Here is a 72089-nt window from a genome sequence, read left to right as displayed (position 1 = left end):
TTATTAAATTATCTAACTATAAAATTTAATTCTAATTATCAGAATGGAAACATTTAAGCTAAGTGTGAAATGAAATTTTAATTTATTACAATAGTAATGATTATTAATAATAAACATTAAAAAACAAATCCACTGGAAAAAATTAAGGAAAATTAATTAAAAATTTAAAACATGCAAACTATTTAAATTAAAGAAAGAAACTAAAGATATATGCCCTGTCATAGCTGCTTAACAAAATTTGACTGTACAAATATATACATAAACATACGTACGAATTCCTAGTAAAATACGATTATGAATTTGATGCTTTGGAACTTTTTGCAGAGCATGCGAAACCATCTTGCAATGAAGTAAAATAACTAAATACCGTCATTTAGTTTTCCAGAAGGAAATAATGTCCTCATTTATTTTCGAAAGATTAATTTATCATGACATACTTAATCTCAGTATTATGCGAAAGATTATAAATTTACATATATTACTTGAAAATAATATTTCCATTTATATCTATAGAGGGATTTGAAACTCATGTTATTAATACAGCTTTACCTTTCTGTGCTCAGAGTGGGTACTGAATAATCCGATAAGCACCTTTCGGAAGGAGAATCTGTTTATTAACTGTCACCGCCATCCACTCGATCGTATATATACATGACGAGCCATTATCTTCTGCTCGTATGACATCACCGGAAAACATACTTCCGAACGGAAGAAAGAAATTTCTGTCATTTGATTCGAATATTACTTTCCTTTTCTGTCTCATAATTGCTCGTCTCAAACCAAGGGTGACTTCGAATGTTTTCTTCCTCCAGCGGAAATACATCCTCAAATGTAGTAATTTCAGGGAAAAGTGTTCGAATTTCCTTGGAATCGAGCGTGGTCATTTTATTTTATGTATGTAAAAAATTAAATATGTTGTTTCAAAATTGCATGATAGACAATCTTTTTCGCATTTGAATTGGGTTATTTTTGGGAATGAAATTTTTATTCCTAAGTTGATTTCTGAATCTGATCAAATTTATTTTAATTATTAAATTTTTCTTCCTTGTCATTGATATTTCGTGAATGATGTGTGTAATTTTATAAATCGCTTCCCCCTTTTTTTTCACGAAGCTTCATGGGAAAAGTCTAAGTAAAATTTCTTAAAATTTAAGTAAAAGAGGAAAGTGTATTTCTGACTCATACTTCCAAAAATTACAGCTCATTCTTGTACTATGATATGAAATCAATAAAGTTATCTATATCAATGAAATTTAGTAACTTTAAACATGACTTAAAGGAAAAGTAGGATAAAATTTACAATGTAGGAAGAGATTTAGGTAGTAGCAATACAAATACCGGACGTACAGTTCCGAATTCCAGTGTCTGGTACATTAATTTAAAATTTTAATTAGCATGTAGATGAAGAAAATTTATCTTAATTAATAAGCTATCAAATAATATATCCAGGGTATAATTACTTTGTGTTCTTTGTTTCGTATAAATACTCCTAAAATCAATGCAACTACACAAAATGGCTTTTAGTGTTACCTGATATTTTGCCTTACCAGCCTCTGAGGAATCTAATATAAGACTTATGGACTTTTGTAATAGATTGAATGTACAAGTCCGATAGAAGAATATAAATTTTGGGTACTTTTTCCGTTTCGTAGGCGCAAATCTCGCCAAGCAGACTCTTTTGGCGACAACACACAGTATACAAATAAAAAATGTTTGTTCTAAGAAATTTTTATTTTAAAGGCATAAACATTTTAATATCGTTTAAAATTTTCTAAAAAGACAATAAATGAAGTCGATAAATTTGTAAAAAGAGATTAATTTAGGAATTTACTAGATGCTTTCATGGTACAGCATCCTGATTCGCCGTTTCATATCACGTGATCTCAAGTGATCTCATCTGACGTAAACTATGCTACAAAAATCTGATTCTCTCAGTAATTATTTACATTAATTTCAAGTTAAATCTAAATTTGGAATACAAATTTAAATGCAAGAATTATTTCAATTCGTACGAATAGCTTACTCAGAAAATTATATAAAACCGCAGTGCTTTATTTCGCTAGTGCATTCTTATTAGAACGGATGAATTTTACCCTCCACTTTGCCTTTTCTATATTTTCGCCTTCGGGTAAGCGGTGTGATTGCATCCTAATTGACTAATTACTGCGAATGGCCTTAGGGCATAAAATTGAACTATCCGGGTAAAATTTCTATGTAAATATATGCCAATATTGAAAGAAACAATCAATCTGATAAGAAATGGCTGCGACTTCTTTTGAAAATGAGGCGTAAAAAGTTACCAGCGAGAATATTCCGTTTCGGCTTCGGTTGTACCATTTTTGGCGACTTTATCGCTTTCGCCGGCAAAATGGAAAAGTACCAAAATTTGTTCTGATCAAAAGAAATATAACAGAATACCGGAATTTTCCTTAGAGATATTCGTACAAGTCTTCAAAATATCAAGTAATATAATCAATCAGTTGCTATAGCTTAAACTATTAAAAACGTTAAAATACAACATAGTGCACAGCGTTATCTAAAGAGAAAACTAACTCCGATTTATTTCAGTTCGCGCGCAACTACAAATCGCAACAACAGTAACTAAGCAACTAACTAAACAACTAAAACTCCAGCCTTTTATAGCTTTCAATCGGTGGCGAAAAATTTCTAGTAATTCCTTTGTTTCTCGAAATTTCTGGAAGCCAACAAGAGAATGGAATTCCGATTACAGCGAGCACAGTAGTCAATTACATTTATTCAGGTTCAATACAAATTAAAGAGATATCCATTTATGCAATGTTAAATCCATGTACTCCTATATTTTTACTCTTTACGACGTAGCTTTATCTTAAAATTATCTCGCGCTGCATTGCACGGGGAAGAAGAACAATTTTAATTATAATTCTACTAAAAATATCTAACTAAATACAAAATTCGTAACAGTAACCTTAAAGAATAAAGAAACTGAATTAACTCAACACAAGAAAAAAAAAAAAAAAAAAAAAAAAAAAAAACCATGTATGAAATGTATTGTGACATCTTGTGAAAAAAGAACAGTTGAAAGAAATTTCCTGTGATCGAAAACGAACTGAAGATTTCAAAAATAACACACTGGTTAACTTTTGACTGAACCAAAATATAAAAAGAATTTAAATGCGTCTCTAATAAAACTATTAAATTGTTATTTCCTTTTTGCACAATCTATTTGTGTGAACAAGGATTTTTTTCAATGTTTTATTTAAACACAGTACAAATGCAGAACAAAATTAAAAGTGGATCCTAATTTATGTTACATGGATTTAATTAAATAAATTAAATTATTATTTAATTTATTTAATTAGTCTCTACATTAATTAAATAAATTGATGTAGAGACATTAGGTTAATTTGAAAAGCCGGAAAGATCAAAAATTAGCAATCGCCTTCGCCGAGAATCGAACCACGGTCCTCTGGAATACCGGCCCAGCGTGCAGAACCACTACACCACGAAGGCACGCCAAAAAGGCGGGGAGAAATACCTTATATACTCCCCCTTTTAAAGGGCGACTGGGGTTTTTAGGGAACCCAATCGCCAAGCCCTGGGTGGGGAGAAATCCTCATCGACCACCCTTTTAGTTAGGGCGCCACTGGAGGAATTTTTCGAGGCTGGAAAGATGAAAAATATGCAACTGCCTTCGCCGGAAATCGAACCACGGACGTCTGAATACCGGCTCAGTGTGCTGACCACTACACCACGAAGGCACGCTAGGAAGGTGGTAGAAATACCTTATAGCTCAGTGAAATAAGGACAGACATAAAGAAATTGATCTCTCTTAAACAGACCCAAATTTGACACTAAATTTTAAACTTTAAGTATTATAATTTATATTTTGATGATTAAAATAGTAAACAATTTTTAATTTAATATTTTTTATGTGTACATATTTCATACGAATAGCCGATAAGCTGTGCAACTGGCAAAATACAAGTATATATATATTTTAAATACTTCTATTGAGTATTTGAAAAATAATCATTGCAAAATGTAGTGGTAGTGCTAAAAAGTTTCAAGTTTTGTTTAGCTGGAACGCGTTAGTCAAAAGGTTTAGAACCGCTGATTTATTGCATATCAAAAATTGTTTTGAATTATATTTAGTGTTTGCGTTAGATCATGTTATACTTCTTATTCTATATAAACTTATTTTTATATATGTTTCTGTAGTGTCCGCATGTTTTGAATAATAAATTTTCAATTTTGCATTATTTACGTTTACATTTTCAACACATTTTTTTGGAAAAACGTAATACTGGTGAACTACCGGCAGTTTGTTTATCATTGCGAAATATACTGAATTCTTGGTAACTGAAAATATCCGGAAATTTATAATCATTAAGTCGATAGATTATTGATGAGATTTTGAGACGTATTTTGAAACTTTAAGCATTATTGAAATAGTGTTGTACCACAGTAAAATATTAAACATCTAATTATATCAAAGTGAATTTATATTTGAATTATTGCATACTAAATTAAACAAATTTAAGACTGGATTTCAAAAGGTTCAGCATAATGATGCTTTCATTAACATGCACAGGAAAAATAGACTATTTTTAATATTGTGATTTAAAAAAAAAATTGTCAGATATTTCGCTGATTTTTTTATTTTGTTTGAGAAGTGAAGACTGCTAATTTTTCGAATATGTGCTTCTCAAAACATGCATTCAAATACATCATATTTTTTAGCAATTTTTTGCCTTTTACCACTTTTAGCAACGTGATAACATTGCCTATAGGAAGCTTTACATCTGTGTTAACTGATAGTAGATAAGACTTAGAACCTTTAGACAGTCGCTGAAAAAAACGCTTATTAATTTTGTTTGTAATTGGGATGTTCAATCGTTCAATGATGCAACATTAAAAAAAGTTTCCTATTTCCATTTGGTAAAAACTTTCCTGCTTATTAAACAAAGACGATTGAGGCTATCCGCATATGTATGAATTAAAATCCATACTGAAATTTCATCAGAATACTTCCTTTTCTTCAGAGAAGAAACCCTGCTTAGAGTTTTCTTATTACTACTGGGCCTATCTCTTATCAGAATAATAGCTTTATCCCAGTTCCCTGCTGGTTCTTTTAAAATGTTTGGCATAGACGCAATATCAAAATTATTATGTACGGCTGTTGATTTAGTTCTGGGCGATAATCTACTGTTTAACCACTAATCTATTTTTATTTCCTGCTATAATATCTCTTTTTCATTGCAGTCGAGAGCACCAAACATACATATAACCTCTCTGCTACCTGGCTCCCTGAGCTCAGTATTTTTTTCTTATATATTGAAAAAAATATACATCTTTTGCTTTAAAATGGTTGAACTATGTTCCGGTTAAAGTTTTTACGCCTTTATTTAATCTGAATGCAATAATTGTAGAATTATCAACAATTTAAATGTGGCGCTAGGCCTAACAAGGCTGCCATTTGTTTATTTATTAGAATACTTAATAAAGTCAGCTGGTGCGCCAACTTCAGTGTTTTTTTGCTCAGCGGAGCCGCAAGTTTCAAGTTAACAGGTGCACCAAAAATTTGGTCTTCTTGCACGTTGGCTATATTTTTTTTTTTTTTAAAAAAACAACATTTTTTAAGTGTTTTAAACATTATTTGATGTTTTAAGTTTTTCTGTATTTTACGATTTTTAATTAAGATTTTTTTAAGTGTTTACTTATTTTCCCCCCTTGCCGCGAAGGGAGAGCTAAATTGATTGAATGAAAAATATATCTCTAATAAAATTCTAAGAAATATAAAATGTTTTAAAAAAAGTTATTGGCTGCCAGGTTTTCTATACAATTTAAAATGATAACGGGGGTAAGATAAAACGATAACGGGGGGGTGGCTACATATAATGGATAACGAATCAAGCATAATAACGGTGTCAGCATGCTAGTTGCAAATAATTTCATTGCTTTCGAACTCTTTTTGGCCAGTGACAGCAGCTTTAGAATTCCTCGCCATTACTTTCCCTTTTACTCAATGACCAGTGTAAACGTTCTAATCATTTTGGTTTTATGTCAGTATTCTTTATAATACTTTATTGTTTTCCGCCGTTGCTTTTAATTTCTTACGAACATTCGACTAAGCAGACACGAGCCCTCAGTTCTGGTTGTAGTTTCAACAGTTATGATTTTAAATGATGGAAAGATCTACACAATAAATGCAATTCCCCTTTAAAAAGGCCTCTTTGAAAATATTTTGTCCTACATCTACCGCCCTCGTCCTTTAATCCAGTAAGAAGAAGCTCATGAATAATTAAAAACACATTTCTGTATAAGTAGCGCATATTTTGAATAAGCATCTAAATTCATCGATCATGGTTTACGTGTGGGATCTAAATTATAATCTTTATATATATATAAGCAGCTAAAGTGTGTGTCGCCGATAGTTTATTGTTGCCACTAGGAAAAATGAGCGCGGAAATTAACGTTTCCGCAGTTTTTAATTAATATCTCGGCCAAATTAAGTCGTATGAAGATGAGAACGGTATCGATGGATTCGGAGAATTTTTGGGAATCCCAGGATACGCGTCTCGAATTTCAACTCGGCGCCGTTCCGAAGATATTCGAGAAAAAAGAATTTGGCAAGTAGCAAAATCCCTCTAATAGGGAAAAAGAAAGAAAGTGGAAAATGTTGGAAAAACGTAGGGGGAAAATTAGTTTTTAATTAATATCTCGGCTAATTAAAGTCCCAAGGAGACGCGAATGGTCAAAATGGCGTGCCACGGACCTTCGGAATCTAACGGTGTGCTTCGCTAAGCCTGGGAGCCAGTCGTTTCGCAGGAGATGATGTTACTTCACCCCATGTATATATGCGGCTTAAGTGTCTGTTTTGTGGTTGCTTGCGTAACTGTACTAGTCAATGGGGTGAAGTTGCCACGGCACAATGTTGCCGTTTCAATTGAGACGTAGACAATTTTCTATAAAACTTGCCTTTGCTATAACCATCAATAAGTCTCAGGGTCAAACGCTTAAGGGGACAATGGACGATGCTTTTAGCAAACATCAACCAAAAATTGGGAAATAAAAATTTCATATGTTCATATTCTTCGGTTTTATCTCTATCGTCTGCAAAAAAACCGCTTTTATGTAAAATTATTTTTAAAGAAATTATAAGCGTTTGAATACGCTTGTTTACCTTTTTTGTGACATTTATGTCAATAAAAAGGTAAACAAACATTTGAGAAACATTATTTTAATTTCCGCGACACTATTTTTACTGTTAGTAAGATACAAATGTGTAATGTTATGAAGATTGCTATTTATGCAAGTTCGTTTCACGGATGAGTTACCCAGACATTATAAATATCCAACAGATGTCATATCTTTTTTTTTTTTAAGTGTAGCATTGCTAAAAATATGAAACCTAAATCTCATTCATGAAAACCAAATCAACAGTAAATTTTTTGTCCAAAGTATTGCCAGTGTATCAACGACTAGCCAGTAATCAGCTTTTAGCATGATCCATATCTGAAAAATACAAAACACTAACGAGAGCTCACATAGACACATTTGGAAGAACTGCCCGAAGGAAACATTTTTATTGAAAACAGACTCGAAATATCTGTTATCACAGCAATTAGTGACTTCAATTTTGAGTGTTTAAATACTTTAGGTATGCAACATAAAGATATAAATTCATGTTCAATATCTATTGGACAGAGGCATGATAAACCTAGCATACATCAAAGCAAAAACGAAGGGTTCGACTGGATACCAGAAAGAAGAATTACCAAAAAAAAAAAAAAAAAAAAAAAAAAAAATTATGTAAGGTAGGTAAACATAATGGAAATGGAAATGAGAAAGGGAAAACATATGGTGCAGGACGTTTTTAAAGTGATTCTTAGTTTTAAAAAAAAGTATTTGGGTGAATTTACTGAAAGTGTTCGAGAAAATTTCTAAAATAATATTTAGTATTTCTTACCATTCTACGATTTTATTAGTAAAACCCTTATTTATGCATACGTAAAATAATATTAAAATATTTTATATTAAATAAAATCATATATTAGGACATGTTAAGAAGTAAATGTTATAGGTAAGGGTAAAAATATTCTTAAAATGTATTTTTCTCACAATGAAATTTTAGCGATTATTACATCTTCAAAATGCTCCATGCGCTTTATTTTATGTTCAGAATGACTGTAATTTGTAAGTTAGATTCCCATTTATACATGTAACAAAAATTAGTATGCATTTTTGAATGCGAATTCATTAAGGGGATAAAAGTCCAATTAAAGTGTATTAAAGTGGAAAATTTTGTCCAAAATTCAGGTATATGCGAAAGAAATATTAATTCAAAACTAACATTTTATGCAATTCACTAATTGATACTAAGTTGTGTTTGCAATGCATTTTTAATAAAAATAAAGCAAAAATATCAAGAAACAAAAAAAAAAAAAATAAGGTCGCATAGAGCATTTTGAAAAAATTTAAAAAATTCAAAATAAATTAAAAAAAAATAAATTGCAATGATCTAGAATTTTTTTTCAAAGTTATTTGATATAATTATAGTAAAATATACATGCATGAAAAATTTCACAATTCTATGACAATAATTTAAAAAAAAGTATTTTAACGTCCACTGTCCCCTTAAGCGTGCTGGCATTTTTTTACCTGAGCTTGCATTTGGACATGGTCAACTCTATGTTTCCTGTTCAAGAGTTCGTGAGAGAACTCTAAATTAAACGTAAACTAACGTAAAATTAAAAATAATTTATGGTCCTCTGCAAGGCGAGCTTAGAAATGATGGAAAGATCTGCGCAAGAAATGTTGTGTACAAAGAGATCTTTGACATGTAAATTAACATTTTATTATTTAAATCACCTTTATTTATTGAGCTAGCGGTGGCTCTTAAGAAATGTACCGCCAGTGGTTTCCTTCATTGCACACTTCTTTAAACAATTAAGCAAGTAGAAGGGGAAAACCCCGTGGGGCAGTAAGCAAAGGGGCTTCCTGGCCGCCTACCCTGGGTTTACATACAATAATTACATACCCTGGCTTTAAATATAATAATTAATACAGTTTAAATTAGCAGACACCTTTGCACAAATAATTTTAATTACAATTTAGAATATCTAGAACAGCGGTCATTTCGTATGTCCGCCGGGTTTTCTAGTTTTATATACTCTTTAATGTAATTCTGATTATCATTTAACTAAGAATTAGTTTACTTAGTCTGATTTCTAATGAATAACTATTTCCTTACGTTCTAACAGATAATCTGAAATACTATAACAAAAAACATGCATATGTTTTTACCCTAGCTAAAATATTTCCGGGTGGATGCGAAAAATTAAGTAGGCCAGGTTGATGAATATATATAATATACTCATTATTTTGTATGTCTTCCTTATTCGTGAAAGCATGCAAAATCTTTCCGTGTGCGTTTTCTGTTTTTTTCGCAATTAAAGAACCTGCCAATGACTAGTGACTACAACCGATGATTTTTAAAATATGTATCGTTTGATAGATGTTATCTTCTATATTATGTTTTGTCTTTGTTTCTCCTTTTTAAGTTCATGATGAAAAGGAAGTTATAATTATTTTATAGCTAGGTTTCTCCCTTTTTTTTAAAAAATTCCGACGTCAAGTTACATTTTTATCTACGAATAGAATATTTGACTTACAGACTTAATAAAATAAAATCTTGGTATTTTAGTCAATCAGTTTCTGTAGTAAATAATTGTAATAAGTGCTCATGAATCCTTCAACATCATGATAATCTTGATCAGAAGACATCAACTTCAAATAACTAGATTTAGGTCAGGGTAATGTCGATAATCAGCTAAAAAGTGTTCACAAGTCTGACTTAAAGTACTGAGTTTATGTTTCTCATTAAGAGTTATAATGAAGCTTTGAGTTAAAGTTTCCGATAAAGAGTTCTCATGGAGTTTAGAGTTAATGTTTCTTATTAAGACTTCTCTTGAAATTTTGAGTTAATGTTTCTCATTAAGAGCTCTCATGAAGTTTTAGGTGAATGCTTCTCATTAAGAGTTCTCATGAAGTTTTGGGTGAATGCTTCTCATATTCTGTATTCATTAAAACACATTAGGTTCCTGAAAAAAATTACTTCGAATTTGAAAGCAACTCTGCTGATTTCTGTACTATATGTACAAAAGAGAGAAGGCAAAACGTGCTGTGATTATGACAGTACCAGTTTCAATTTAGAATATGTTGAATCATTATGAAAAATTCAGCTGCAAACGATACTATTTATGTTTTTCATTTGCAGGAAAATTTAAGCCATTTTTCCTTTGAAAGTATAGACCTTATAATTTTAGTAATTCTGCAAATTCTGATTAGAATTAAACGTATTTTACGAACTATTTCATTCAAAAATTTCCTTAATTTTTCTGGGTTCAAATTCAAACATAAAGCGTGTTAAAATGCAATGTTATATCATCTGAATATTCATCTGGATTTAAACATTATAATTTAAATTTCAGTGTACGTTTTTGACCTCGAGAGGGTTTTTGACAGATGTGCGTTCATAGAGATGAACGAAACTGTGTTATGAAAATATTCTTTCTTATTTCAACTATTGTTAAGTACGGACAAATGTATCCGTACTTATATTAAGACGAATTAATAAAGAAAACAATAAATTGATTTTTATTTGTCCTCCTTTGCCTTTTAAGTTTTTGTGATATATTCAAGAATGATTTAAAATAAACATAAGTAAAAAACATGTCCTTGTGTTTGTTCAACAAAAGAGTCTATTGATGTAAAGATGTCGATGACATATACCAGTAACTGACATATGTCCGCTGGCATATATTAAGGATAAGCATCGATGAGGCATATGTCATCGACTTATGTCATTAATGTTAGTCATCGACATATGTTGAAGACAGCCATCGATCGACTAACATTATAAGGTATTTATCTCGCCTTCTTAGCATGCCTTCGTAGTGTAGTAGGCAGCACGCTTGGCGCGTATTCGAGAGGCCCGTGGTTTGAGTCCCTGCGAAGGAGTTGCTCATTTCTTATCTCTCCTGCTACGAAATAACCTAATTTCTCTACAGCACATGTAGTAATGAGGATAGCCATCGACGACATACGTCAGTAGTAGCAGCTATGAAGCATTTTTAAAATTCTTCTCGTATCTGACTTATTAAATGATAAATTTGATTCATGCATATATTTTATTGGACTTCCATCTGGAAAAGTAAAATTAAAATTTGCTTTTCACAGAAAGCCCTATAATTTTTAACACTCAATCTTCTGTTTTAGAATTTAAAAATATTGAAGAAATTCTGTATAAATTCAACTTTCTAGTTATTTAAGACACAATAATACGCCGAATAAATACTAAGACAGAAGTCAAACAACAAAAGTCAGCGTTATATTTACAAAATTTTCACAGGACTAGTTTCGATGGTTTTACCGAACCACCATCTTCAGCTGCAAATCCGCAAATGAACAAGATAGGAAAAAATGATTAGATAAGATAAGAAAGCCTGGACAAGAATAAGCAAGTGGCGCCATCTGTTGGCAAAACCAGAACTAAAACATAATTTCTCTAAAAGCCGAAGGCAAATTTGGATTGGAATTAGGATCGTTAACTAGAACAGAAAGATTTTTATGAATGTGAAATGCCTCTAGAAAATCCAGTTCTCCAATGGAAAATGTTTTTTGAATAATTTTGGCAGCAGAAAAATTGAAAGTGTGATTTTCGGACCAACAATGTTGAGCAACAGAAGACTTCTGTGTTTCCTTTTTTCTAACATATGCCTCATGTTCTTTGACGCGAAATTTTAAGGCTCTCTTAGTTTGGCCAATGTAAATTAAACCACACTGGCAAGGAATCCTATAAATACCCCAGGAATTCATATCCGGAATGGGGTCCTTGAGTATAAAAGTCGGAATTTTATTGATGGGAGAATAAACAACCCGAAAGTTAAATTTCTGCAAAATATGTGCAATTTTATAGCTAATTGATGGAAAGAAGGGAATGACAACAGAATTTTTATAATCTCCTAAAATAAGAGTGTGGCTTTTAGTGTGTTGAGATGAGAATTTTTTAACTGCTTGATTAATAATGTTGGGTGAAAAGCCCCTGTCAATAGCTATTGCTTTTAAATAATTTAGTTCTTCATCAAGATCTAGTTTGGAGGAGCAAACTTGAAGAGCACGGAAAACATAGGAATAAAATGAAGCTAACTTTTGTTTAGTCGGATGACATGATTTAAAGTGTGGTGGAAGGCAAACCGATGAAGGTTTACGGTAAACTGTAGTACTGAAGTCGGATGTGTTACGTGTGACCAGAATGTCGAGAAACGGAAGAGAATTGCAAGTCTCAAGTTCAAAAGTGAACTGAATAGCAGGATCAATAGAAAATTTGTAAATATAACGCTGATTTTTGTTGTTTGACTTCTGTCTTAGTTTCTAGTTATTTGTTTGTGTATTAATTAAAAAAAATATGTGTTGAATTTAAGTTCCCTGTTCTAAACCTAAATTCTGTAGGAATTAATAATATACCTTGCTTGTTTAAATTAGTGGATCTTCACGATCCTTTAATGGAAAATAAGGAGGAGAGGGAAACCACACATGAATAAGTTCATGATCTGGAATTTGTAAACATTGTTGGCAGAATAGTGCTCAAGTAATTAAATAATCTAACAACAATTAGTATTGTGAAAATTGGGCATTTTAGTTCCACCAGAGGCGAAAATTTTAAGAAATATGTTTTTGTTTGGTGTGAATATGCATATGTTCCAAGCATATTTAAAAACTTTCAATATGACACAGTTGTATTTCCGTTTCTAAATTTACTTTAGAAAATTTGCCATCGACAAATTAGACTTTGTTTTTTATTTCATTTTGCTTCATCTTCATTTCTTCATACATTTTTGCTTCATCATGTATGTATGCACGTTTGCATGAAGGCGGTAATATTCTATACATAATATTTCTTTACAATAAAATGCAGAAAAATTTGAAAATGTTATATAGAATTTTTCACAGAAATTTCAATAATGCCATTAAAGTTTGAATGGAATTGTTTGAAGAAAAGCATTAACTAGTGCAAAGTTACCTTTGAATTTTTCATACTTAGAGAAGATGTTCCACTGAACATAGTTGCGAAAACGGAATGTGTAGCTTACAGATATAAGCCAAAAAAATTAGGTTACATTTCCAAGGAAGACATTCATTAAATTCCATGGCATTTGGTTTATATAGAATTTTTGTAGATGAAGACTGCTCAGCCACCCAGATGCTATACCACTGCGGTATCGAACGGCTCGGTTTCGAATTCCGGAGAAGGCATTCATGTTTGTAAGTGTATAGTGTGTGTGTGTATTTAATTATGGCAAAGCACACTAGGGCTATCTGCCTAAGGGGAGGGATGCCTTCGTGGAGGACTTTCTAAGGGAAACTGGCTCGTATACACGTTACACATGGGGAAAACCACGAAAACACCCATGCAGCCAGCCCGTTCGCGGGATTCGAACCTCGGACCGAACTCCCAGTGTTCAGCGAATTTACCGCTCGACCGCTGGTGGGCCTTAAGTGTATAGTGTCTTTGTGGCATGGGGTTATTTAATTAAATGGCAAGCAGAAAGTCCTCTCGCGTGTTTTAGAAGTAGGGGAGAGGGGTGGGAGACCTTCGGACGACCCCCCGCTGTGTTTTCGTTAAAATTGGGGTGAAAGTAGAAGTTCAACCTCCTTGAGCTTTAGCAATCATTCTTCCATGAAAAACATGGGCAAGACAACAACAACAAAGATTACTCAGATTTAATTGCCGATCATCTTTCCCCAAAGTAAAGTAATTAATGATTTAAAAATATTATATTAAATAGAAATGCATTCCTGAAAAGGGTTTTTAAGCAAATAGTATGCAGTGGAAGAAGCAGTATAATACAGGAATTCTTTGGATAAGCCATTTTTCGCTTATATTCTTTAAATTGATTTTACTTTTTCATAAATTTATTTACATTTTTCAGCATGCCTGTTCTTACTAAACCATTTAAAATGTTTAATAATTTGGTATCTGGTATTTTGAATATATAACGCTTTATAACAACTTAGATAAATTTAGATTTTTTTGTGAAATATTTTCAGTAAAATTTTGAGGAAAAGACACATGTAAATCTTAATGTACAAAACTTTTCTGCATGTAAGACTAATCATATCAGTTACCTTCTAGGTTTCAGCACAGTTTAAAAAGAGGAATACTCAGGAGATGAAGTATCACAGAAAGATTTTTAGTTTTAAAGTAAATTAGAACTAAATATTCGTTGTCTGTAGCACTTAGTACTCTCTGTAGCATTGTACAATGGGGAATTCAGTACAAAATGTAGCTGAAAAAAAATAAAAAGGTTAGTCAGAGATTTAGAGTTCAATCCTTATTTTTTTTAACGTGCACGCTTTGCCTTCACATTCATTTTATTCATTTACACTAATTTAGACTTGTATTTAAATTAATTTTATTCCTTTGCATTCATTTATTATAATTACATTGACTTAAAAAGATTTAAAGAGTATTTATTAAAAATAATGTTCTTCGCACTTAAACCATAAAATTCACTTCAACAGCAATATCGCAAAATACTTAAAAGAGCATATCTTTAGATTTTCCGATACCCAGTCTCGCGCGCTGGAGATAAAAGTGTTTTTTTTGGGGGGGGTTCACAGTGTGGCCATTGCTCGCTTTGAAATCGTTGAGTTTGTTAATCAAAAATTTGTTCATGTTTTACAATATATGAAATAATAATAAAACAAAGTCCAGATTCCAAATTTGAGTTTCCAGGGCTCAGATAGGACTTGCAGTCTTCGGCCCTACATTGTAACAGCCGATACTTAACTATCTACGTCGGTTAGTTTTGTGAAGCAACTTCGTGTTGAATTGATTGTTTGATTGTGTAGCCTTTAGCTACTTGCTTACTTAATTAATTTTGCATCTGACTGTTATTTCAAGGTAAATCTCCAAAAGTGGTTGGCTGATTTGTAAGCACGAGATGTGTATTTATATTCCATTTCTGATCTAATAAGCAGGTTCGTTTTAAAACCTTCTTCTGTCCATACATAGCAACAATTTGCCTAAAGTATGTTAATAGTTTGATATTAGTTTATGCTACCAAAACCAGTCAAACTTTATAAAGTGAAAATACAGCATCCAGCTGTGCAACGCGAAGCCTCTAGAATGCGGTATTCGTCCAAAGGAAGAAACTGTTGCATGGAATCACATGGGCATTAATGATTTCTTCCTCTTCATGTCGCACAGCTTGGCACCACAGCAACCTTAGCTGACGAGAGTCTTTTCCTGGACAGCTACGAACGTACAGCGCTACAAACTCATAAACAGGGATAAAATTTCAAAGAATAAACGAACACATGTGATTGGCATATATTTCTGAAGCCGATCTTCCATCAATTGTTTGTTAATGTTGTTGCCGGGGTAGTGCCCGGCAGCAGTGCTATGGCTCGGTGGGAATAGCGGGGTCTGCGCCCGCTCGGATGGTGTCCGGAGTATGGATGCTGATTGATTCCTCAAAGGCCAGACTGCTAGTGCAGGAGTCCGTCTCTGAGAATCTGCCAACTATATCCTGGACAACTCAGACATCAATGAAGAAGTCCTAAGCGCCTTTATCCATCTTATCTATGTAATTAACCTTTTGAAGACGGGATGGCCATTATAGTTGCCATAGAGTCCTCTCTTTGAAAAGACGGGGTTGTCAGCTTTTGTGGCCATGTCTTTTTCCCCCATTTTCTAGGCTGAAAAGTGGGGGTGAAATGTCAACTTTGACGTCCCTAGGGTTTTAACCACTTATCTCTTTCAGAGGTCTACCTTTTGCGACATAGATGCACCCCTCTGAGAATCCATTAAACTACACTAGAATCTTTGTTGCAAACAGGAGTTGATTTCTTAAAGGGGGGAAAGCATTCGGTTCAAGATTCCCGTCCTTTGGTAGCTTTTACTCCTACCAAAGCCCCGGCCTTAGAAGGTTAAGGACACCTTTTCCAATAGTGTTTTCCAAACAAGGGCAAGAGAAATAGCGAATACATTCAAATACATGGATTATTCAGTGCAGAAGACATAGACTATTCACGCATATAAACATCGATAGTGTGTTTACCTTCCACGCCATCAATAATAGCGTACACATTTCAGCGCTAGTGTTATGTAGAGAAATTATCTGATAGCGTTATAAAAAAATTAGGTGAATGATTTTATGATTTATGGAAATTTAAATTTTACTTTGATTCTGAATTATTTAATTTAAGGCTTTGATTTTTGGGGAAAGACAGATGCTTCTGGGAATATTATTTAGTTTAAAAGAGTATTATTTATTTTCCTCTATTTGTAAATCTTGTACAAACTTTTATTCATTGTGAAAGAAGCAGGGAAAGGGAGGCAATTTTCGCCAAGTCATGATTTCGCGCGCTTTAGAATGTTCGAGAAAGAATTTTCATTGTTAGTTGACCTTAAGAGAGGAAAGTACGTGACGGAAAGGTCAAAGGTTGTCTTTCAATGTAAGTCATTCAGGTTTTGGCGATTGAGGGTCCGGTTGTTGGCTAAGTGAAGAAGGGCGCGCATGCGCGATCACCCTTATTTCCGCATTCTGGAGTTGAAAACGAAGATTTTGCCATAATTAAGGGGGCGATAAGTGAAGCCATAGTGGGAGCCCGTTTGGTGAAGGACAAGAAGGAAATTTGAGTTGGACACACTTACTTTTGGCTGACTCTCGGACTGACTCGCTGATTTTTGGGCTTGCTGGACAAAATGTAAGTGACTCCGAGAGGTGTTTTCCGGCGGGGAGCGGCAAATATGCTCCCCGGCCGCGTTTTGGTTAAGAGGCGAGACTCTCTTACACACTTACTCTTGGACTCGCTTAGGCACTCACGCTTGGATTCGCTGACTTTCGGGTTGCTGGTCTTGTGGACGTTGCTCTTGAAAACTGGCTTGAAGAAAATTGGAGTTGGACTCTCTCCCTTACTGACTGGTGGGTGGAATTTACTTGGGTCGTTACTCGTGAAGCTTGCTCTTGGGATGAGTAAGAACAGGCGAGCTGAAATGGCCTAGAAAAAAAACGTTTCTGACCTGAGCCTGAAAACCCTCTTCCTTGCGGCGTGCTGGTAAAGAGGCGAAATTTGAACGAGTTACCTGCGTGTGGACATAGAACTTTCAGGACCAAGCGGATAGCCGCCCTGGGCAGCAGTGCTCCTGTTTCTGTTCTACAGTAGTGAAGTGGAGTCGACATTTTTAGAACCTGTGTCAAGATGAGCCCGGCCGACATCAACTCTTGATATGATAAGAGTCCTCCGCTTCAAGATGTCCCCTCAAGCTAAGTTGTATTTTTTTTTGGTGTGTTTGAACCCTAGGCAAGTTTTTTCAAAAACGTCCTTAGCAGTAAAAAAAAACAACGTCGAATCTAAAATTTAACTCTCAGGCCTTAAATTGTTTCCCTTTCCGTTCTTTTAAATCACCAGACAAACCTTAAGTTTTTTTATGAATTTAAATGAACAGACTCTCAGATGAGGTTAAGATTTTTCTTATTGTGTTGTAATTGAATAAACTGATATTTAATCTGGAACCTCTTACAGTATGTTTTTTTATATATTTAATATGAACTTTTCCTTTATATCTTGTATATGTTTTATGTTTTCGATCCTCTCACGGCGCGGTCCCGGAATGCATTTTTTTCACAACGCAAAAATGCTGTACACGTTTCACTATACGATCACTCTCTTTAACGGCAAGTAGTTTCATATTTAACATTTAACAATATAGGAATTTAAGATATAACATTGGTGCCGTGAAGTAAAATTCATAACATTATTTCCCGGCGTGAACTTAAGCTATTTAACACTAGTGACAGAAAACTAGCTTAACGTACGAATACTGCAATGAATATTATCAATATTGATTGGACAAAACACATAGTAGGCAACACTGGCAGTGAAATTGCCAACTAGCTAGCAAAGGAGCCTGTCGATAACAATAAGGCTGACACTCAAGTACGTAGTTTGATATTCCTCTGCCATTTCGCTATCTCAAGCATCAACATAAGAGCAAATCATACATCCTGTGACAAGAAGAATGGAACACTATTGTTTACGTTCCTCGTATTAGAATGGCGCCGACATGGATGACACAGTTTCGACTTTAAACATAATAAATTCAGGACTCTTGGTGTATTTAAATCAAACTGAAGACATTTAATAATATAACATTCACACGTAAACTTTTAGTAACAATTCAGCAGTACAGATATACATAAAATAGGAGTTACAACAGTTACAGATCAGCTACGCTTTTAGCGACCGAATTCTACGAACGACAAATCTCAAAAGCGTGTTGCCAACGCAGGGCAACGAAAAGGTAGAAATTAATTCGACAGGCGTGGAAGTGAATAACTATAGAACTAATCAGACGCACTCATTATTGACATACTAAAGTTAATATTCATAAAAAAATATGCATTCAACAATTAACACGGACCCTTCGCGACATATTTTTACATAATTTGAGAGTAAGGTACAGCTAAACTCTTTCTAAATGGACAATATGCAGATGAATGTTGTTCTCACCGTGGGGCATTCTCTCGCTAAATAGCAGCGGTTATGAGGCAAAATCGACTTGGATATAGTAAACAGACGATGTCCACGACTTCCATGAACACTTCTCTTTCCTATCGGAATAACTGCTTGTTACGGTGGGGATTCTTGTTTCGTACGTTACGTATGTTAGTAAAGAATATTTTCTAAGAAGATACTACTAAGAGAGATAGTTCTTATGCACTAGTGGCCTGAATCTCAAGCAGCACTCGGGCGCAATGTCCAGTTTAAAATAGCTGACCGGCCGGTATTTTTCTTTTTCTTTTAACAAAATGACAATAAGTATTCAAAATATACTAATTATAATTTCTCTTGTCAAACATTTCTCAAAACGAGCATAAACAGTAATAACAGTGTTCAAAGAAAAAACATCAAAACTGTGTTTATTTTTTACCTGAAATCTATATTTAAGTACCTGAAAAGCAATTCGTTCGTTTTAATTTGAATTTCAAATATTACATTTTCAGAATGGCATCTATTTGAAGTAGTTCTAACACGTGTAATTCGTCATTAAAGTTTTTACTTTATAAGGTATTTCTCCCGCCTTCTTAGCATGCTTTCGCGGTGTAATAGTCAGCAAACTTGGCGCGTATTTCGAGAGGTCGGTGGTTCAACTCCCGGTGAGAACATTGCTAATTTTTCATATCTCCTGCTTCAAAATAACCTAATTTACAACAACAACTTTAATTTAAACTTAAAATAACTAATTATGAAAATGACTCTAAATTATGCTCATTTTTTCATACTTCCTGCTTCGAAATAACGTAATGTCTCTACAACATTAATTTAAACTCAAAATAACTAATTATGAAAACGTTTTCATTCCAGTGACAAACTAGTCGATAATGACAACCTTGTCCTCTTTCTTATTAAATTTTTCTTCGACGCATAAATGCGTTTGTATTATTGTTATTCGACACATATATGTGTATATAATTACAAACTACTTTATTTCTGCTACAGCTGGGCAACTGATGGTGTTTCGGCTCTGCTAAAATTTGTAGCCTTGGAGACAAATAACTACAAATTATCTTCAAGACAGATTATTAATGTTTCATTGGTCAATCGACTTCTTTTCTTATTAACTTTCAACTATGAAGAAAATCTGTTCGCATATAAATGTAATCCCAAAGAAAGCGTACATTTCTAGTGTAAACTTACGTAACTGAACGTATTCATTTTTATGACAAATACAAAAAACGTTAATTAAATCCTGTATTTTCCTGTAAATCTTTGAATAATATTTGTATAACATTGTAAATTAATTAGCTCCATCTACAGATTTTCTAGTGAATTATTCATACCCGTTTTTTTTTTTGGTAAAGAAACACGAATCAAAATAATCTTTATTCAATAAACTCAAATCAAATGACTCAACTTTTAAAATAAACTCTCAAATCTTAAATAGCTATCAATGACTCAATTCTCAAAATAATTCAAATTTTAAAATCAAATAACTTAGATCTGAATATCTTTGCAGTACGGTATTTGCAATAAATAAATAATTGAAATGAAATCGCAGGCCGCATAAAATTGCTACGGCGGCCACATGTGACCTGCGGGCAACCAGTTTGAGAGCCCGGCGGTTTACGACTATTTATTTAAACTCACATAGACAGACAGCTAGATGCCTAAAGAGAAATAAGCTACAAAAATTGGCAGCAATTACTGTGGAAGTTTCCTTTTCCCCAAGCTGGAAAACTTGATAAGTTTATTTACTAAGATGATCGAGCTCATTGTACAAAATACTCCTTGAGATGATGAATAAGTCAATTCATTAACATAGGTTTCAATTAACTAAGTGTTTCCGTTCTCGGATTTTCCGTTTCCCATCTTTAACGCTCTGATTCCTCTCACACGCAGACCCGCAAACTGATGTTTGGTGTCCTCCATTCTCATGCTCACTCAGAAAATAAAAATAAAAATAAAAATAAAAACCTTAAGGTGGTATGTGTTTTGGAAAGAAAATGTATGTATTTGTGATTACTTAAATTTTACTGCTTAGTTTCTTAAACTTCAGTTCTTTCTTAGTTTGCATCATGTAACTTCAAATTAATTTTACCATTCTTGTACCGACCCGATTCTTTGGATAGTTTCCATGCATTTATCTTTGCGATGACATAACAATATTCCTCAGAATTTTTTAAAATTGTATATAGCTATTTTATGGTTTTGCCCGGGGAGTTTAGACTTGGACGGACTTGTCCTAGAAGGCGTTTCCAGGAAGTTGAGACTTGACTTACGAAGTAATTCCAAGTTTCACTCTACATTTTGAGGTTGAACATTTCTTACTACCTCGTCTCCATCCGTCTTGCACTTGAATAAGATGTGTTTAAAACCGACTCTAATGAAAATGTGCTCATATCTTTGGAGTACGAAACTACAAATTCTTGCTACCCGGAAGAAGAATGGTGGGGAGTGTGCTCAAGGTTACAGAATGGGTGAGTTCACTAACACCGGTGCAGACGATCATTATGAGTTATTTTTTATACACACCTACTGGAAACTGCTTATGCCGATGAAATAATGGCTGCCAACTGATGAAATAATGGCTGCCAACGATGAAATAATGGCGACAACTACAGATTCGTCTGTGGCATTTTTCAAAGGTGGTCTTCTTATCAGATTCTAGAGCCGCTTTCTACAAGCTATTAACTTAGAGAGTGATTCCCGCTCTTCAGTTGACGATTACTGTTCCGATCTCCTTAACTGGCTCTGAAGTAAGACAAAGTGGTTGTACTTCAGTGGATTCCTGCACATGGGGAGCTCAAGGTAATGAGGCTGCCGACTTCTAGCTAAGAAGAGAGATTCTGTCCTTCAAAACATCACAGCCTGGTCTTCCCTTCAACTACATTAAGTCATTTGTAAGGAAAGCCTCAGGGACTACTTTTTTCAAGAGCTCGGGGACAAAAATGAAAATAAATCATGGTTTTGACAGATTCTTGGTGTACTAGAATGGTCTAGAAAGAAATCTGTCGCATTTTCCGTCTTATATCTGGCCATGACTGCCTTCGTAAGCATCTCCAGAGCATCAATGTCGCTCCTGACTCTGTTTGCCACTTATGCAGGCTTATGCATGCAAGGTTTTGTGACTTAGATTGTTTGAACATTTTGCAATTTATGTAAAACAAATAAAGAGCTAAATATGATGCTAAAGTAAAATACAAAACATTTGTAAGGAAGCATTGATTACCTACTTTCGTTTCATTATTCATCTCCGAAATACATCCAGTCTAACGTTTTAGGCAATTTATATATTTTTCAGAATTTACCCAATTGTCAAAGACTATATGTGTCATAGTAGTTACCTACAAGAGTGTCTGCAAGGACTATGTTATGTAAAATATCTAAAATGAGTCTTTCATTTGGAGAAAACCTTTATTCAGTGGAAAAAAAGGAATCTCCTGAAAACATTATTTGACAAAAATGGCAAGAAATATTCTTATATTTAATTCACTCAAACACTGAAATTTATTGCAACTGTATATCAACAATAATCAAATTTATATGCTAATTAAATTATTTTACATTCAATTACATTTTAAGCATTAAATTTATTTTTATTAAATTCTAGAGACATTAGTATTTTTTTGGAAGCAGGTGATGTGAAAAATGATCATCGCTCTCACCGGGAATCGAACCGCGGATTTCTGGAATACGCGCCCAGCGTGCTGACCATTACACTACGAAGGCATGCTAAGAAGGCGGGAGAAATACCTTATATACTGCCCCTTTTAAAGGGCGATTAGGGTTTAGGGTACCCAATCACCAAATCCTGGGTGTGGAGAATGATCATCCACCACCCGGTTAGTTCGGGTGTCACTGTAGAGACAATAGGTTAATTGGAAGAAGGTGGGATGAAAAAAAAAGCCCTCCCTGGGACTCGAACCACGGACCTCTGGAATACGCGTCCAGCATGCTAACCACTACACTTCGAAGGCATGCTAAGAAGGTGGGAGAAATACTTTATAAAATATTAGCAGTGAAAGCGTTCTGAACATAACATAGTATTTAAGCAAAAACTATAATGAATTAATGTACTGATATATTAATGAATTTAGCATGATTTTAAATTTTTATTAAGACAATTTTCTGATTGTAGACAATCCAAGAATGCATTTATATCCTTTAAATAAATTTTTGATTTTACTCACATAAATGATAAAGAAAAGAAAAGATATTTAAGGCTCAGTTTCTTTACTTTATTTCATTCCTCATGCCCATAATATATATATATCCTTTATATATTATATAAGAATATATCCTTTTTTAATTTACTCCTTAAAATACTTTTTTATGCAAAATTAGCTAAACACAAAATTATATAACGGTAAGTGTGCCAAAAGTTACTCCTTCAAGCTTTAGCCTGAATCCCATCTATCATCTTTTCTGAATCCCATCATCATCTCTAAGTAATCTTCCCCGTTCCATTGAATACATAAGTTACCTAAACGTTTAGCCTTGATTTTTTATATGTTTCCAAGAAGTGCCAAATAAGCTTTATCAAAACTAATTGCTTTTAAATGTTCCGACGGAAGAATTCAAGCAAAATTTGTGATATCCAGCATTGCATTTTGCACTTGTGAGACCAGAATATATGAAATTTACACATAATTTGAGATTAGTAAATGTTTAATCAAGTTATAGAACCATAAAAATTATATTTCAGCTTTTGAAAGTTCGGAAAAACTTAGCAAAACTTGTAACTCGTCTTTCATACTTGTAACTTGTACGTAGTTCTATGCTAAAATTATGAGCGTTCGTGAAAGAGAAATCATGTTTTTTCATCTCGAACAGGAAACACGAGGTTAAACGTAAGCTCTCACGAAAGGCAGGAAAACACGCAAATGCTTAATATTGTTATTTATTTTGTATGAAACAGAATAATGACATTTAACGGGCAAATAAACTTGAAGGCAAATGCAGAAGAAAATACTTTATTTCTTTTTTCTTTGAACTGTGAATAAGCACTCACACTTCCAATTAGCATTTCTGTATAATAACAGTGAGCTAATGCTTGTTTATATTATGCATACTTTATGATATAGATTACTAAGAAAGTTTATATATACACTTTTAAAAGAATTAATGTTTTAAAACAGAATGATATGTTATCAAAATATGTATATACACCTATAGAAATATATCTAAGCTTTACGGAAAAATGCATGCATAACAGTAGTTGGAAATTAAGGTAAATGTTTACCAAAAAGAGCGTTTCTCCACAGGAAACAGTAAAGGAGCTGTAGCTAAATTTTTACGAAAATTACACGTACATATAAAAAAATAGGGAAAATTGGGAAGATTAATGTTAATTTCTATTTTAACTATACATATTATATGCAGTAAAAAATAGGGAAGATGTATGTACAGTTTTACTCGAAATATATGTTTATACGAAGTAAATTATTTGGGGAATTTACGTATATGCGATAATTTTAGGTACATGTTTACCTATAATATACATAAAGTCTTGGAATAACCAACAATTTTACATAAAATTTATGAATATAGAACGACAATCCGTACGCAGTTTTATGCATACGTACGTAAAAATATACATAAAATATCTAATTGTTTTCGGGACACATTTTATAGCACGTTTACAATCAGATTTTACTTTTTTATGCAATGGGCCATTCATAAAAACACTTATTTTTAGCGTATAATTTATGAGTGCATAACGCTTGGCTATATCTTAGGTAGTGTCATGTTACATGTCTTTTTTACGAACAGGCATAACAGCTTTAAGATATTAAACTGTAATAATGATACCTGTTCTGCTGTATAAAAGTGCAAAAAAGGGTTCTGAGAATTGAGCGATTATTCTTTTATTTAAACTGTTATATTTAGTAATAAGCCATGCATAATGTCAGATTATAACGTTCTATTTCATGTTTAGTTTACACTAATTAGGCAAATGTTAATAATAACGGTGTGTTGTTTATGCAGAACAATATGTAAAAGGCTTTGTAAGATAAAGTATTCATTCCAGCTTAGTAGACAGCTTTTAAATGATTTCTTTAAAATGTCTTGATAGCTTCTCTAAAGAAACAATACGTAGATGTCTCAAGCAGATCTGGAAAGTTAATGCTCAGTTTTAGACTCTTTCAGGTTCTGGTTCAGTTGTTCTGGTTCAGGTTATGGTTCAGACTCAGGTTCTAGTCCATGCCTCCCATCATTCCTCCATTCCATCCTGATCCCATCATTCCTCCATTTTTCCAGCCGGATCCCATCATTCCTGTATTCTTCCAACCAGGACTCATCATTCCTCCATTTTTCCAACCGGATCCCATCATTAAGGAGTTTTTCCAGCCGGAGCCCATCATACCACCGCTGGACATGAAAACTGGAACGGGTATGTAAGCCTTCGTAGTGCCACCCATTTTCATTTGCTGTTTCATATCTCCCAGAAGTTTTGCGATAATACCAGCAACTAGTAGTTCCATAAATCCGCTCATACCTCCTCCTCCCATCATGCCTTTCTTGCCTTCAGAAATCGGTGAGAAAATCACAGTCGTTATCAGTAAAATTACTGAAAGTGATGTAAAACGGTGCCAGAAATTGTCCATTAATGAATCTAGGAAGGAAATATAAATGTGAATTTTTTTATAAAAAATAAACACATATTTGATACAATAATTATCATTTATTTACATTAAAAGACACGAATGTTTAAACGCTTTTTCCAGGCTAAGCATATTTAATTGCTTGAATATCGCAAATTTTTAAATGATAGTGATTGCAAAACTTAAATAAAGTAGTTTATGTGAGCACATAATTACTGAAAAAACCTTTGTTCAAATTCTTAATCTAATTGTAATTCTAAAGTTATTTATGTGAAATAATTTAATACACAGTGGTGTCTTCAAACGTATGAGGAGAGTCTTGGACCTTGTGAAACAAAAATTGTTCTCCTCGGTTGACCGAGGGGGTTATGCCTCCTTGGAGCGCCTCTAAGGGTTGGTGCATTTAACTGTGTTTAGAGGGGCATTCGAGCTACCAGGGTCTGGATGCTTCTCCCCCTAGTATATCATATGAGAAAAGTAAAAGAACAACTGTACAGAAATTAAAAATAGGCCTCTACTTCTGAGCCAGTACTCTTTCAACTTACTACGCCTCTAAGGGTTGGGGCATTTAACTGTGTTTAGAGGGCCATTCGAGCTATCCGGGTCTGGATGCTCCTCCCCCTTGTATATCACATGAAAAAAGTAAAAGAACAACTGTACAGAAATAAAAATAGGCCTCTATTTCTGAACCAGTACTCTTTCAACTTACTATGTCTTTACGTAAACTTATTCATTCTCCCGAGACAGACTCAAGTGTCTTTAAGTCGGTGAGATGATATTCAACATCTTTGAGTGCCACAATTAGACGGTTTCCTAAATAGGTTTTGACAGCTAGTGAAGAGAGGGAGGGGAAGTGAAAAATTTCTAAAGCCAGTTTCAGACACAAAGAGTTTATCTCTGAGTTTTATAGGAGTGGATAATTAGAGCATTGATTTACCATAATTCCATATTACTTTTCTGTATTAATTTCATTTTTAACTGTTTTACGAATAGTCAGTTTTATAGTGATTATTATTCAATTCCTTAAACATTGTGTTGGCAAGAAAGTAATTTCGGTTTCTTAGTGTGAAATAAAACTCAATTTTGTCTGTAAAAAGTTAACTTTAATCAGTCAGATAGCTTCCATTCTGTTTGATGACCTCTCGCCATCTTTCTGGTAATTTCACGATTCCGTACTCGTAGAACTTCTGGCTTCGATTAGCAAAAACCTCAACAAAATGAGGTTTCAGGTCATTGTTATTACTGAAATTTTACCATACAAAAAACTTTGTACATTTCGAAATATATGATAATCCGATAGTGCAATGTAGGGGTTATATAGGGGATTCAAAATCACTTCCCAAAACATCTCCAGCAATTTTGCTCGTGTTGCTCAAAATGTGCATTCCCATTGTCAGGGCAGAGCACAATTCCTTTGCGATTTACCACTTGTGTGCTTTCCTCTTTGATTGCATCCTCCAGTTTTATAGGCTGCTGGCAGTAGACATCTGAATCGATCATTTGGTTGCTTAGAAGCAGCTCAAAATACATAACATCTATGTAGTCCCACCCTATCGACTGCATGATCTTTTTCTGATGCAATTTCGTTTTCGATATGATTTGTGCTGATTCATCATACTTGGACAATGATCGTTTTCGGTCAATGTTCTTGCAATCAATCCATTTTCTTTCATCAATGATAATTCGTTTCAAAAGAAGGTCGACCAGAAATACATTTGAAATGCGTATCGCAAATATTATTGATTCCTTGTGTTAAGTGAATTAATTTCATTGTCGGACCAAGGCATCTTATGAGATTTTAAATTGTTGCGTGTGATACATTTAAACTTTTGGCAATCTGTTGCACAGTTTTATGACGATTCGAAACGTTCTTCATCTTCGAATAAAAATCTCCAAAACGAACTTTCTTAAACCAATTCTGACACATGCGTTATGTTAAATATTGGTATCATAAACTTAACACATTTCTTTGTGAGTTCCTGGTGTCTATTGCCTTTATGAATATAAAAAGGTAATCTATGTCAAAAATGTTTATTTTGTCTTCTTAAACTTGACCGTAAACTAACAAGTATAAACAAAAATACACAGACTTTATTTCTACAAACATATAAACGTATCAGCTATCAGATCTTAAAAGAAAAAAAAAATTAAGATTGACAGAAGAACATCAAGATAAAAAAACACCCTCTTATTTGTGCTAACTGAAATTACCTTCTCGCCAACAAAATATTTAATATTTATTATAACAATATCACCATCAGAACATTTAATATTTTCTACATTATACTCAAAACATAATTTTATATCCATTCTCTATACTAATACTCAAAATTGCGTCATTCAGTTTTTATTTTTGCCTCATTCTTAAAATAATTCAAATTTCTTTTTCATAAAAGAATTCCAAGTTTAATAATAATTCAAATATTTTTACAATAATTCATAAATATACTCATTAAAATCACATTCAGTTTAACAATTTTCCCGGAACGAAATCTTAATATTTTTACTTCATTAATTCAAAATATTTATTTAAATTTAAATTTATAATTCCATAAAATTTTAATTTACTTTTCATTTTTATAAGACACTATTATATTTTTAAATTTCAAAAGTGCAATAATTAATTAATAAATTACTTAATTTATGGTAATGAAAGAAGTTTACTATACATTATTAGCAAAATAGTATGAGATAGACTTACGAAATCTATAAATTCAAAATCCTTTAAAAGGAATATTGAGTTATTACGTTGTAATTTTGGATAATTTTTTCTCCTTTTTCATAACAGTGCAGTTAAATTTATATATACCAAAATTTAAACACACTTAAGTAAAAAATGTCTTAAGGTACATTGGCATTTTTCTTGCTATTTAAAGACTATTAATTATTTAAAAAATACAAAAATTTTATTAGTGTTCATCTGTTCAGAAATATTAAGCCAAGGAATCTTTACTAACAAGAAAGTATGAAAGCTTTTAAATTAAGAGGAAGGAAATTATAGTGTAACGGCACAGAAAGGAAAATGAGTGTATCTTTATCATTTATTTAGTTTTTCAAACGTAAGAAACAAAACGTAAGTTCGAACGTAAGAAACAAAGCCCAAAGAATAATTATATGTTTTTCATTGTCGTAAGATCGAATATCAAGTGAGTTTTCATGCAGATCAGTTATTCGGTTCATTTAACCACATCGGTTTATCCATTGGATTTTGTCATGCTTTTAAAGATATTAAATAAAATATATTGTTGCGAATTTTGTATACATGTAAATAATTTTAGTGAAATTATATGTGAAATTGTACCATTTTTACGCAATGTGGCATGAAATGCTTAAAAGAGTCGATGCTGAAAAAATAAGATTACAGGTATATTTAAATTATTCACGTCTATTTAAAACTGAGCAAATGGCTGTCTCGCCAAGCTGGCGATATAACTAAATTTTGTCACTAAATTTAGTGAGAAATCGCCAAAAGTCGCCAAGCTTGGCGATCATTTTGCTACATTTGGATCCGGTCCATGTATTGTCCATGTAAATGGTATTGTAACTGAATGAATGTAATTAATCTATGAATGTAACTGTAACCGTTCCGGTTCTCATGTGCCTTCTAGTATTCTCGAGAAATTGAAAGTACTAGAACTTTCTCTGCGGCCGAGAAAAGCTATATAAGACCCGAAAAAAACTCAATTTCTGAGTTGTTTAGTTCAGCGTGGGTTCAGAGTATTGAGATATCTCCGTGTTAGCTTCGCTCTTTAGATGCGCTTTGAATCATGTTATGTTTAATGTTGTGAAGTGTAGCCACTGATCATGCTCTGTGATACAGAGAAAAGTGGTACAAGTACTTTTGTGGAAAATTCCAGAACTGATAAGTCTTTCTTTTAGTTAATTTTATCAAGTTACCGTCGGTTCTAAGTGCATTGAATCCATTACGAACCTCAGTGCAAACAAAAGTATAAACAATTAAAAATACAAAAACACATAATTGAAAATCTTGCTTTAAAGTAGTAATGCTGAGAATATTTACGAATGCTAATTTATTGAATATTTACTTCTTAAAAGTAAATCTTTAATGAAAAGCCATGCATGAAATATTTATCTTACATTTTTTACTATTAATTACATTATTTAGCTAGGAAAAATTTCAGAAGTTTAACCATAATAAACAGGATGTGCTAAAAGGAGCAACAAGAAATTTCAATGTTTTTTTTTAGTAAACCATCAGGATTAAATCGTGTACGATGGGAAAGAACGTATTTCGAAAAGCAATACTAGCTGAGATTTTCATTTTATTACATAAATTATTGGTAGCAAACTAAATTAGAAGATATTGCTGGTTTCTAAAGTACTAAAAATTGGCTTTTTTACACGAGAATAAAACGACAATATAATGTTTTCTACCTGTATCACAAATGTATTTTGATTGTGACACTTATTACTATTCATTGTTTGCACGAGCACTGAATCGTGTGCTAACTGACTATTCAGTACTTGTCCGAACTATACGTACTTGAAATATTAATGAAAAGCTGAAGCTTAAGTGCCTTCATATGCAAAATTATTAACGTAAAGCTATTTTAATAACTTAGTATTAAAGGCTAAAATTATAAACTGCAAGAATGGTATGAGAGTTTGCATCTGAATTATCCTATATAAATGCTATATAAATTAATAACTCTATAATTTATGATCAGTGACAGCTATAATACGTGACAAGAGTAGCATGATACCTATAGTAATAAGCCTAAATGTGCGTTAGCATAATATAGCAAAACTCTAGTATCTTTGTAGCAATATGCTAAGAAAATAGAGTTTAAGAATTTCTGCGTCAGAAGTTTGTGCTTATTGTAAATTTCAAGCCTAAAAGTAAAGTCAGCAAAGAAGGTAAGAAACCTCATAAAATATTTTAGACCATCATCCGAGATTCTCAGAAATTTTTAGTTTGCTTTATTTAGTTAGGCAAAGCACTCGAGGGCTCTTTGCTTAAGGGGAAATATGTCTTCGAGGAGGACTTTCTAAGGGAAACTGGCTTGCATCAACGTTACAGATGGGGACACTATGAAAACGCTTATTCAGCCAGCCCGTTCTCAAGAAGTCGAACCCCGGATTGAACTAGTGTTCAGCGTCTTTACCGCTTGGCAGCCGGTTGGCAAATTTTTAATTTTTAAGGTTAATCTCACATATGTTTTTAGTGCACTCTAAAATAATCCAGTAAATGAATCTATAAATCCAAAAACGAAATATTAGAAATTTATGAATTATCTGATAACAATGCAGTGTCCTTAAATCATAAAGAATATTTGTTAGGGAGTCGATACTTTCAAAACATTTCATATGTTAATTCCAAAATATTTTCCCCCTTGCAACACATGATAAATACGTTTCTATATACACTAATGCTATTAGCTTAATATGAATAAAATAAAGGATTGCAATTAGTTAAACCTCGCTGATATATTTGATAACACATAAAAGCTGACATAACAATAGAGAAAAATTAAATTTATCTCGTTTGGAAAAAATATCCTTACCTGACTTGTTCTTCTATGAATAAAAGTTGAAAAACTCAGTCCTCGAAGACTTTTATACGCGACGCGACGCTATATATAGCTGACACACCAATCTACAGAACAAGTGCTCTCCTTCACCTCTATATTTATGTTTGAATTGTTTTCGGACTTCCCTTTCGTGTTCTGGAACATGACAGAAGAGTGGAAGAACAGATCTACGTCGCCTTTTCTCTTGTCCTTCGCAAGAATATGACAAGAGATTAAAGAATCTATTTTGAAAATCAACCTACATGTCATTATTGACACTAACATATGAAAATTATAATATTTAGGAAAAGCGTTGATATCTAAAATTTCAAGTTTTAATTCTCTATATTAAAAGGCTATTAACTGACTAAGTCCGGGGAAGTGACAAAACCGTTAAATTATTATGCAATTAAATTGTAACTGCACGCAGTTTGACTCTGAAATTTGCATTTGGATGTCAGTAGTATTTATTAGTGCTTCAGCTAACATAAAATTAACTGTTAATGTTTTAGAATAACTTATTTCTTTTAACTGAAACATTATTTTTAATAGAAATGTAGTTCATAGGATAATACCACAGAACGGCTTTCCAAATGATATTATATAGTTTTTCACAATTCCTACTGCAAACGTGGGAACAAATTTGCCATTCGCAATTGGCAGAGTATTCTGTTAGTAGAAGTCATTTACCGAAAATATTTTATTTAAAATAATTATAACGTTGCGCGCCTCCAACTTGCATGCAACCAAGAGGTGACTGTGAAAACTTGTATAAAAGATAGAGCCTTGTGAAGGGTTTAAGTCCCTTTTTATTCAACGTAATAAATTACAGTTGCGTCCTCTTGACGCTTACAGACGGTGCCAACTCGGCAGTCAAATAAAAATAATAACCTGAAAAGAAAGTAAAGACAAGATTCTAACTACGAGGCTCTCTAAAATAACTTACTCGCCGCGTTTTACAATACCGCTGCTAATTCAGCAGACTTGAAGCTCACTGGAACGATTACCACTACTTCCCGCCAAGCACATAGGCCGCAACGCGGGGTTCTTCAATTCTCGCTAACTACCTCCGCGCTCGTGCAGTAAGAATATCACACGGAACTCATTTCCTTCTATTTAAATCATACTACTTCCGCTGATAATTTGAATGCTTGCGCGTTCTACTCAAATTTACATATTCTGGCATTGGCAGTTCCAGGGGAAAGTAAGGCTTGACAGGAAAGATAGTTTAAACTTAAAATAAATGTTAGTTAAAATAAATATAAACCCTACATTTGCCGCTGCCAGAATTTGGAAAACTTGGAAGCAGGTCCTACAAACGACCTGTTGTAAGTTTCTATAATTCTGAACTAATTGGCGAGAACCTCGTTTACACAAAAAAAATATCTTATGTAACCATTTGTATACTAAAATTCTGTTGCTCGTTTTAACTCTCTCTTCTTACAGCAAATTTTCCTCGACTTCATCAATCAATCTTGGTCTTTCCTTCCAGCATCTGGAAGGAATAAGTATCAGTATCTTTCTACATACATTATAATTTACACTTTCTTGACACAATAAATTTTTGTTTTTAAACGATTCGTTTTTCTTAGTTATTGCTTACTTCACATTCATTCAATTTTTCAAGCATTAATTTAACTTTACCCTGGCTCTCCACCTTGTGTGGTGTCAAACGGGAATATTCGTGTTTTAGTCTTACAACACTTCCCCTAACCACCATGATTTGTTAGAATTCAACGACCAAATAGACACACCTTACTCGACATTCTACAACTCAATGAGCTACTTTAATATTCTTAAAAATTCAAATGTAGGTGGAGAACCCTACAAAACACATTCATTCTAACTTCCCCCTCATTCATCTTTAAACATGCAGGCTTTCGCTCTAATGCATGACTTTATCTACAATTTACTACTTAAATTTTGACTTCATTGCTTTTAAGCATTCACTTTTAGCATCTACAATTTTATGCTTCTAGACTAAATTCTACTTTTACATAACATGCAAGTATTTACATACATTTACAAAAGTTTAATACATATGCTTTTTACAATTTACCATAAAATGAATAAGAGAAAATAAATTTTTACTTTACTCATTCTTCGCCAAGCTGGCGGCACTGAAAGTAAAATTCTTATTAATACAAGAATACGAAGTTATTTTTATCTTCGGCCAAATTTTGGCTTTAACATAACAGAATTAGTCTTTCGACCAACAGAAAATGCTTGTTTTTAGCTTTTACACTTAAAGAAAATAATACTTTTGCCTTAGCTAAATAAAATAAAACAAAACTAAGTCTCAACCGAGACATATTGACTTTCGTCAAAACATAGAACTTCGTACTTATGCATAACATTTCGGATCAAAAGAGAAAAAAAACAAAATTATAGAAGGTTTTAACTTATCTTTGAGTTTTCGATGCTTGAAACTCCGTCATCCGTTTTTGGCAAAATTGTTCCCAAGTTAGAGGTTTCATGGATGTCAACCTTCTCCTTATTGATCTCCGAGTGTCGTCCACGTTGCTTTTTCTTTTGCGTCCTCTACATGCTGGCCTCTTGGCGGAGTAATCGTCTGGTTGTTGGCATTTCCGTTTCTGCCTGGGACGGCTGATCTTGACGTCCTCCGGTCTGGAGTCCTTCTTGAATTTCTTCTGTTACTCGCATTTTTGTGCCTCCTGCTGGCGTTTCAGTTTCCGGAACGGCGGCCTTGCTGGCACCTGACTCTGTGGCCGTGTGCGCGTTCTCCTTGATGTGTAATTTCTCCTGCCATCCTTTGTAGGTGGTGTTTTTCTCTTTACCACGGTTTCTTTACCCGGTGCATCTGTATTTTTGTTTTTCTTAAACGCTGGAGTTTGAAAATTATTTTTTCTTTTTGATACCGACGTCCGGGTTGTAGAAGTGCTAGGTCTCTCTTCAGTTCTCTGTTTCTTGGGTGGTGGAATAGTTGTTGTCTCTGGCCCTTCTATTTCGTTTAGACTTGAGTCCTGCAAGAAACTTTTAAGGATTTCAAAATCATTTGGGTTATAGTATTTTTTCACCTGGTCGGGATTTGCTTTACAGATTTCCCCTCTCTCATTCTTAAGATATAAGACTACTCCTTTGATTTCCTGAATTACATAGGGGCCTTCAAACTTTGGAGCTAGCTTTGCCATAAAATTGTCTGGGGCACTTGATAAGGAAAATTTCCGCTTCAATACTTTATCCCCAACTTTAAAATCTGCTTCACGGCGTTTTCTATCGTAATATAGTTTCTGCCTATTTCTTGCCGTATCCGAGCTTTTAAGCGCCTGATCAATCAACTTTTGCACATCTTGTTGTTTAAACTCCTGCTCTCTTTGTTGCACAAAGAATAATTTATCTAAAGGCGTAATTAATTTTCGGCCTAAAAATAATTCTGCTGGAGTTTTTCCCGTAGTATCATGATGTGCCGTTCTTAAAGCATAAGCTAATTCATTTATGTAGCCATCTCAGCGCTTGTGATGTGTGCTCACGTAACTGCGAATTATTTTTACTATGTTTTTATTAACTCTTTCTGCTATGTTAGCCTGTGGTCTATACGGAACCATTTTGATATGGCGTATGCCAAGTCCATTGCATATGTTTTCAAATATTTGACTAATGAATTGTTTTCCATTATCGCTAATGACTTTTATCGGTGCACCGTATTTTAAAATGTATCTGTGTAAGAATGCATCTGCGACTGGTTTGGCTGACGCGCGTTTAAGTGGAAAAATTTCTATCCATTTTGAAAAATGATCTACTATTACTAAAAGAAAACGATTTTTATTTAACTCGCTCTGGGAGAAGGACCAAGGAGATCTATGCCTAAAATTTCATTCGGAAATGTAGCGCGAATGCTATTTAAGTACCCGGCCGGGCTGTAATTAATATCATTTATTAACTGACATTGATTGCAGGACCTGACATACGCCGTTACTATTTTGTATAATTGCGGGAAATATACCGCCTCGCGTACCCTTTTTATAGTCTTTCTGACCCCGAGGTGGCCCGCTGTTTTTTCTTCGTGCAACTCCTTCAAAATGCTTAATCGAAGCGAGGCTGGGATGACTGGCTTATACTCAAGATTTTCGTTTGTTGTTTTCGTATAGAATAATAAATTATCTATTATTTCATAGTTTTTTGCTCTATTTCTTATCGCATCGATATCTGTATGCTCAAAGCTTTCGGGGTCTTTCAAATAAGCATAGATATTTCCAAATTCAGGATCAGCTTTCAGTTCAGTAATAACCGTATCTCTAGAATCTAAAAGTTTTGAAGTCAACACAGCGCATTTAAGTTCATTTCCTTCATCGTCCAGTTTTATACGAGAAAGTGCGTCAGCTACATTGTTTTCCTTACCCGGTTTATATTTTATTGTGATATTATATTCTTGGAGTTTTAAGGCCCATCTTATTAACCTGGGCGTTAGGTTTTTTCCCGAGTAAAGTCTACCAACAGCCGCATGATCCGAAAAGACTGTTACTGGCGATTTACCGAAATAAATTCGAAATTTGTGTACAGCCATTAATACGGCTAATGTTTCTCTTTCTGTAGCTGTATAATTCCTTTGTGTCTGATTCAATGTTTTACTAAAAAATGCCAGCGGATGGTTATTTTGCATAAGAACCGCACCCACCGCATAGTCTGACGCATCTGCTGCAATTTCCAGGTTTTCGTCCCCCTCAGGGAATTTTAAAACAGGGGCATTAATAAGCGCTTCTTTTAATCTTTCAAAAGCTGTGTTAGCTTCCGCTGTCCACGTAAATTTACTCTTTTTTCTTTTGATTACTAAGAGTGGTTCAACAATATTAGCGAAATCTTTTATGAAAGATCGATAGTAAGAACATAACAGAAGGAAAGATGAAAGTTTCTTAGCGGTGTTGGGCGGTGGGAAATTCTTAATAGCTTTTATTTTTGAATCTTCCGTTTCTATACCCTTTTGCGAAATTTTATAACCGAGATATTTAAGTTCTTTAGTTGCGAACTTGCATTTTGAGGCGTTAATTGTAAGACCGGCCTCTTTTAATAATTTAAAAACTTGTTCGAGGTCATTAATGTGTTGTTCCAACGTACTACTCGTTATAATTATATCATCTAGATAAATTAAAGTTGATTTTCCTAGGACAGGCTTTAGAACAATGTCCATAGCTCTCTGGAATGTTGATGGGGGCCCCACACAACCCAAAGGGCATGCGTAAAAATGCATAAGTGCCCGATTTTGTTATAAACGCGGTTTTATGTATATCTTCGGGTCTCATAGCTATTTGATAGTAGCCAGACGTTAAGTCCAAAGTAGACATATATCTTGTCGATTTGATCTGTCTAATGATCTCGTCTATAACCGGCAAAGGGTAAACTGGAAATTTGGTAATACTGTTTAGTTTTCTGTAATCAATAGCAAACCTCCAAGCCCTTTTATCCGAAGGAGGAAACTCGTTCTTTTTCCTACATAGTACGACTGGACTCGCGTACTCACTATTTATGGGCGTTATTATTTTATTCTTTAACATCTCCTGAATATGTTCTTCGATGATTAGGTCTTTTTGTTTATCATAACGATACGGTTTAGTCCTACAAGGTTTTTCGGCATTTAATTGAATCTTGTGAGTCACGATTTGGCAGTTTCCTGGTTTTTCTGAAAACAAATGAGAAAAATTACTCACCATTTGCTGTATTGCTTTACTTTCATGGTCACTCAGATGGCTAAGGTCCAATTCAGGTGTCTCCACAGGTTCCAGCACCCTCTGGTCCATCTCCAACACCACGGAACTATCTTGAAAATTTAATTTGGCCCTCGCGGCCCTTAAAAAGTCCATACCTAAAATAAGAGAGTGTTGCAGGTCTTTCACGACAAAAATTAATACTTTGAGATTTTCCTCTTTTACCTGTAAGTTTAATGATAATTTCCCGATGCAGTGACATGTTTTTCCTTGCGCCGCTATAATTTCCGTATTTCTGGTTTTAAATAGTCGTATCCTATAAAAATTCTTTTTGAAGAACTTTTCACTCATAAAATTTCCTTCTGCTCCTGTATCGATGAGGGCTTCTACTGGTACATCGCCAACCAGGACTTGTGTAATTGGTAGCTGTGAGTTTTTTACGATGACTGTATTTAAATGTCTATTTGAGGGTTTTTTTAAAACTTCCGGGGTCTGGACCCTCTCTTTCACAGGCCCCTCTAGTCGTTTAAAGCTTTCCTTTCAATCTGTGTCTTCTGGGTTCTTCAATCTGTCTCTCTAAAATAACTAACTCACCGCGTTTTACAATACCGCTGCTAATTCAGCAGACTTGAAGCTCACTGGAACGATTACCACTACTTCCCGCCAAGCACATAGGCCGCAACGCGGGGTTCTTCAATTCTCGCTAACTACCTCCGCGCTCGTGCAGTAAGAATATCACATCGAACTCGTTTCCTTCTATTTAAATCAGAATACTTCCGCTGACAATTTGAATGCTTGCGCGTTCTACTCAAATTTACATATTCTGGCATTGGCAGTTCCAGGGGAAAGTAAGGCTTGACAGGAAAGATAGTTTAAACTTAAAATAAATGTTAGTTAAAATAAATATAAACCCTACATAATAATTATTTATTTTATTTAAACAGAAATTGTTTTATAGAGTACCGTGTAGGTAGCTTTATGATTTAAATAGCAAATAATCTTTTTATTCCTTTTTAGGTACGTACAGTGTTGGCCAAAATTGTGGACACTTTGGAAATTTTTATGTTTTTGAACTTTGTTTGCTTATGGAAAATGTTACGTTTTGCAAAATGCAAACTTGTATATATCATTTTAAAGAGAATTTATTACTGAATTCAATACAAAACACAAAATTCAATTATTTGCAATGCAAAAAAAGTTATATGTACTTTAATATAAATAAAAAAACACAGTTATGAAGTGGTTTGTAATGTCTAGCTTTCCTGACCAATCACTGTTCTTGTTCCGAGAACCAATCAAATGTTAGTAACTGCCAGTAGAAACTGACTTCATGTTTACACTTGAAACAATTCATTATTTTGCTTTGTTCTGTAGAAGGTGGACCTGTTTCTTATACACTGCAATTACAAGTAGGAATTTTTGTAAAAATTTTTAATATTTAGTCAAGAAGCAATGACATCAAATAAAAGAGTAGATTGGACACCTAGAAAGAGATGTAATATTATTGTATTACGAGAAAGTGGTCTTTCCTATGCTGAAATTGCAAGACAGGTGGTTGGTTCAGTGACTACATCTGGAATCCGAAAGTTTTCTTCACGATATCAGGAGACAAATTCAATAAAAACCAAAGAAGGAAAAGGCCGAAAAAGGTGCACCACATCTATTGATGACAGAAGAATAAAACGACTATGTCTCCAAGACAGAAAAATGTCATCAGCGGCCATCAGAAGTGATCTGAATGATATTGGTTTTTATGTCAGTTCAAGAACAATCAGGAGAAGATTAACAGATGTTGGACTGAGAGGTAGAATTCCACGAAAAAAGCGTTATCTTAATTTTCAGCAACGAAAGAAAAGACTACAGTGGGCAAAGGAATACATTAATTGCACAGATGATCAGTGGTCACAAGTTAAATGGAGTGATGAAACTAAGATATCATTATTCGGTAGTGATGGGCGACAATATGTAAGACGTAGAATAGAAGAAGAGCTACATCCTGACTGCATTCAAGCAACTGTGAAGAACCCAGTTAGTGTTATGATTTGGTCATGCATGTCAGCAGATGGTATTGGTCACCTTCATGTCATCGATGGGACACTGAATGCCAGAAAATACATTGACACTATTTTAGAACCAAAACTTCTACCTTCCATCAGAGATCTTTTTCCTAACAATGCTTCGTTTATTTTTCAGCAGGATTCTGCTCCTTGCCACACGGCCAAAATATCGAAAGAGTGGTTTCGTACAAAGATCATTAAATTGTTTTCATGGCCAGGAAACAGTCCTGACCTCAATCCTATCGAAAATTTATGGCACAGTTTGAAAACTCTTGTCCGAATGAGGCGCCCATCAAATAAAAGGGAACTAATTGAGGCTATAATTGTTTCATGGCATCATGTAATAATGAAAGAAGAGCTTAAAACTCTTGTCAGCTCATTGAAACGTCGATGTGAAGCTGTAATAAAAAATAAAGGGTGCCCTACTAAGTACTGATAACTCACTGCAATCATCACTATCTAATATATATCGATAACTGTTATCTTTTAACATTTTTTGCATTGCAAATAATTGAATTTTGTGTTTTGTATTGAATTCAGTAATAAATTCGCTTTAAAATGATATATGCAAGTTTGCATTTTGTGAAACGTAGCGTTTTCTATAAGCATACAAAGTTCAAAAACATAAAAATTTCCAAAAGTGTCTACAATTTTGGCCACCACTGTATAGTCAACATTTAGAGCTTTTAGGGCGAGAAGTTTCCCAACCAACCAAAGTAAGAAAGCTACTGAGTTTCACTTTTCTTCAAGATCAACGCTAATATTTTGACATTATAGATACAGTAGTTTTTAAAGTCTGGAACGCGTTTGATGTTCATGTTATAGATTATTTCAATATTTTCTGTAACAAAAGACTTATGCAAATAACCCACAAAATACATAGCAGCTAAACGAAAATATTTGACTAACAGCGTTCAAGAGTTAGGATCTAAAATTTTATCAAGAATAAATAGAATTCCTGGAACAGAGCTCATTAAGTGGAAACTAACAGTAGTTGACGTTTGCCAGATATTATTTCCAAAACATAATATAAACATATTTTGCATACATCATTTTTAATAAAAGAACGGAAAAAAAAAATTTGAAACAAAAATTCAATCTGTCGATATTTAATCACCGGATAATAAATTTATTAATAGGAAATAACTTATATCGATATAATCTTCAGCTCAAGGAATTTCGTTTATTCTAATTTTTGGCAATGGCAACAGAGAAGTTGTTTGTTTACTCACAAAATAGTATCATGCATTGAAAAAGCAGTGAACGTTTCGTGGCTATAGGGAAACGAAATCTCTGCAAACGATTTTAGAGACAATTCCGAGAAGAATTTTAATAAATCTCCACCAACTGAACAATCAACTAAAAGACGCTTAAAATAGTTTCAAGAGACTGGAAATTTTTTGTATAAAGGAAATGCAGGTAGGCCAAGCGTCAGTGATGAAAATGTTTCCGCCATTCAAGATGTCTGTGTGTAGAGTCCTTGTAAATCCATTTTCCCTACCAGCCTGCAAAAGGAATTCTCATGTGGACTGTTCGTAAAGTTGTACAGGAACGGTTGAAAGTAGTTGCACATAAATTGCAGATTTGTCAACCGATCGAATCGTTTGAATGGAATTTTCAGTAGGTGTTCTTGACCATATCAGTTGTAACGCTCAATTTATTTAGAAGATCGTATTCAATGACGAAGCAAAATTTTATGGTTGAGGAGATATAACTATAGGATTTGAGTGTCAGAAAATCCGTATTTTATAAGGAAAATTGAGAGAAATAGCCCTTAAATTAACGTGTGATGCACACTAACTCATAACAAAATTATTCGTCCCTTCTTTTCTCAAAGTCATCAATAATGTTCGGATGATCACTTCGATATGTTGAGATTGTTTTCGGTAACGCAATTTGAAGATGTGCCAAACGTTTTTATCCAAAAGGATGAGGCTTCTTTGTCATCGGGCTATACATGTACATGTTCCTTGATGAAAAATTCCCAGATCCTTGGATTGGTAGAGATGGACCAATTTCTCAGCCGATCCGGACGTCACACCACTCGACTTCAATTTCAAGGATACCTAAAGAATCTAGTTTATGCTGCAGATTCGCAGCATCGAAGAATTAAAAAATTGAATCACCACAGGAACAGCTACTATGGCTCTGTAAATGCTGAATAACTTCTGGATGGAAATTCGAGAACAGACCTTTTTGTGTTCCGAGCAACTAATGATGCACATATTGAAGTGTATTAATATAAAATTCTTTGAAGTGCTTAATAAAATTCAATTACATTTTCCCTCTCTCTTATTCTGTATTTTTTAAGAAATATCTTTATCTGATGAATAAATTATGGACGAGCTGTATTATTCATCATTTAAATTAGAATGATAATTATACGCCACTTTTTAGAAGTTGATAATAAATCAGAAATTATCTATTAAAGTGTCCATTTTGTTTACTTTATCGCTGTTGTTACTTCTGTTCGTTTGACCGTATAAGCCTCAGAAGTAATCTTGCGAATAGTCATGGATTCAGTTAGATAGTGCATTTTTTGCTGGCCAAATTTATAGCCTACTTTGTAACCGAAAGATTTTACTCACAACCATCCGAGTTTTGATTGAGACTATCGTGGTTATTGGAATTCTTGGATATCATGCTGTTGTCCCACAACCAGTAGTTTTCAGAGACTTTCTGGTGGACAAATGTTAAATGCCTTTATTGCTAAAACACATTTACAGTTATAAATGTTTACTCCTTATCTAGATCGCAACCCAGATGAATAGCTTGGCTGCTGACATTCATTATATATAATATAATACTACACGAGACGGACCTCTTGTCAGTATAAACATTAGGTTTAGAACTGAGAATTCAACCTTCCGGTAAGCAGCAGTAATTTGTGCTTAGATTAAATTCTTATTCCATGAAAATGTAACAACAAATAAAACTCTGTTGTTTACTCCTGAAAAGTTACGCCCGTTTGTTAGGCCAAAAGGGCGTTAGCCTGAAAATGGGCTTTTAGTCTCGAAACGGGATTTTACGTTGTCAAGTATAAACAGCGAATCACTTTTCAAATTATCGCCACCAAATATTATCGCTCTGCATTATTTTTAAAGAAATTAAATGATGATATGTGTATGTATGTATGCATGTTCCTTGAACTATGAATAAATGACTGTACCGAGGACCATACTCTGGCGCGGCCCGCAAAAAGGCTACAGGGCGACTGTCTTGGGTCGGGCTGCGCCCCTCACATAGCATCATCTATAAATAAACATAAAATAAATATAAATAAATAAATAAATAAGTATAAATATAATATATAAAAATGTATGCGACCACTTAATACTGCATCAAGAACTCTAAACGCATTCTGCTATGCTGCTATTAGTAATTTTTCTATTTTGTTGTTTAAATGTATTTGGCATAAGTGTGAAAAAAATGATGCTTAATAATAAAGTTATAAATATGAAAACAAGTGGGTCAGGAGAATGTGATACAGCAGACTGGTAGACTACGAGCTGATCGAAAGAATAACTATTAATTGGAACTAAGTAATTTTCCAGAGTAATTTTGTTTCCTGCAATCAAGAGCCATTTATTTTTACTTTAGTTTGTTACTAAGAGGGTTTTAGAAATAAACTGACTATATCAATCTGAAGGTGAACTCTGTAATCTTGGCTTTGAGCAGTTCACTATTTTGTTTTCCCTTTAAGAATCAATTTAAAAACAATTAAAGCTTACATGAATAAACTGACACTACTAAAATTTATATAACATTTAAATTGGACGAAATGTATATTTTGACTGATTTTTAAATTCCTTTTTGTCTTCATTGTCCATAACAGTTACAGAAGGCTGAATTTCTTTTGTTTCGGTAATCAAAACTTCGGCTACGCAGTTTTCTCTAAAAACTTTTTATTTGCTAAAATGGATAGATTTAATGACGCCCACGAATTTTTATATCTTTTGGTAAAAATCTGAGATCGTTTATATTTTCAGACATTGTACTTTTCAACCTCACTATATTGTTTTTGTGCAGTTACTACATTTTTACTATTTATATTACTTTAAAAAAAAGATGATTGTTCTATATAAGGTTTAAATATCTTTTTCTCAGTTTGAAAAAGCATTCTTTTATCAGTTGTATCACATGCTGTTTCAGATACAATGGTGATGAACTAGAAAAAAAATAATCTCACATTTTTTAATAACCTGGGAATTCTTTTCAAGTGTAATTTTGTTCATAGAAAAAGAAAAAGGAATTACTGTTGTGTGTTATGTTTCTGTTGAAAACAAAAAGATTCAGAGGATTATAAAAACACAAAGATTCTTTCTCTATTTAGAAAGCAACATAACTGAGCGTAAAATTGGTGAGAGGTCGAATGGAATTTTTTGGTCTAAGAAAAGAAATTACAACTTTATATGGTAAAAGCTTTCAGTTAAATTTCATTGTGTTTTCCGGCAACTAATTATATTAGGTCTAAACGTATTAAGTGCAATAAAATTAACAAAAATGTTTTTTCCGAATATTTAATGTAATGACTAAGAACAAATAAATCAAATAATAATTTTTACATTAGTTCCATTATCAATTGCTTTCAAAAATATATTTACATCTGTACCATCTGCAAATTTATCTAAATGATTTACGGAAGGTAACAGTATGCTTCTCCGGGTTTTGATAAAGGTGAAAACTTCGGTTTTATAAATATTTTATATTCCAAATATTCTCCACGTAGTCAGCACTTAGTTGCATGCGAAATCATTATATCCCTATTTGATTACGTTATATAAATTTTTGTTTTTATATTGGGTTGATAAGAAAGTAACTTCGGCTTGCACAAATAGATAGCGTTATATTCGTTTTCTATTCCTCTATATAGCTTCTCTTTTTTTTTTCTTTTGAGATTTGACAGTTGATACTTTTAGGCTGCCATAGAAACAAATGCCATGCATTTTTGGATACACCTGTTTGTTTACGGACAATCTTAACAGAGGGTGAAAAAACAGATATTTTCGACATATATTGCTTTTCATTTCATACGAGGATGAGGCTCACAAGGATGTTTATGATGTTGATGGCTTAACAGAATACGTATGTCAGAATTTTTAATAATTATATTCTGAAGATGTTTCACTTGAAGATGACGAACGTTCTGAAGTTGATGATGAGAAAAGACATAATTGAATCAAATCGTCATATAACTGCTAAAGATTGCACAAAGGTTAAATGTATCACTCACAACAATTGAAAATCACGTAAGATGTCTTGGACTAATTAAGAAGCTCAATATTATGGTTGCTCATGCATTGAAAGAAATTCACTTAACACTGTAAGGATCTTAAGTTTTACTAACGTTTATTTTATGTTAAATCTTTACTATCACTTCTTATTTTCTACTTCCGGCCAGAATTATAAGCGTTAAGGTTTTTATGCAAAGTTTGTCTGGCGAACGCCAAGTATTTAAGTTGTGGCTTTTTGCCAAGAGAGAGAGAGGAAGCAGTGAGTTCGAAGCAGGCCGCTTACCTTAGAAGTTACGCAGTTGCTTGTTGCCTTCCAGGCCAGAGGTTTTAATCCTCTTGATAAATTTAAAGGTATTGTAGTGTTCACAGTTCTCTGTACTACATACGCTTCCTGTTAATATAAGGCCAATCTTCCACATTTATTATTCTAAAGTTAAATTAGAGTTTAGTTTTATTTTTTATACTTTTACGTTAGACCCCGAGTAGCGGGTCTGTGTATTCCGAAGTACGGAAGTTTTTGTAAATAGAGAAAAATAAAGGGTTTTGTATACCCTTCTTGTGTATCCTGTTTACTTCCCACAGTTTTGAACATAGCTTTAGTAAGCTCTCTGTTCCGAGTCAGGTCCTTGCATGTTCCCGAAGAAGGTAAGAAGGAATCCTGATAACACATTGATCCTGATAACACAATGAATCGAAATTTGCGATAAGCATTTCAAATGTTATGCAATCGACATTTTTTGAAAGGAATGATCACTGATGATTAAAACTGGATCATCTATAAGAACATTAACCAAAAAAGATCATGGTCCTATTATGATGAGTCAGTATAAAGAGTATCTAAGAGAAAAAGGATCATGCTGCTAATTTGATGGAATTGCAAAGGTGTTTATTTTAAACTGCATCAAAGCAAACATTTAATCAACTCAGGTGTTCACTGCCAACAGCATATAAAACTTCAGAAAGCAATCAAAGAGAAAAGGCAAATCACAAAGGATTCGTGTTCTACCACGGCAATTTCGTACAAGGAATGGAATTTCGTACTAGTTGCTTAAGATATGTGAATATTACAACTAGTACGAAGCAACTAGTACGAAGCTATTGATGTTTGGTTGGGAAACGATGTCGCAACCGGCCTCGATCTTGTGCAATGGGAGTATCATTTATTTTGAAGTTTCAAAACTTTTTAAATGGTTAAAACTGCAGTAATAACTATGCCCCGAAATCGCATTTGATTGTGATTTTGCTGATGGAGTCCAGAAGTTTTATGAGCATGTAATCATGAAGTTACCAGAAAGATGTGAAAGGTAATCGAATATAATGGAAAGTATTTAAGAGATTAAAGTTTATTTTTTGAGTAAAAAAATTTGAGATTTATTTCGCGCCTAAAAACTGAAACTACTTTCTTGACAACCCGATACTTCTATTTGAGACTTACACAGTTTTTAATCCTTTTTCAGAAAGAAACATCAGTTCTTTTTAACATTTTGAATAATAGAAAAACTGTTATAAGTATTTCAACGACAGAATTGCCATTCCATCAAAACGGCTGATTTTGTTTGCCCATAAAAATGTGTACCCAAAAATCTGTGGGGCAATATATATCTTTTTAAACGAGTGTCTAGTTTTAAATCTAAAAAAAAAGAAGAGAGAAAGAGAAGTGAGAATCAACTGATGATTTTTTCTTTTGAATTAAAACGTTTTAGGAGTTTTAATTTGAAAAATATTATTTTTCATATTATACACTAGCAATACACTTTGTTAGAATTTCGTTTCACTTCTTTTACAAGATTTTGTTTTTCATTGAGTTAAAAAAAAAAAAAAAAAAAAAAAAAAAACTACATATCCAAGAACTTCTAATAGCTGCTTATGACTGCTTCTGTCTTCAATCTTCCCAAGTTCATTGTTCAAAATGAGTGCTTTAAAAAAAGAAATATGAATTCCATGTTTTGTGAAATCTTTTTAAGCTATGATTAGCGTAAATCGAAGATTTTAGGCTGAAAAATAATAAAAAAAATTTTTAATATGAAACGATTTAGAATTTTAACTTTTTAGCAATAAACAATTGGATTTTGTCATTAAAAATGAGAAAAATATATAATTCCTCAGTTTGATTTTTAAGAAACTCTCTTTCTTTTGTTAAAAATTTTCATTTTATTTATCAAAGTTATGTAATCAAACATGATATCCATTTTACAATTCTCTGTTTTTGAACCATGGCTAATTAACCAAAATAGCTGGTATAATGTTTTATTATTGTTATACATCATTTTAAACATATTTACTGAGAAATGCAATGTTATTCAGGCGCTTTACTACTTAAGCAAACCTGTTGTATTGTTGTTGTGACTTATCTTACTTGTGCGACAGTAATATCAGAACACGCCTACGAAATTCATCTTGGTAAGGAGTACAAGCTTTCGCCTGTCGTTGGCCTTGAGCACCATACAGGCAACAGTACAACTTCGCTCAGTTCCACCTCCAACTTTGTGGACAGCATCCCCTCCCCGGAAGGAGTGTCATCTCTCTTCTCCTACCATTAATCTCTCGACAGAATTTTCTGCTCGCCATATATTTAGACTGCCCCCAAACCGCAAAGACACTTACATTTACAAACATCCATGCCTTATCCGGGATTCGAACCCGGGCCATTTGTTACCACAGTAGGCTCCCCTAACCACTATGTAGAGACATTAGATATATTTTGGAAGCAGGAGAAATGAAAAATTTTCAACATCTTCTCCGGGAATCGAACCGCAGACCTCTTGAATACCCGCCCAGCGCGCAGACCACCACACCACGAAGACATGCCAAGCAAGGCGAAGGAAATACCATATATACTCCCCGTTTCAAAGGGCGACTGGGGTTTTTAGGGGACCTAATCGCCAAATCCTGGGGAGGAGAATCATCATCCAACACCCTTTTAGTTCGAACGCCACTGTAGGGACAGTAGGTATTTTTTGGAAGCAGGAGAAATGAAAAATGTGCACCGCCTTCTTGAACCGCGGACCTCTGGAATACGCGCCCAGCGTGCAGACCACCACACCACGAAGGCATGCCAAGGAAGGCGGGAGAAATACCTTATAACTATACTGTCTGGGCGGCCTAAGAAAACCTTCCCAGAGTAACTGCAGAGTTCCTTACGGAGTCTTAGAATGAATGATATATGAAATGTGGTATATGAATATGATATATGAAATGTGGTATATGAATATGATATATGAAATGTGGTATATGAATATGATATATGAAATGTGGTATATGAATATGATATATGAAATGTGGTATATGAATATGATATATGAAATGGAAAGAGGTTTTAAATGGAAGAACATTGGTTATTTAGTACTTGTAATATACTATAAAGTGCAAAATAAAGCAAAGTGTAATTAATAGCAGTTACTCCACTTATTATCTGTTACTCTAATTAGCAGGAACTTTTAGAGGCATAATAAATATTAAAAATGGAAGGTTTCTGTTATTGTTGATTGTGATTTCCTGAATAAGGAAAAAAAAAAATAGCATTTGCATTGACCAATTTCCTTCCTTAAGAATCTGAATTGTTGTGTTTAAACAGTATTCTCTAGTCTGTGACCCAGAAAAATAGCATATTTTTGACTTCAACCTCCAGTTCTGAACATTTCTCATTACTGAAGAAGAAGTCCCATTTATATAGAAGATAAATTACGTTTAACAATAGTAAGAGTAATTGGCTTAATAGCAGATCTAATAACTGCTCTGACGTTGGAAAATTTCCTCTGCTATTATATTAGGGAAGAATTATGAGGTTTTTGGCTTTAGATTTTGATTCGTTCAAAAAGTTGTTTGTGAAGTTGTTTGTGTACTTTTTTTAATACTAAACTCGAGTATTAATATGTATTTTTCTTGGATGTTCTGTAAATGAGCTAAGAACCAGATTTTTGTAACGTAAATAACGAAAGATATTTTTAGAAAATCAAAAAAAAAATATATATATGAAATCATTAACCACATGTTCTTCACTAAATGCGTAGACACGTGGGAAGAAATCATCTGAGATTTCTCGAAGAAGTTACTGTTAATGAAATATTTTCTTCAATTGCAAAACGCATAGACATACTTTTGTATGGCATACCAGAAGAATATTGAGGTTAGGTCATTTAAATATGACAAGGCAAACGAGGGTTATCTGCAAAAGGGAAGGGACGTCTTTGCGGAGGACTTTCTAAGGGAAACTGTCTTGTATTCGCATTACACATGGCAAAGAAATGAAAATTGATAATGCGACAGCCCGTTCGCTTGAGATCGAAAGCAAGTCAAACTCCTTGAATTCACTGGTCTTTACCACTCGGCCACTGATGGAGCAAGATTGCTCTTTACCAGAGGCGTTGTAGTTGGCCACCTTGCCGGTATAGTGGTTCGTGACACTGACTGCCGTACGGATTCGAATCCTGGAGGAGTAGATTTTTATGAGTGTACAGTGTCCATGCGGCAAGAGGACACTCAAAAATACACTGCGAACCAAAAGTGTCCTCGAGAGATTGCGATAGGGAAATCGAGATCTTCGGACGCTCTCTTCGATAGTTTTCCCTCAAAATTAAGGTGGAAGTGAGCAGTCATTGCGGCGAGACTATATCTGTACTACCAATGATGAAACTCTGGTGTTCTACCCACTTCTACCTGTACCTGGTTTGTGGTCGGCGATTAACGAAAATGGTATTTCTTCAGCACAAATGTCTGGAAAGCCTTTGAAATAGTCACATATATTGATGCCAGTAACATTCTGTCCCTTTCGAAATCATGAAATGGTATTAATATTTCCACTAGTTTAAAAGAAGACCTCAAGTACGGAGAACATGGCAGTTGTTCTGTGTTACGAAATGATAGGAAATTTTCGTAACGTGCTGCAATGTGTAATCGAAGTTTGATCTACAGAAAATTTCAAAATGAATGGCTTTTTGGTCTACTCGAGTCTTTGTTAACTTTTAAGTGAATATCTATAATCTCTGCTAGTTCTAAATGATAAAATCTAGAAAAGTAACAAAATCCATATCTAAGTACTCTTTAGTTAATATGATGCAGAAAAGTGTATTATTCTTATTGTTTAGATTATATGTATGTAATAATGTCTTAAAAACATTGATAGCGTATATTGATCCACAATGAAGAATAAACTTGACAGCTGAAGCAGATTAAATATTCATCTCAAGTGACATTTTTAGCCACAATTCTCTTGGCCCTTCAATCGTGGCTATTTCAAAACTTCACATTTTTTTATATTGTAGCGTTAGGAAGAAAACAGAGTGACAGCGTCTTAATGGCGAGAGAAGGAGAAGCAAAGTGCGTAGTTATTTCAATATGGAAACGTATTAACAAAAAAGGTTTAAGTCCCGAATTAGCTACGCCATTATCATTATGTAAAATTAATATGATGTGAATTAGTCTAGAAATGACGCAGTACAGGAAACATCATTACTATTTTTAGAATAGAGAGGGGAAGTACTCAAATTAGAATGAGGGGTGACTTTTGTTAATTTAATTTATAATTTTGATTTACTTATTTTTTATCATACATGTTCCAATACTTAATCTACTCCGGATGCTAAGTTTAATGTTCACTGTAGATCAACATCGAAGCTATTAATGTATAAATATGTATTATTTTACCTATTTTAGTTGCCTGCATCAGAACATTTTTCTTCATTAGAGTTTTCGATTTTTAACTTTTGAGTGATAGGTTAAAGACAAGGAAACATTTATTATTAATACTAAATTCACTGAAAACGAAAGCGATCTGAAAAGGTACAATATGATATATTTAACGCAATATTTAATATTCTTAGTCTCATGTAATAGATTTTGGCAAAAGGCGAATCAGTAAAATAACTTAGAATCTCTACACAGCTTCAAAAACTTTTAATTATTTGTTTCATATAAAGGGTGATTCAGAATTCATTGTCAGTATTTGGTTGTGTCTAGACAGCTCTGAACTACAGTGTAAAGTAACATTCTTCACAGCGAAAGACTAGAGCCATTGATTATTCGATGGTCGTTCAGGCTTGACAGGGACTGTTGGTATTGTCTTGTCTGCGACCAAAGCTGTGGGGAGCTACAAAGTGGATGGTAGTTGCTGGTCTGGGAGGATATGATTCCTCCTGGTCGGTGTGGAGAGACGTATGAACTCTATTTTGGCTTAACGTTGAAAGTAGTACCTCGTGACGGAGTGGTGACCCGATCGGGGGAAATTTGAACTTTGGATTTTTCTTTAACTTGCGTAGCTAGTCGGTGCAAAGCACTGACGATCCAAACTGTGAGGAAAATTAACCCTCTCGATCGGGATTAAGCGATCGGGAGGGGTGGCGCCCTACCAGATCGGCCCTGGAGTTGCAGCTCATTTAAACCTTGAAAGGAGAGGCAAGAGCTTTCCAGGGCAGGGGCTGTTTCTCTGGTGTAAATGTCAATATTTGGTGGGGAGGTAGGGAATAGGAAAAGAAGGAGATTTCACATAGGAAAGTATGGGCGCTGACGAACGCATGGTGGTGTAAAGGGCGCTGTGTGTACGCAACTTCCACACATAAGCACAGCTGTCTGACGTGTGCAGCCAGTCATCATTCGACTAGGTGATTTTGCAGAAGTAACATGAACCGGTATACGTAGAATGAACTTCTAGATATGCATGTAAATGCCAGGCATATTCCAGAAGGTCCGGTTGTCCATGCAACGCCGTTGTGGTTTGGTTTATTTAACTATGGCAAAGCACACTAAAGCTATCTGCCTAATGGGATGATACCTTCGTGGAGAACTTTCTAAGGTAAACTGATTCGTATACACGTTACACGTGGGCAAAACCACGAAAACGCCCATGCAGCCAGCCCGTTCGCGGGATTCGAACCTCACAACGCCGTTGTGAGTCATGCATTCTAGCACATGGTCAGCAGTTCGAGCAGCTCTTGTAAGTCTGTAAAACCGATGCAAAGAAATGTTACATGTAAGCTTATGTTTTTCTCCTTACTACTTACTTCTTATGTGATCTTTCCATCACTGAACTGGGAACATTTTGCCCTACTACATGGCATATGCGCTCATGCATTCCTATGTGAAATCTCCTTCTTTTCCTATTCACTACCTCACCACCAAATATTGATGATGAACTCTGAATCACCCTGTATAACAATGTTTCCCAAACTTTTACACTTGCGAACAGACTGGCGTTAACCAAAAATAAAAAAGAATATATATATATATATATATATATATATATACAGAGAGAGAGAGAGAATGATTCATTGAATTCGAAAATAAGTTTTTCTCATGCTGTTACTAAAAAAAGAGCCTATTTCATACTCTTTAGTCTGTCAAATAGCTCGTTGACAGTGAAAATTACTTTTTTTCTTTCCTTTTTTCTACCTCGTTCTGACACGACAATTAGCCATAAATTAATTAATTTCCATTCACTAGTTAGTATATTCAAAATTTTAACAGACGTTTTCACTCACATAAGAACTCCGCAACAAACCTCCCTCCAACATTCCTAGTCCCTCCCACGTCCCAAAAGTAGCTTCTCGAAAATTTCACCGCCTGTAATAATTCAAAGCATCCCCACTGCCGATAATTCGAATTTCGGACATACACCCCTTTTGAGTAAGACACAGAAGAAAACACTTTACCGATATCCCACAAGAAAGGACGTTATTTAATTAATGCATTTTCTGGCCTTTTATATTTTCATGTACATTTTACATTTTACTTTCTTATTAGTATATATATCTCAATTTTTCAACTTTTATTTGATTTGTTTTTGTAAAGATAACATAGTTATGTTTCTTATTTTTCTCATGTTTATTTCAATTACTTTGAGTTCGATTTCATAATTCCGGTTAAAGTTACTACTGTTTATTATGTTTATTTTTATAAAAATAGCCTTGAATTAACATGCATAAAAGCGAAGGTGTCGGGGGATATTTACTCAAGTATCTTGTAAGTTTCACTGCTTAAATTGGCTTTCATTCAAAATTTCTAAAGAATCTGGTATTAGCGAGAATGCTTCATTCAAAATATTTTCTTTGATACTCTACTTTGGCTATAATCCCATCACTTCACGGAACTACAATTTTGGCCTAACTTAATTTGCCATTTTAGCATAATCATTCTTACTTGAGTAAAAGACGAAACACCTTCGTATTTATTAATTATTGTTCATTGAACGGGAGTTGGATTGTTCCCCTTGAAAAGTCAACTAATTTCCGATCAATAGCGATAATTACTTGTTTTTTACTTTCTTTTTCAAAGTTTGAAATTTTTAAATTTATATATATATATATATATATATAGGTATTTTGTTTATTAAATCTGATTTTATACAAATAACATTTTTAGTTAGTTCGACATTTGCTACTGTTTATTTTTTAATATCTTTGAGATAAGTGTCTGCAGTTTTATTTCTGCGAGACGAAGCCTGCATTAACACTCAATCGATTTCTTTCTTCGTTTTTTATCATTGAGATAGATGAAACGTTTTTTCACATAAATAGGAAGTCGAAATCTTCACCGTACTGTTAATCCCTATAAAGCAAATCTGAAAAGAATAGTGCTTCTGTTGTGCAATGTTGTGAAGAAAATCATAACAGTATTCCGCTATTTTTCAATACATCTCGTATAAAATGTTTATATATTCTTTACGTACTGATATCCACCTATTTATTACATTTTTGATAGGTGATTTTTACCCGCGAAGAGATTTATGATTGTATTAAAAAATTACCTTATGCTATTAATTTCAGCTACACGTCGTACTTCAATTCTCTAATATCATTCCTTACTTTTAATGGCTTTAAAAAAATTAACAAATTTTTAATGGCTTTAATGTATAGTTCTACTTGCTCAAAGGAAGTATGACACATATATTTATTTATACATCTTAGTAGTTATTAGTCCCAACATGTACCAGCACGGTTTTGGACATTGTTTTGAACGTAAAAAGGAATTTTGGTGCTAAAGCGTTGTAGTGATAGTCTCAGAACTGATGTATTTCTTGAAGGAATTTCACGATCAGACTGGCAGCCAGAATGTCGATGATGCGATGCTTGTCGTGACCTTTCTCTTTGCGATTACGGTTACGAGCAGAAACTAAAATCTTTTCCTCTTTGATAAGGACACAGCACAAAAATAACACGGCGAAGGCCACGACGAGAAACGTTCGACTTCTTGTCATTATTGGAGAGATTACCTGAAAAAGAAATAATCTATTTACTTCAAAATAACTGAGTGTTAATATTTTATGAAAAATTATCTAAAAATAATTAATTTGTAATTAATAATTAAAAGCAATTTAAAATAGCTTCAAGTAATAGTTAAAAGCAATAAAAATTAACCAAGAATTTAAAAATTTACAAATTCACAGGTAGCATACACGTGAGGCTAGTTAAATAAAAGGAAATCTGAGCGAAGAATTCTGTATTGTATTCGTTTTACATGGAAAAGGAGTTATTCATATTCTAAACCTGAATGAAACTGGACTTGTAGGCTATAAGAATTTTAAGTTAATAAACCAACTGTTATGATTTAAACCTTTGCTGTAGCTTCTTTTTCCCATAGTCGACACCAGAATGCAAATTAGTTGTTTGAGTATTTAAGTCGAGAGCTTTGAATCTTTCAGTTTACGTCCTGTCACAAACTATGCCAGATAATATTCTGGCTTTAGCCATTTTGTTAGCTGACATTTAAAATGCTCTCTTAAAATAATTGATCCAACTTACACTTTTCCAGTGGATACAGACTTTTTCCGTAATATAGACTGCTGGTAGGGCAGTTGAGGTAAAACAACTTAGAATTAACACCTGTTGCCACTCATTTGTTGAAATATGTTTGCATAAGAAATAAAGGCAGTTAGGCCAGTCAGTTTAAGGCAGATAAATAAATCAACGTAGGAAATGGACATATGAAACATTTACATTACATATGCGTAGTGAGTAATAAAAATACATGGATTTACTTCGTTATATTATTGATTCGATACATTAAACCTTTATTTATTACAGATCTTAAATTATTATAATAAACTTTATATACGACAGAGTATTATCAAAATGAAACACTTTGATACCCATTTGTAATAAATAACGATTTCGTGGCCGAGTGAATAAATCCACTGAGCACTAATTGCTCGACCCTCCTCACATCCTAACGAATGGGTAATTTGTAGCCATAATTTCTTGCTTTTGCTCAAGCATAACATGAATACAAGCTGTTTGCCTCCTACCACGAAGCGAAGAATACGAAGCAAATAAGCGAAGATCTCCACGGAGATCCTCGCTTATTGTGTCTTAATCACTTTTGAGCAAATCAAATAAAAAGTTTATCTAATTATTAAATTGTTTAAATAAGTTCTCTATTTGGTCCAATTTTTTAATATTTAAAGTGAGAACAAAAAATCAATATCTTGTATTTTATATAATTTCATTTCATTTTATTGCTTAGCATCTATGAGTCAAAGATATATATATATATATATAAAATGATGTATCATTACTATGTTCGGATAATAATATTATCTTTAAGCAAATAAATATGAATGTTTTGCATGTTATTTGTGTTAAATTTAATATTACAAGAAACAGAAAAGGTATATAAAAGCGCTGGGATTAAAGTCTGCAACACCACATAAAGCTGCAATCTTAATACTATGATTAACAAAACAATATTATTTGAAAACAATATTGATAATTCTGCTTCGTGAAAAGCTTGAATACATATAACACAGTGTATTTCAGATGAATTACATTACTATTTATGCCCTTTCAGTGCTACTGCTCTTTATCACAACAGTAGTTTTTAACGTTCTTTATTTTAAAGCTATAAATCATTATTTACATCATTCTTCCAACTATAAGAGTAAGATAAAAATTTTCTAAGACATATTTAAAACAGTTACTTTTTTAAGTATTTAATTTTACGTATTTAAAACAGTTACTTTTTTTAATATAAATAGGGAGGTATATAATCAATTTGATTTTACGACGCGAATTTATGTCTTTGTCTCAGCTGAAAATATATGTAGGAGACACTACTATATGCAAAATGGTTTACTGAAGCTTGCCTTGTAGATGTATAATAGATTGACTAAACTTGCGGTCATGGCTAGTCAATCTATTATACATCTACAAGGTCATGGCTAGTTTAGAATACAGTAAAAATGCCTTGTAACCAGCCAGCAATTAACCAACAATATCAAAATCACTCTTCCTGAAATTCTAGATTTCAATCTGAAATTATTTAGTCCTATAAGATATAAAACGTTATCGTCTAACAATCTGAAGCCTTAAATGCTGAAGACATTAGTGTTATGTTTCTGCCTCCCAACGTATTAAGTTTGATTCATTTAGTAAATTGTTCAGAATATAAAGAAAGAACGGATCCTTTTTATGCGACAATGTATAAATTCTGAAAGCAGTATCTAGGATTTTCCGAAACTAATCACAATGAAAAAAAAAACGACTAAGACGCTGTATTGAATATGCCTCTTTCCTGGAAAGATGTAAAGAACATTACGTTATATTGGTATACATTGCGCCCATGATCACGTTCGTACAAGATAAGTCGAATGACAAAGAAGATTAGTATTAGTGAAGAGGAAGTGCAGGTTTGGATAAATGCAGACAATCCTGTTGTAGAGTCATTAGGATTTTTTTTCATGCTGGAAACGTGAAAAACGAGCAATCCTTCGCCGAGACTCGAACCTGGACATTTTGAATATGCGAAGAGTGCGCTATCGTTACACCACGAAGGCATGCTGCAACGAGGAAGAAAATATCTTACACATGCTGTCTCCGTCGCAGTCTCTCCAGATGATGACGAAATAATCATACATGTGCTGGGGGGAAAGAAGATAAACATGACACGCAGAGCATGACGTGGAAGAAAGCGGGTGACATGCTACAGACTTTCATAAGTTTTACCGAGAAATGTTCGTTTATGTTGTCAGTATATCATATTCCGAAGCTTCATTCTGTTCTCGGTTAAAAGAGATTATACTATACTCTTTTATTCCTCATTAGCCAAATACTTTTCGGCGGTACTTTTAACATTTTAAAAATAGAATTTTGACAAGAGTAGAAGCTAAAGCAGGCTTGTTAGCAAGAGGAGCATAAACGAAAAGGTACGTTCAAAATGAATGCCTGGTTTAAAATAAGAAATGTTTGGTTTCCAGTCCTTCGCTGGCTAATAAAAGAACAATGCACTTTTTTCATTATTTACGTCAGCTGCATTATGAAAAGGATATAGAGGGAAAATATCCAAATTAAAATAGAAAATTAAGGGATTATAGTAAATTAAAATTGGTATTTTATCTTTCATATGTCCCCCAGCAAAAAGAAAAGGGATTCGGTATAGAAAGTTCTTTTAAAGAGATAAAGCATTAAAGCATTAGAAAGTAAAGCAAATGTAATTTGGAAAAGCATAAATCTTTAATTTTGAATTTATAACAATTTTTTAAATAACAGAAAAGCATGCAGTTTGACAATTTGCTTTCCGTATTTTAGTCCAATTTTTAAAAAGTCCTTATGTTTTAGAATCCCCGTAATCATTCTTCAGGGAAGGCTTTTAAAAATTTTTCATAGTATATCACAAATATAAAATTTTATACAGTCATTACATACATCATTTTATACACATCTTGATTAATCCTAACAAATGTAAAATATTTGTAACACTAATTTTCATAACCATCATAAAGAGATGTTTGGTTGTTATTTGTAAAGGTCTGCTTTTTTTTCATAAAATAACTGGTCTTTGAGAACTTCACTATAACCCTTCATCATAAAAGCAATAAAAACAATAATTCTATGCAAAAAATTACACTCATTATTATGATAGCCTTCAACTTGTTCTTATATGAGGAGGGTGTAGTATAGTATAGACGAATTAATTCAATTGCTTAAATCATGTTCCAAATTTCAGCTGCACACATCCAACAATTTATTTTAATTAGGGGGCGAATTAGGTTTAAAGAGCTTATTTTCTCGGTTACTTTTTATTATAAGTTTAATTTTTGTTAATTTAATATATTTAATCTTTTTTTTTTTTTTTTTTTTTTCATTTTTGGAAAAGTCAATTCCTCGTCTTCTAGGTTTAGCTTCTAAGTTGAACTCGGTTGAAGGAGACAGACGTTTTAATTATTGAGTTTAAAAATACACATTATTAAATTATCAATTCGAAGATATTACACACAGAAAAATTTTGCCTCCTTAGTGAACTTTTATTTGTTAATCTAGAAATGAAAGAATGAAAAGTACAAATCTTTGTATTGTTTTGTTTTTGGCATGGGTACCGATAACTGTCACCACTTATGGGGTATTGTCTAGAACCTGTCTGCCTGTTGCGGCTGATATTGCTCTGTCAGTGACCGAAGATGATCGGCCTGAGAGAAAATCTATTGTTAAGGAAACTTAGGTTTAAAGTTCATTAAGAATCAGCAATAATAAGGAGCCGTTTCGAATTTCATTTTCCCACACCACCCAAACGTATGATTACATATGCCACTACCCATCGTCACTAGTGTAAAAGGAATTCATTGGTTACACAAACGATATTGCTACTTAGTAATTAAGAAATTGTAGTTACAGCCACAATGAGCAAATTTTTGTACAATATTTCTCATTTTAAGCTCATGTATAGATACCATATATACAGGTGGTCAAGAAAAAATTCCACAACGTACGAACCCATAGCGGACTACTCGCTCAACCACTACCGCTAAACAATAGAGCTCTCCCGGTTACGGATACAGTAATAATATTTCGAAATTTTTGATAGTCAACACCTATTTTTGTTCTGCACAAATTTATCAGCTCATTGAAAAACCATAAATTGCATTGGGAAGATACACTTATGGCGAAACTTGCGAGCACAAAAAAATTTGCAAATAAGAACATTGTAAAGGACCAATGGCATAACAAGAGATGAGATGGAAAAAAAATTGATTGGAATTACAAGTTCAACGTGTCGAACATTGCACATTCCATGCGGGATAATGACGAACTCAACATCGCAAGAGGCATCTGTAAAACTTTACCTTGTAGGACATCTTCCACTTCTGACAAGCTTCGTGGATTTGATGTGTATACCTTAGATTTCAGATAACCCCAGAACTGCCCAGTACCAGAAATCCATCAGGTAGAGGGATCTCAGTGGCCACAAAACTGCAAAGTTACAAGAGATGAGCTGTTGCGCTGATCTCCAAAGCGCTGTTGCTGCACTTGCCGAACAAATGTGGCGACATGTGAATGGTCACTATCTTGCATCCGTACAATGTAATTATCGAACATTTCGCTGCTGAAATTCTAGAATTGCATAATTGTGCAACATTGTTGTATACCGAGCACATGGGATGGGGGCACAGTTTTGTACTTGCGGAAGTGACCTGTTCCAAGAAGTATGGACCGAAACGAGTATGCTTCCCGTGCCGCACCACAAAATCACTTTAGCTTCCTGTACAGGCGCTGGTGTCACATCATCAGAATTTTCCTCGGCTCAATGAAAGTTCCTTTTTTTTCAATGGCGAGCACTAGCCATTTTTAGGCTATCGCCACTACTAAGGCCATCATTATATTATGGTTTGGTTTGGTTTACTTAATTATGGCAAAGCACATTAGGGCTATCTACCTGAGGGGAGAGATGCCTTCGTGGAGGACTTTCCAAGGAAACTGGTTCGTATACACGTTACACATGGGGAAAACCATGAAAACGCCCATGCAGCCAGCCCGTTCGCGGGATTCGAACCTCGGACCGAACTACCAGTGTTCAGCGACTTTACCGCTCGGCCGCTGGTGGGCCCCATTATATTATGAAGGCGTTAATAGTGGCGGCCAGCGTTACCTTCTATGAGGGAACACGAACACCCGGGCCCTTCGGTATTGCAGTCGGCTTGTCTAACCACTACACCATCTCAGCTTTGCTTTAAATTAAAACATTGAACATCCACTAGTAAAAATATTATGCAATATTTTTAGATAATCTTTTACATTAAAGACAGAAACTCATGCCAAGATGTGAGGAATCATATTTAAAACACAATTTTCCTTTCTTTTATTTAACTCTATTAAATCCCAAATTCAAATTTACGCACTCATTTCCCAGCTCTAGCATCCATAGAAAAATAATCAAGCAAATCAGACTCAATAAGTGACATTATGATTGTTCAGTTTCCGAAAAAAACAATTTTGGAAAGTTATAACAAACTTTAAATTCGTACATGAATTTAAGGAAATAAACTTAAAAATATGTAAAAAAAATGCAGACAAACATGGGAAAAAATTTCAGTGCGGTAAAGGAGAAGTGTGTAATTTCCATATCTGTTTCTCAAATTAAAATACCGATCACTTTAAAAAATTAATTGAATCTGAACAAATAAAACCCCTTAATTTCTGAAACAAATGAAGTACAAAACCTAAGTATTTTGTGTGCAGTTGAAAAGAAAACAGTTTTAAAGAATATTTTTTTTAACGTTATGAATTTTAGAGTCTAATTTTCTCCAGCTATGTTTTTAGTTTGCGTTAAAATTTGAAAATATTGATACAATAATATTTTCATAACTAAATATTTATAAAGTTTTTTTTGTGTTTAACAGAACATGATATTGCAACAGAAAACTGACGTCGGAGGTATGAGTCACACTGGAGTTTGTGCCAGATAGGCAGATGGGATCTGTGCCAGGTTACATAGAGAAATTTTTAGTTTTGAAAGTGCTGAGATTTTATATTTAAAGGCAAGTTTTTAAAATTAATATTTATGAATTTTTTATAGATTTCAGCAATAACAACAAAAACAATAATTACGGTTTTAAATCAGAATCAAAATTCAACAATAAAAATGGTAAATAGTAAGCGTAAAGTGTAATAATAATAAATAAAACATTAAAACCATTCCGTTAAAGCAAGATCTGAAGGCACCATTACTGGAGAGTGCGTTTTAAAAAATAAATGCATTTTAAATAAAACTACTGCTGTTGTTATCATTGAACTGCAGTTTTATTACCTAAATAAAATGACTTAGTTTAGTAATTTGTTTTTAGTTTATGCTTAACTTGGAAATTTAAAAAATATTATTTTTCATACTGAAAAATTAAAAAAAAGTCATAATTTGATATATCTCTTTCTTATAAATTTAGAAAAATAATATATATTATAATAAATCAATATAATATAATATAATAATATATATTATTAATATATATATTAATCAATATAATAATATATATTATTAAACAAAATAAATTCATAATTAAATAAATCAAATAATATAATAATTAAATAAATTAAATAATATAATAATTAAATAAATCAAATAATATAATAAGTAAATAAATTAAATAATATAATAATTAAATAAATCAAATAATATATATAATATTTAAAAATTTATATCATTGCAAACTTCTTTTAACATGTTTACAAAAATTCTAAATGTATGCTTTTAATAAATATTTCTTAACTAGAATTTATTTCTTAGAAAATCTGGAAAACTATTTTAGAATGCAGGGTAATTTCTGACATACGATAAATAATAATCGATAATTACAGTTTAATATATTTTATCATGAATAACTCACTTATTCTTTGGTTGAAATTAAACAGATTATTCTATATAAAACACTTACTCAGAGACAATCCTTGAATATTTCTTTACTCCTTTGAGCTGTATGTGATTACAAATGATGCTTTTGAAAATGCCATTTTCCAAAATATGTCTGTTACATTTATAGAACACAAGTAGTTCGAGATTAGTTTCTAAAATTTCTCTCCGCCTACTTTCGTTTTACGAAAGGAAAAAAAAAAAAAAAAGAAAGAAAAGCTTATGCTTTTAGCCATCCCTTTAATTACGATTAAGGGTCTCCACCTACTTTCATCACCGAAAGGTAAAAAGATGGGAAATAAATACATGCTTGTAATGGTTGATGCATTCGCACTCTGTTTTGATAATTGACCCTTCAAAATGAGGCTGATGAATTGCTTTGAATTAGATTTGCTCGTTTTTAGTGTCGTCTCACACGCTTCAAGAAACTCACTGATCCTGAAACAATACTCCCAGCAGGTACACTGACGCTGTAACGTATCAACAATAAATGATACACTTGCCATGTTGTGAAGCCAAAATTCCGTGTTCAAGAGTCTTGATTGCAGTTATTAGACAGCTATGAATACCTTCTTGTCATAGTTAAAAAAATCACTTGACACTCTCTATACAAAACACGATCATTTCAATGTATGTTACGCATGTAGCACAAATTTCTTACAACATAATTTTAGTAAGAAAACTGGAATAATCCTCTTGCAATATCGCAATTTATTATTCTTACGGCAATAGCAATTTACAACAATTTCATTTAACACAGTTAAAAAAGGAGCGACTTAATAAATTACAGTTGTGAATTAAAAACCAATCTATAATAAAGCCAAGACAGAAGAGAAGAAAGAATTTTTAATAAATTAAATTTTTTTTACTTCCTTGTACGAAGTAAAAAGGAAGTATTGTAATCGCGAAAAGTTTCAGGCAGCATATTTCAACGAAAATATCCATTTTGACCGCTATCGAATGCAATTTAACGATGTTTTTGAGTGATATCTGTACGTAAGGACAGAATAAAAGCCTCGTTTCCTCCAAAAAAATTATAAAACTGCTTTAAAATTAATTCTGAAGAGAATTTTTCGTGGCGTCTGTACGAACGTATGTACGTACGTGTCATTGTTGTTGTTGTTGACTAATGCTGACTTGTCTGACCTAAGGCCACAAGGCATCTTACAGGTGATAGTGCGATTTAGCTCTGTTTCGCCCCTAATTTTGACGGAGAGCACCCCGGGGACGACGGTTCTGAGGCTCCCGCACCTCTACCACCAACCGCTCGAGAGGATTTTCGTTTCGCCGCATATTTAGAATGCTCCCATGCCGTACGGGCATTTATAAACATACATGCCCTCTGCAGGATTCAAAAACTGTCCCTTCGGAACGGCAGTCAGCTTCGCTAACCGCTATACCGGTTGGGTGGCTCAGTTTTTGTAGATTTTTGTTTATGTAACGGGACCCCCCCCCCCCCCGGCAGTCGACGCAGAGCGCTCTGTGCAGTACTGACTAGGATCTGTACCTAAGCAGTCTCGGCTACGGGGGGTATAAAATTTATGAACTTGGCGATTTCTTTGATCCATGAGGTGGATCCTATCTTCATTTGTCATGGGCCGGGAGGCATAGGTCTCCGGTAACTAGGGTGTCGGTAGCCGAATAGCACCTGGGCCATTGAGCGTCCAGTCACTTTTGTCCTCGGTATTCCTTGTAAAGCCTGAAGGTAGGGGCAGCCCGCGTAGTGCTGGTAGGTAGCCAAAAACAATGGTCAGTCATCTCTCCAAGTTCTCAAAACCCACCGTCCAGTGAACAGAGACCACCGTCCAGTGGTCTCTGTTCACTGGACGGTGGCCTTGGCTAATTAGTTCAGCGGTGAGTCTAAAAAAGGGAGCCTAAAATTGTTGATGTCTCCAGGGATGTGGGACCCTGATGCTCAGCAGGCGTAAGTTCGACTATCTTCGGGTGGCTTTGACTAGTGGTTCGATGCCAGTCCCTGTAATGCATTTAAGTTTGCGAGGCAGGTATGAAAACCAGTTACCACTTTATGTAACGGGAATAGAACCAGTTTCCCTGAAAATATCCTTCACGAAAACATTCGCCTCCTAAAGCATATCTTAAATCATATAGCCCTCCTAAAGCATATAGCATATAGCCGCGTGATTTTCTGCAATCAGAATAATTATAATTCTAATCTAATTCAGCTGAAGTTCAAATTAAGAAGCATACCTTAAAAGGAAAAGTATTCAGGCCAATAAAAATTAATAGTGTTCCTGTTGTTAACGTGTAAAGTAAGCGTCATTAAAAGAAATATTTTTTCGTATATTCTGCTTCCCCTTTTTTTACTTGTTTTATGGTTTGAAAAATTAAAAGTAGTTATGCATAAATTCCAAGTAGCTATCACAATAGCGTTGTTTAAAAAATAATATTCCAGTAAGAAGACATGGTAATATTAACATTATCTTCTAAAATATTTTCTCTTCAAACTCCTCTGTCACCTAAATCCGGGTTCGTTCGCCAGTTCTTAATGTTGCCTCTGCTATCCCACAGACCTTAAATAATCGATAAATAATTAGAGAAAGTGAATGTGCAGCTTAATCAGCGAAATCGTAAACTGAATGTCAGCCGTGTTTGCTTCCCTCTGATGGATAAGTTCTTGTATCAGGTTGGCAAAAATGAAAGCTTCGGTGTGACTTTTGCAGGTGTTTTGCGAAGGTTTGTCTTTGTTAGTAAGACGAAAATAATTACTATAAAGACGAGTTCATATTAAAGTTTAAGGAAGTTAATTCTCGGAACGCATTAAGAAAGGGGAAAACTCCGAGAATATTTTTAAAAGTTTTTCAAAACTTGACTCTAAAACGCTACAGGAAAAATACATGGAGAAATATGATAAACATATTTTAGTGCAATAAATATTTTTTTTGCACACTGTTTTGCATAAAATATATTTTTTAAAAAATATTTGCAATTCCTAATAAAAGATAAAGCTGATCTTTTAGAAACATGATAAACTTGTTATACTGTTCAACTATGGAAATGTCTAATAAATATAATGTTACGGATTTGGTATTTAAATAGCTAGTGTTATTAGAATTGTAAATTAAATTGTTTTATTCCCCGTGCAGTGCAGCGCGTGACGAATTTTAAGAGAAAGCTAAGCCGGAAAATTAAAAATACAACAACACGTTCATTTAACATTTAATAAATAAATATCTCTTTTTGATTTCGAGAAATTGCTAGAACAATCTTGCGCAGCCGATTTAAAACTATAAAAGCCAGAGAAAGAACACCTCAACTCAGTTTTGTGTAGAAAACTGCTTGTTGTTTACTGTAGCGTATACGCGGTGAAATCGGATTAGCTTTCTCTACGTTTCTCTATTTTGAATTAGTTCAGTTGAACGTTTTCAGTAGTTTAAAAGATAACTAGGTTAATCTTTGGAATATGGTAAGAGGTAGTTTGGTGACATTTAGGTAAGGCGATAAAGGTTACTAGCTAGGACTTTAGCAATAACATGAGAAGTACACAGTTCGAATCACAGATTATTTTGTCTCAGAGAAATGAGAGATCGTGAGACATGTCATGTGACATTTTCCGGAAAATTCCAATAGGGATTTTAGCTAATAAGTGCTTAGAAACAATTTCGCAGCTAAACTGCAGAATCGCTCACTTATTTGTTTGGCGCTCTTTACAAGAGTAATTGGATTTTTGTCAATTTTCTTTCACTTTTTAAGTGAAAATAGGTCGATGTGTACATGGATAAAGTCAAAAGTGTGCGCAATGCCGTTTTTGTGCAATTCTGGGATTTTTTTTAAGTGAAAATAGGTCGACGTGTACATGGATACCGTGTATATGCAATTCTGAAAAACGCGGCAAGCAGTGGGCGATTCTACACTTTCTCCCAATTTCGCACCTAATCTTCGTCATGATTTTGCTCCATAAAAGTTCTAGCATAAGCGTAATTCGGCTAGCAGATTGTTGGGGGGGGGAAACATGCCTTTACTTCGTGAAAACAAAATGGCGTCCAAAGAAAAAACTAGCAGGTTGCTGTAGCAGGGTTGGTCGCCAAGGTTTCGCCAAAAAATCGCCAAGTTACCATAATCCCAAGATTTAGCGATAACTACTGTGAAGTATTGGAAAATTGTACGAATATTTGAGGAAATTTAAGCACTTTTATTTTATTTGTTGTGATAGTAATAAATTTTAATCATTTTTCATCGAACTTGTGCATTCGATTCATAACGAACCCTTACGCGCGCAACAATAATGATAAAGTTTGTATATAGTAAAAGCTGCTAGTGTTTCAGAAATGTCTTCGTTTGAAAGTGGTCGTTGAGAAAAGGAATTTTAAATCGCTTTGTATCTCGTGAACTTCGCCTACTTTTGTTTTCCCATACACTCATACATATCTCACAGATGTGGTTGTTTCCAAATGAGATTTTAATGGTTTTTAAATGTTTGGTGCGATATGTAATGATATTTCGTCATTAATATTATTGAATTTTCTGGTTAGAACTTCCTTCAGCAAGAAAGACTATCATTCATACTTTGATCTCAATAAACTCAATGCGGCTTCTCATCTGTCATCAGTGTGGTAAAAAGCGAATTTAGCCGTTTCGCTTCGGTGCTTTTCTTCCATGATTTTAACGATTTCTTTTTTTAATTCCTTATCTTGTTACAGTAGTATTTGCGATTAGATGCAGCATCATACTGTAACAAACATTTCAGTAATTTCTTTGTAAAAAGTAAACATTTATTGGAGCGTGTTATACCAAAATGGCGTGTTGATATTTCATTTTATGTGTTTAAAAGCACATAAAATGTCGCATGAAATTTGTGTACGAAATAATTTAATCATTTGCTTCGTTTAACTTCAAGTTAAATAGTATTTTTCTCTTAAGGTTCAAGCAATTGATTTCCAAAAAAATATGCGTTTTAATTTTCATAATAGAAGATAAATGATAAAAAAAGAAAAATATCTGAAAGGATTCAGATTTTAATTTACGTCCAAAGGGGCATTTTTTAATGTTTTATGTATTAAATTTATTTATTAAATCTCGTGTTCTTTAAACTTAAATCATAAATTTCAATTCAACAGCAATATCGAAAATTAATTTTAAATTGAGCATATGTTTAGAATTTCCGATACAGAGTCTCGCGCTGGAGATAATTTTTTTTAAATGTTTTTCTTCGTACAGTGTTACCATTGCTCGATTTGAAATCGTTTAGTTTTTTTAATCCAAAATTCGTTGAAGTGTTACAAAATATGAAATCGACAATAAAACAAATGTCAAATTCAAATTATCGCTTCCACACTGGATTCTATGGAATTTTTCTTATTCCATGGAAGATTAAGTTATTCAAATTTTGATGGCTCTAGGTACCGTTGTTTTATCACAGTGCGAGAAACATTCATGCATATTCTTCATTATTTCATTTCTTTAAACATAATACAGGGCGATAATATTTGGTGGTAACAATTTGAAAATTGATTCGCCGTTTATAGTTTTCAACGCAAAATGCCAAAACGAAATTAACAGTCCTTCAGGGCATATTGCCCCTTTGAACTAATAATCTATATAGTATATAAAGAAGAAAGAAGAAAGCATATTTGTTTAAATATAATAACTGAGTCACGATTCTAGCTATCATCACTAAACTTTCTACAATTCTTTTCTGGATCCTGGAAAAGTTCGAAGACTTTTTTCCAGAAAAAAATGGCTAAAATCCAAGATATTAATTAAAAACTCGGAAAAACGATAATTTTCGCTCTCACTTTTTCCGAGTGGCAACAATCTCGCAAGCCGGAGACGAAAATCTGCTTTTTTTTCGAAAGTTGTTGCCACTGCTCGCTTTCATATCCTAAAGTTTGTAAATAAAATTTCTAAGTTTTACGATGAAATAGCCTCGCCAAACATTAAATACAATATTCTTTATTCAAAAAATTCGTGAGAAGCCATTTCGGCTATTCCCATCTTCGTAAAATTTTAATCAGCCGAAATATTAATTAAAAAGTCTGGAAAACGCGAATTTTCGCACTCAATTTTCCGTGTGGCAACAGTATCGCGCGTTGGAAATAAAAGTGCTTTATTTTCGAAAAATGTTGCTACTGCTCGCTTTTAAATCGTAGAGTTTGTTAATCAAAAATTGGTAAGTTATACAAAATCTTTAGATATAAAGAAGTATATCTGTTTGTGTGTTTGTTCGCGTTATTGATTTATGATCAATTATGATAATTTTTTGCCATATGTAATCAAATAAAATTGAATATAGGTGAACTGTTGGATGGAAATTGAGCCTTTACGACCATTTGATTAGAAAGACGAAAAATCATTAAAATCTGATTGCCATTGTTGCGGATATAATTAGCTTACTTTTCTATCGAAATTTTTTTTATTGTTTCGATATCGCATCAGGATGAAAAATGTATGACTATAAATCGTATTTTTTGCATCGTTATTAGAGAAGGATTAAAGCGTTATCGTTCCCTCTGTTGTTAGTTGCATTACTCTCAGTCTAACGTAACTGGCATCGGATACTTCCGCTAGTCTACAAATAAATGTAAAAAATTGCATTTCCATGAAATCAAATCACTAAGAAGTGTTATCCTTTAAACGGTAAATACTATTAAGTGCCAGAACTCTGGATTTAGACTGCAACACTTAGGTGCGCAAATTCGTATAAGAGTTATTATTTAGTTAAAAGCGAAGGCGTAGAACACATAAAAAACACCTGTAATTACATATTATAACTTGAGTACTGGTTCCTAATGGATTGAGTGCACACAGAACCGATTTTTGGCTCGATGAAATTTATTTTTCCAAAAACACTTTGCTATTCTGGCACCCCCTCACACAAAAGTTCTCGTATAACTCTTCTCAGTATAACAAAGCACAATCAGAAGTTACCGCTTTAAACTAAAAACGTTGAGCACAAGACAATGTAAAAAGCCTGAAGTGTATAAGCTCGCACAATGATCTTTCATTTACTATTAATACTCTGAGCTAAATTGTAAACTCAACTGAAAACCGAAACTCTCTCAAGTTTTTTGTAGTTTCATATATAGTTTATATATAATTTGCCGAAACATTTCCTGTCATACATAATTACAGTTATATAAGGTCGGATACAGTTACTGTTACATAGGTATAGTACAAAATGTTGTTAAATGGTCACCGTGGTTGGCGACCTTTGGCGATTTCTCGCCAAACTTGATGAGAAAAGTTAGTTGAAAAAAATTGCTAGCTCGGCGCTATCTCGCCAAAGTCATTTATTGCTAGCTTGGCGCTATCTCGCCAAATTGGCGAGATAGCGCCAAGCTAGCAATAAATGACTATCTCGCCAAGGCGAGATAGTCATTTATCCCAATTTTAAATAGACTTAAAAGCTGCAACCCTATTTTTCTGGCGATATATTCCCACTCTTGAGATCTTTCATATTACACTATACAACAAGTACTACAATTTATATGTAATTTCACTAAAATTATATACCTGTAAGAAAAATAAAGAATATGTAAAACATTAAAGTAGCAACGTAAATTAATTTCCCTTCTGTATCCTAAAAATAGTAATCTCTATTTGCACTGCATCATTTCGAGACTAATCTATGTCATATGATTCTAACGTAATTCTGATGATGTAAATGGAACTAAAACTCAAAAAGCCAATAGTAATTTTATAGCAATATTAACTATCCAATCAAAATTCAATGAGAACTAAAACTTACTCAGTCTATATTAAGATTTCACCCTGAACATGCTTTCTACCTTTTCGCCTAGCTTGACTGCAGTATGTCTGTTCCTTGTTTCTTACTGCAAATTTATCTAAAATGTATACTTTTTTGAATAGGCACAATTAATGTGCCAACTTGTTTGTGGCCGCAACATGTTTCCTGAAATAAAAAAAATGAAGATTTAATATGCCTTCGCCTCCAATTTCCTATTCGTTTTGGATCAACATTTCTACGCAATCAAAATTCCTGTTGATCATTACTTCTGAGTTTGATTTTATCACATACATATATACAAAATTTATTTTAAGTTTGTTTTCAAATCTTTATCACACAACCCATATAATGGGATCCACATACCTTAGCTGGGCCAATACAATAAAATTTTGGTGTTGCATATGTTCTGTATGGTGAATTATCACCTCGAAAATATTAAACCATAAAATCAGGCAGACACATAATTGAAACAGACTAAATGTTAGCTAAATTTTGTAAGGTATCACGTAAAATGAAGCTACAAATGTATGAATGATCGAATGAGATGGTGAACTGTCCGGCAGATTGCAGCAGGTGGCTACAGAACTCTAAATAACACCCAGTATCATGTGCAGTTTGCGTAAATAGTTTCAAGACACTGTATTATTAATATGGAGAAGTCCTGGTCGATGAAGAATCCCAACGACGAACGAGAATCGTTATTTGACACTTTCAGCGCAAAGACAAAGTACTGCTACAGCTTCTCAGCTCGCACGTGAGCTGTGTGCTGCCACTGGAGCCACAGTGTAAGAGTCTACAATTTCCTGAAGACTTTATAGGATATGGTAGAAGACGATATGTTTGCATTCCTGTAACAGCAGCATACAAGACAGAACATTTCACATGGTGCAGACAATATGTGCCTTGAACCAAACTTCCACAGATGAGTCAGGTCACAGATGAGTTTGGTTCAAGATGAGTCAACCTGGACACTAATTCTCGGCATACCCATACTTGGAGAGAGCCTGGAGCAAAATACCGTCCCTCCCCCATAAGGGAAAAGGATCATTCGGTGGCGGAGATGTAATGGATTAGGCAGGCTTTGTGTTGGACTGCCACACGGTGCTGAATGTGTTTGACACAAACTTCTGACTGCTGCGAGGTATACAAAGGAGAACGTAGAGTCCTATGTTCGACTTTTCAGAGACCCTGTTGGTTCTGGATTCCTGTTAATGGAAAGAATGCTCTTCCACACAGAGTTTCGCTGGTTGACACTTATCTGGAAAGTGAGGATATTCGCCGCAGGAATTGGCCAGCCAGACTTGAACCCTAGAGAGCGTATCTGGGACTCTACTGGAACAGCAATTTCATCTTGCCATCCTCCTCCGGGAACCTCCCCGGAGTTGAAAATTGCTGCAGGAGTAGAATCGACAACGTGACTGCGAGATATGTCTGGATGTAAAATGAGATCCTCATTTTCAATTCGATATCACAACGTGGATTTTGGATGTCCCTGCACTATGAGCAATGCTTATAATCATGCAGACATGAAATGATTTTTGAATGGAAGATTTCTTTCTCTGTTATAAATGCATATTCATACCAAATTTCGTTAAAATATGTTAATTTATGTTTCCGAAATTAGACCTATTGTGGGCATTTTCTTGATTTTACATAAGAATGCATTTAATGATAAAAGATGAGAGTCATTCAGTGACATCTGTGAAACAGGTCAACATCACAGGTTGCATATATTCAAGGTTAAAATCATTGCTCACACCTAACAGAGACCAGCAATTTACATTCAGGTGCTCTACATGCAAGCACATACAACTGCCAAACTGCTAAGCCTTTTTAAATATCCAGATCCACTAAAACTATTTAAATATGAGTAAACAAGTATATTTTTACAATATATACGATAATTAAATTAATAATTTTGCCTTTTTATACTCATTAAAAGTTACTTGATTTGTTTTTGTTATTCTCATAAGTTATCCTAAGTTTCATCCTATAAGAAAGTATTATGAAAGGAAGGCTATGTGGAACTGAATGTTTTACTGTATTTTTATTGCTTATGAAATTCAGTTAACGTATGAAGAATGAATTTTCAATGATTTAAACAAAATCGAAGCTCTATATAGGGACCCAATGCCTGTGGCTGCAATTCAACTCCTTCGAGAGCCACTCAATGAAAAGAGACAGTGAATGAAACTGTGAATTTAAATGTTGTTGAGCTTCAGTTATAAATCTCTGAATCTATAAAGGGGAGGATATCAGAAACTGAACTATCGTAACTGTCACTTTCACCGATTCTTTGTTTAAAGTTTTAATTTTGAGTATAGTCGACTTCTATGTATTGTACTTTGAATTCCTATCAATACTGAAAAATGTGCCTGTAATCTTCATGCATATTAAAATGTTTCAGTAACTGAAAATTGTTGCCTCTGTATTGAACGTTTGGATTTTAAAAGATTTTTAGCAAGGACATATTCGCGTCTTTGAACCTGTTACAGAAAAAGTAGAACAAAACTGAAATGCATGTTCTCACTGTTGTTTTACTAAAATTACGATTATAAGTTGGCAGATCACAAGAATTCCCCCCCACACACAAGTTGTACAGGTACACTCCTACTGTACTAATCGTACAGCTCCTTCCCAGTTTTGAGAAAGAATGCCCCGGGAGAGGATCCGAGAGTCTCCTAGCCCTCTTCTCCCCATTAAACACTCAATGGAAAATTCGGCTGGTTGTGCCTTTCAAGTGTCTCCTTCTCGCACAGATACTATACACTTACAAAACATCCATGCCTTCTCCGAGATTCGAGCCCTGGTTCATATTCACGGCAGTCATCGGCAGTGCCCGCTACACTGTCTAGGAGGCTTAATGAAATTACAATAAGAAAGTAACTAGTTGGTATGGCTTTTGTTTTCTAACTATTCTTTACATTTTGCTCAAATTAATTATGCCTTATTAAATTAGTCGAATTTCTCCATGAACAAACCAGTAATAGAATATTCCTTAACTGCAATATTTACTGATTTTTAATGGTTTGATTTTTTTTTACTTCTCACAATCCAAATCCTAATAGTGTCAAATCTTATTACTGTACTTTATTTCTTTAGTTTTGTTTATATCAGACGACATTTAATTGCTTATTATACTTTATTTCTTTAGTTTTGTTTATATCAGACGACATTTAATTGCATAATGCAGTCAGGATCAAATAACTCAACGAAGACCTAAATTTTAGATTGCCAGAAGAATAACAATCAATTTGAAATATTATTGTTTTTGGTAAAGAAATTAGTGTATGTGATAAATTACAGAACACAATAAGAGTACTTTGTTTGACAAGAGTATTCTGATATTTTAATCATTTTATGTTTTCGAAATACGTAATTCTTTACCATTTTAAACTCAAGTTTAATTTCGACATCTGTTTCTTCATATCAATTTAATTTATTTCAAATGTGTGCGACATTCAAACTTCAGGAAGTATAATGACTGGATTCGATGCATCGATAACATCATAAATTTGAGGAAAATTTCCAAAACATTTCTTTCGCATACTTAGTGCGGCGGGACTACACCTGTACAACCAATTGGGAAATTTTTGTGCCCATCCACCTCTACCTATACCTATATAGTTGAACCGCCGCAGCTGCGACCATGAGCGCAAACACGCATGCGCCAATCAGACTGACTGATTCATGAAATGAGGAAGATGGCCGGGAATCGCACGGTAGCGAATTTTGCCTTCTTATTTTCCTCCGTGTTTATTTTCGCAGCATTCAAAGAGGACAGAATAAGCAAAAATTATTTTTAAGTAATCTAAGCTGAAATATGATCACCATTTGTGAATAACTGTTTCATTACATTAATTTTGTACATTTTCATACATATATATAATTTAATGACAAATTGCAATAAGTAATTGTTATCGTATAATAATTTTTATTATGATTACATCATTATATTAGCAGTGCTATGAGTTCTAATAATATTATTGCAATTAATTATAATAATTTTACCATAATAAATAATTATTATAGGTCTATTAGAATTCATTATTATTATATATATGTTTTATCTTTGAGCTTAAATGTATATCCATTACTTTTTTTTTTTCTGGACATACCCCACTCAAATAAACTGAAAAC

At 33.7% G+C, this 72089-nt stretch overlaps 2 protein-coding genes across 3 annotated transcripts in view; both read right to left on the bottom strand.

Annotated features, from left to right (window-relative positions):
- LOC118191435 (uncharacterized) overlaps window positions 1-661 on the bottom strand; it is a 12075-nt gene extending 11414 nt beyond the window's left edge. The window contains exon 1 of one of the 2 annotated variants that reach the window (XM_035362239.2): window positions 550-661. Coding sequence is in view for 1 of the 2 variants with exons in the window: in XM_035362238.2 (XP_035218129.1) it covers window positions 273-339 (67 nt within the window). In the remaining variant the exon portion in view is untranslated. Of the gene's footprint in view, window positions 1-272; window positions 428-549 lie in introns of those variants that run through there. The other variant, XM_035362238.2, reaches the window with a different exon arrangement.
- Window positions 662-23512: 22851 nt separating this feature from the next.
- Window positions 23513-30776, bottom strand: LOC146997945 (uncharacterized). Its single transcript, XM_085812337.1, has 2 exons — window positions 30686-30776; window positions 23513-25171 (listed from the first exon to the last, which is right to left on the bottom strand). The coding sequence occupies exon 2, from the start codon at window positions 25161-25163 to the stop codon at window positions 24753-24755; it is 411 nt and encodes a 136-aa protein (XP_085668463.1). The 5' UTR covers window positions 25164-25171; window positions 30686-30776; the 3' UTR covers window positions 23513-24752.
- Window positions 30777-72089: the final 41313 nt, after the last annotated feature.

This window comes from Stegodyphus dumicola, chromosome 3, assembly GCF_044657685.1.
Source record: "Stegodyphus dumicola isolate Sdum_Otavi_A_Nest chromosome 3, ASM4465768v1".
NCBI classification, from domain to species: Eukaryota; Metazoa; Arthropoda; class Arachnida; order Araneae; family Eresidae; genus Stegodyphus; species Stegodyphus dumicola.
Note: the sequence above shows the minus strand (reverse complement) of the source record. Positions and strands in the feature narration are given on the sequence as shown.

Bases quoted from the DNA above. Each gene is read 5' to 3' on its own strand.
- LOC146997945 (XM_085812337.1), bottom strand. From the start codon at position 25,163: ATGGACAATTTCTGGCACCGTTTTACATCACTTTCAGTAATTTTACTG.